At 33.5% G+C, this 69,989-nt stretch overlaps 3 protein-coding genes across 9 annotated transcripts in view; 1 reads left to right on the forward strand and 2 right to left on the reverse strand.

The window, feature by feature from the left end:
- The window catches only part of LOC117932876, a 9,321-nt gene extending 160 nt beyond the window's left edge, over positions 1-9,161 (forward strand). The window contains exons 1-8 of one of the 3 annotated variants that reach the window (XR_004654251.1): positions 1-84; positions 193-224; positions 3,531-3,628; positions 3,750-3,832; positions 4,019-4,096; positions 4,174-4,272; positions 7,022-7,393; positions 8,768-9,161. The exon at positions 1-84 is cut by the window's left edge and continues 160 nt beyond it. Coding sequence is in view for 2 of the 3 variants with exons in the window: in XM_034854178.1 (XP_034710069.1) it covers positions 1-84; positions 193-224; positions 3,531-3,628; positions 3,750-3,832; positions 4,019-4,096; positions 4,174-4,272; positions 7,022-7,318 (771 nt within the window). In the remaining variant the exon portion in view is untranslated. Of the gene's footprint in view, positions 85-192; positions 225-3,530; positions 3,629-3,749; positions 3,833-4,018; positions 4,097-4,173; positions 4,273-7,021 lie in introns of all 3 variants that reach the window. The other 2 variants (XM_034854178.1, XM_034854177.1) reach the window with 2 other exon arrangements.
- Positions 9,162-14,488: 5,327 nt separating this feature from the next.
- On the reverse strand, positions 14,489-17,935 carry LOC117932936. The gene is made up of 4 exons (XM_034854261.1): positions 17,033-17,935; positions 16,784-16,872; positions 15,473-16,615; positions 14,489-15,397 (listed from the first exon to the last, which is right to left on the reverse strand). The coding sequence occupies exons 1-4, from the start codon at positions 17,280-17,282 to the stop codon at positions 14,753-14,755; spliced, it is 2,127 nt and encodes a 708-aa protein (XP_034710152.1). The 5' UTR covers positions 17,283-17,935; the 3' UTR covers positions 14,489-14,752.
- Positions 17,936-20,727: 2,792 nt separating this feature from the next.
- LOC117933683 (MADS-box protein AGL42-like) lies at positions 20,728-58,615 on the reverse strand. Of its 5 annotated transcripts, none has more exons than XM_034855166.1 (9): positions 58,364-58,611; positions 57,760-58,189; positions 57,481-57,665; positions 23,527-23,608; positions 22,297-22,358; positions 22,104-22,203; positions 21,827-21,868; positions 21,693-21,734; positions 20,728-21,159 (listed from the first exon to the last, which is right to left on the reverse strand). In XM_034855166.1, the coding sequence occupies exons 3-9, from the start codon at positions 57,660-57,662 to the stop codon at positions 21,037-21,039; spliced, it is 633 nt and encodes a 210-aa protein (XP_034711057.1). In that variant the 5' UTR covers positions 57,663-57,665; positions 57,760-58,189; positions 58,364-58,611; the 3' UTR covers positions 20,728-21,036. The 5 variants fall into 5 exon arrangements, with proteins under 5 accessions (XP_034711057.1, XP_034711058.1, XP_034711056.1 ...); XM_034855167.1 differs by having other exon boundaries at positions 57,760-57,952; positions 58,190-58,611; XM_034855165.1 differs by having other exon boundaries at positions 57,760-57,952; positions 58,060-58,611.
- Between the last annotated feature and the right edge of the window lie 11,374 nt (positions 58,616-69,989).

The raw sequence follows: 69,989 nt of genomic DNA on the forward strand, positions 1-69,989 counted from the left end.
ATGGCGCAAAATCCATCGCTTGCTCCAGAGATCGGACCCGATGGGCTTGCCAGAGAAGCTCCTGTCATAGCCTACACTGAAAGGGTTTCTATCTCACACACTTTCCCTTTCCCTCTCTCTCAATCTATGCATTTGTTTTTGCGTGAATTGTGTTGTTGAATTTCGTTGATCGTGTTGTGTTTCTTTTGTCAGATTATCGAGGAAGAGCAGCTTCAATTGAAGAAGTAAGTTCCGATTCTCTTTTCTTTTTCTCTTCGGCGTCTTTGATTTCGCTGCTTCTGCTTTCATTTAGGGCAATTCTATTGCTGTATTTGTGCTTCCGTCTGGAAATGGGGGTGGAAGTAATGCTGTGTTTGGATGCTTAGAAATTTGGAGGAAAATAAAAGAAATGAAAGAAAGGCTGTTGTTTGTTTTTATTACTATTACTATTGTTATTTGGAATTGAGAAAGTTTAGGTCAACTGAGTAAAATAATAATAATAAAAGATTCAATCTGAGCAACCAAACAGATTGTTGTGATAATCGTGTGGACAAGAAATTGGATCTGTGAGAGGGTTGACCAACAACTTGAATGACTGAATTGAATTTGAAAGACTGAGTTTACTTAATGCTGTGAGGTTGATACGCAAAAGCCAAAATTTGAGTGTTAGGATTTATTAATTTCTTTTCTGTTCTTGTTTAAGAAATGAAAAAGTAGTTTGAGTGGATTTGTATTTTTATTTTTATGTAATGCTAGGTTTTTAACTATTTTGTGTATAAATGTTCTTGATTTTTTAACAAATTACATGTTTAGCAAACTTGTCATTTTTTATCTGTTTACAGATCATAAAAATTAAAAATTCTGAGTGTTTTCTTCTTCCTATAGCTTTTCTCAGAAAACAAACATAGATATGAATATGTAAAAATAAAATTTGGGTATAGAGGAAGGGTTAAGCATGCAATTAGAATGAGATATATCTGGTTTTGCTTAGAGGTGTCAGTATCATGAGGCTTTGGTTTAATTTGTTCTCAGTCTGAATTAGAAGCTCAACAGTTTTAGTGAGAATAATTTGAGGTTGCTATATTTGGTCATATCAATAAGAGCTGGTATGCATGCTGTTTTGGGGAATTTGAAGGTCAGCATTGTGCTTGATGGTTTGATGTATCCTGCTGTTACTTTTGTCAATCCTTGAGGTTTATAGATGTTTATGACAAATGCCTTGTACATTATGGAAATTGGGAATGCTAATGATAAAAATGGTTCCCAAAAGTAATCTTTTAATTGTAATTTTTTTTTTTTTTTCATCATTGTAAGTTTGTTTGAACTAACTCTCATTGAATGTATTTAACCTAAGTTTTTAGAACCTTATGGGCTACAAATTAAATCCTGTAAATCAAGTCAAGTTTTGAACAAACAATTTGAATCTTGAGTTTGACTTCTTTTTCTAAGTTGTTCAATCTATAATTTGAAATGACCACTAAATCTATAATTGGGTTGTTTCATATGGTAAATCTTCTTTGGACTCTAAGGGTGAATTACTCTCCAAATCCTGTTTTTGAGATCTAGGATTCTGACTGTTTAAGTTAAGATTTGACTTGAACAAGAACATGATAATAAACAACCTGTTCAATCTCTAAGTTGCTAGCAATTTGCAAAGTGCAAGAGAAATTGCAAAAAAATTGTGAAATTCTTGCAAGATTTGTAACTTTATCGTGCTTTAGAGAATTTTGGCACTCTAGAGCATTTAATGTTTTGAAAAACTTTTCTAAACTTAATAACCTTCATCTTTTATCAATGACAAGAATATTTTTTTGATAGGCAAACAAAATTAATATTAGTAGCACAACAAAAAAGGAACACCGAAGTACACAAGACATATACAAGGACAACAAACGAAGGGGAGAAAAAAAAAAAAAAAAAACACCTTCTCTCCCATTATCTAGATCCCAACTAGGCAAATAGATCTAAAACAAACATGAAATTCACATCTATGGATCTATTAGATCACAATAGAAGAGAACACAATGGTGATATTTTAAGGGCTTCATCGGATTTGTTCTTGATTTTCAAAGGATCTATCATTTCTCTCTGGTCATATGGTTCGAAATAATCACAATGGGGTAGTCCTTTGCACCTCCCTCCATGTTTTTCCTACAAACCTTCCTTGCCAATTTAACAAAGTTTCTTTTACTAAGGATCACAATTTCTATTCCACCCTGAAAAGTGAAAATAGCAAGTGCCGCAAAAGGTTTTAATGTAACGAAGGAGGATGTGATTAGTTGTTTCTTCTTTTACTTTGTAAAGGAAGCAACGATTTGCCAAAGTCCCTCCTCTCCTTTTTAATCGATATGAGGTCAAAGTTCTTCTCCATACTGCCTCCCATACGAAGAACCCCAGTTTTGTACAAACTCAAGAATTCCAAACAACTTTCATATAAAAATCCCCTTCCTTCATCTAGCTACAAAAATGTTTAGAAGGATTTGACTAAGAATTTTCCTTCATTTGAGTCATTCCAAACAAGACTAAGACTATCCTTGCCATTCTGGTTCACTAGATGTTCTTGGATCCTTTTATGAAAATCCCAAACCACTTCTAGCTCCAAATCATGGAGTTGTCTTAGGAAACAAGATCTCCAATTACCAAGGCAAAGTCTCCACACCAATAGTTTTTCCAAAACTTCACTTTTTTTCTTTTTTTCCTTTCACATACCGCTAAATTGTTCTAACTTGTAAAATCATCCCAAACTCTCCTATTAACCCTTCACAAACCTACCTTGTAGCCTTCCCTCACAGTCTAGGAGCACTAACCTAGCACTTCTACCCCAAACTTCCCTCCTATAATCTACCTCCGTAAGGACTCCCTTTTAGTAGTACATCTCCCATTCCATTTGCTAAGCAACACCTTATTAAGCGTGGATAAGTCCCTAACACCCAACCCTAATTTTTTCTTTTGCATGCAAAAAATTGACCAATTTACCAAGTGAGATATTTTCTCAAGGCCTGTGCCCCTAAAGAAAGTCTCTTAGAATCTTCTCAAGCCTTTGACTCACTTTTTTTGGAATGACTAATAATAACATGACATAAATTGTTGCTGAAATCAGCTTGATATATATTGTTTGTCCATTAGCTTAAGCTGTACTTTTTTTTTTGCCTTGAGCTTTCAATTAATAGTAATTGAAAATAACCGCACCAATTATCTCAAACATTTGTTTTGTCTAGCGTATTTATTTCGCTTATCTAGTGTCTTTTGATATGTTTGTCATGGTTACCTCAATGCACTCTTTTTAAGCTTGAGAAGGTGGCTGTTGTAATATTCTTGTTCAATGCAGTAGTGAGTTGTTGTGACTAAGAGAAATGGTGGACCTACATACATTATTGATCGGCATATTCATTCAGGGTCATTGTGCTTAAAATTTTCTTTTTTCTGATGATAAAAAAAAAAAATGATGTGTCTGTGTTAAGATTTGTCAATTTCATTCTATGCTTGAAGTCAAGGATGTAATAGGAGAAAGAATATCTAGTTACTGATATGCTTCTATTACTTTGTCCCAGATATATTGAAGAAAATTATTCAAAAATCCGTGATGTTGAAAGAGAACTATCAAATCTTACATTCGAATTGAAGCTTACAGCTGGGCCAAAAAAGGCAGGTTGGTGCATTATTGTCACCAGTTATTTTCATTTTTCAACTTTTATAAAATTTCTCTTTTTTAGTATGTTTATAGTTGAGTGATTATTGCCACTGCTCTAATGTATGGCATATACCATAAGCACTTGAACTCTTGAGAAAGAAAATAGAAATGTCGACGGAAAGAATTAGTGTTGCTAAGCAGAAGGAAGAACAAGCACGAAAGGTTTGTCCCTCTTAATTAATAGACTCTATAATATCCTTGTCAATGTCTAGAATATATTTTTTCTTCATTTCCTGGTTTTCATCAGATTAGAGTTCTTTTTTTTTTTTTTTTTTTGGCTAAATGGAGAGCTTGTAGAATGTTTTTGGCCTTCTCTTACTACAATTTACTACTGCAAGATTTGTTCAGGTGTGGGAAGCGGCATCAAAGGCTGTGAAAGATGAGGAAGCAGTTAAGCAGAAGTTGTGTGATGACTTAAGCCAACTGGTACTTGTCTTAATTAAATGTGGATTTGAAGTGTCACAATTTCATGAAATCAGTTTTGACTCAACTGTCCTTAATAGGTTCAAGAAAGCAGTCACACCCAGTTTTCTAGACTGGAGGAACTCAAAAGGCGTCTGGAAGCGTTGAACCCAAGCCGAGCTTCCATCTCTGGCTCTCATGTAAGCCTCATGTCCATTTTCATTATTCACTTATATGTATAAATGTGTTAATGTGTAAATTGTTGCTAGATTGCTATTGTTACCTTGATTAATGAACCTATGAAATATCCTTCTTATGAATGTTGATGGGAAAGACAGGGAAGTCAAAAACTAGATGGGCCACAAGTCATGCTTGTGAACAAGAAAAAGAAAGTTATATTTACACAAAAAATAATATGTATATATATATGTGTGTGTGTGTGTGTGTGTGTATGTATTCATCTTTAAATTCATGATCTCCTTTCTTCTTTTAGTTTCTATTTCTGTATGTGTGAGCATGCATATGCTTGTGCTTTTATGTGTTGTTTGTTTCTATTTTAATAATACAATATTCTACAACAATTGTAGACTTCCTGTGTAATTGAGTGACACCTCTATGGCATATATTGATCTCTCCATTGCTTGGCTATCAAAATATATTTGTTCATATATAAAATTCTGAAACAGCCGTGGCAAAATAGATGGCCACCAGATTGTATCTTTGGAATTTTCAGGTTATATAGAGATTTTTGTTGTTTTCGATACTAGGTTCAGAGTCATCCTAGCATCACAAACAACGGTTACATCACCAATGGCATCCATTTAGGGGCAAGTCAATAATTTGCCTGAGGATGTGGACTTACCTCCAAGATCCCTCTATGGAGCAACTGCCCCATCTAACAATACTGGACAGGTCTCCTTGCGATCATGATGTGGTCGTGAGACTTCTTTAAGGCCTTCCAACAGGGGTAGAGCATTAGTTCTAATACATCCTCTCTTGTTTCAAGTAGATTAGACCACCTGCCACAAGATTGCTCAAAATATCCCCCACACCAAAATTTCCAGGATTTCCAGGTGATCAACGTCAAAGTTCAATGTCATTCGTCCTTTTCATCTCCTTGAAATGTTCATGGTTCCCCTCCTACAAGAGCACACATCCTTCTCCTTAATAATTCCTGGAGGAATGTGTAGTAACACCTTGGTAAATGGTGAACAGAGGGACGACAGGAAAATGATGCTATCCCAACAAACTCTATGTAGCTGTATCTTTCTCAAAAGTGCCAGCATTTCTCTCCATATTGCAAATGCTCCAATCTTCCATCGCAGAGGTACCTCTCTTTGGGGAGACTCAACTAGCCAACTCAAACCAACAAGAGAGAGCATCTTATTCGACAAGGTGAGAGTAATGGGGCAATGCAGGAACCACTGACCACTGGTTTTTTCCATCTGTTTCTTGTAGATCACAAATATCAGGAAGGATGCCTTCCTCAGGCCAGGTATATTGAAGTATGTCATTTGTATTCACCTCAGAGTTGGGAACTGACCAAGCCAAAGCCTTAGGGCAAACCTTCACCTTTCAAATCATTTTAGCAGGCATAACTTCCTTGAATGAGAAATGAAGGACTATTTGATCTGATAGGTCATGTTATTGAAACGTCCAGACATGATCAATAGGGTGTGAAAAGAATAATAGTTAAATACCATACGAGCCCACCAGGGTGGCCTAGTTGGTTAGGGTGAATGTTGGGATGTGTGGTAGAAGTGCATGGTCCTAGGTTTGAATCCTACTGCTAGTTAAATACCCTGATTTACCTGGTGTTGGTTGTTGTGGGCACGGTCAACACCCTGAGGTTTGGTTCCTCATACAGAGTCCTAAGGGCTTGGCCATGGAAGGTTCCTAGGCCATCAAAAAAATAAAATAAAATAAATAAAATAAAAAATTACCATATGGACTTCTTCTAATAATTACAATTATAATAAATACACCTATGTCGTTTGGTTTTATTCACTATTGTGTCATTTTCAATAGTTAAACCATCTTCTTTCTTATTTTTATGTAACTATCTAAAAAATGCTTCTATTGCTTTGAAGATGAAGAAATAGAAAGGGAAACAAGCAATAACAAGAGGGTAGGATCTTTCCTTCCTTGCACTCTCTTTGCAAAAAGATTTGAGTGTACTTCTCAACAATCTTTGAATTAGGCATGAAAGAGTTTTGAGCTAGAAGTAGGATGAGTTATTCATGATGTGCAAAAGAGAAAATTTTGAATTTTGGCCCACCTAAAAAATAAAATAAAATAAAATAAGAACAGAAAAGAAAGGAAAAAAAAAAAAAGAAGGAAGATCAGGATGAACAATTCATCTGTAGCAGAAAATTTTGTGGGGAGTTGAACCAAGATTACATTTTTGTTGCAAGTTGTCTGAAGTAATACAAAAAACCCTGATGCTAAGTTTGGATCTTTGTGCCTTGTAGAAGAAAATTTGTTTACTCAAAATCAATTAGGTCACTCTATCTTGATTTGAGAGAGCAATCTGGTGTCTTGTGCAATCACACCTGTGCTCTTTGTTTTGTGCAATTGCACCCTTTGTTGTTCTTTGTTGGCTGAGAGGCACTTTTCGTTGAAGATATTTTCAAGACTTAAAATCTTCAGTAGCAACAGATGCAGCAGACAAAACTGATGTGATAACAATGTTTGTTCTGTATATCCCATTTGGGTATGAAATTACTTATTCTTAAATGACATCTTAAATCAATTAAAAGGAAATCAGAGATCTTGAAATTCTACTCTGGTTTCCTTTGGCTGGTTAAGAAAATGATTATAAATACCATTGAAGTAGATAGAAAAATATTCAGAGTTGTGAATTTGCTTTTATTCACAGACATAAGCTCTTGCAAACATATTTAATTTGTTAGTAAAAAGACACTAAAGTTTGCTCTATACCATGTTTAGGATGGGAAATTATTGCCGCAACCACAGAGTAGCACAGTTCCAGATGCTTCGTCAACTCCTCTTATAGTGGATCCAGCTGGTGGTGCAGGTGAAAATGTGGCCAATCAAGGAAATGGTGGAAACGTTCCTGCTACAAATGGTCACAATCAACAGCCTAATGTTGAGGGAGAAGGGAGAGGAAAGAAGAAAAGTTTTATCCAAGGGAGGGGAAGGGGAATTGGGGCTGTGCCCAAGGGTAGAGGATCTTCTGCACCTGGCTGGACGGGTGCTGGTTTTGATGTGGATGGTAGAACTTAAGAACATCATTTGAGGTTCTTTGTTTTCCTTGCTAGAGGTATGAGATGAAAAAGTTCATTTCTGCACTTCTTCCAGGTTATACTGTATCTCTTTTCTTCTTTAATTAGTTGGTTGATTTTCCTCATTTGTATGTCTGCTATAGCTTGTTGATAAAGATGGTTATCTGATTTTTCCAACATTTTGTTGCTACTTCAGACTCGCGTCACCAATATGTTTCTGTCAGTGTTTGTGTGGAATTATGTGCTCAAAGTTTCATAGACAAATGACTACTGAATTCTGTATTGAACTTCATAGACAGGTAACTGTCTCTACAATGAAATAACAAGAAGTATGATATAAAAGCATAATCCTTTGCATTTGAAGGATCATATATCATCCTAGTTAATGGTAAGACTCGTCCTACTGATCATGTTGTTTTGCCATCAATTTCAGGAAGAATGCTTTTACAAAAACCTTTTTGTGTGTTAGCTTATGAAGAACGTTAAGTTAGAACGACTTTTGAGGGCCACCAAAGTAATTTTTGGTCACCCACTTATGTTCCATAGTTAAAAAGTTTATGATCAATGATCAGAATGCTATGTAAAATTTTAGATTACCGTCAACTTAACAGGAAAATATGTTGTTCCTGGGTTTAGGAAATGACCACTTCAATGCATAAATGGCTTGTTATTCCTAAAGAGAGTGATCATCATGTTGGAACTGGCACAATTGAGTCCTAGAAGTGTCATCAAAAGAGGAAAAAGAATCAACTAAAAGTGGCTCTTCTCAGAAGTTACATTCAAAACTACGCCTTCTATTCTTTCACAGTGAACTGTCATATAATATCAATACTTTCTTCTGATATTATATGACAATCTTAACATATGCAGGTGCCCCCTGCTTTTTTAGTAATGATTTAGCAGTGTCATCAGATATAGGGTAAATATCAAATATCGTTGTTTGATTGCTGAAGAGAATATGGTATAAAAGAATTTAACATGTAACACTATATTTGAAATTTCTTTTTCTTACTTTATTTTATTTTTATTTTTATTTTTTATATTTTAGTCATGAGAGGTGACAACACACATGATGTGTGTGTTCATTTTCAGTAACTAGTCCCTTCACAAACTAGATTCATTAATTGCTTGCATACACAGCAGAATACATACGAATTAGAGGTCTGGCACTGGCAGCCTCTGAATTAGGCTAACATTTAAGCTGGTACATCTCTACTAATGGCAAGTGCGAACCAATAGTAATTGTGTTGACCACTGCACAATCCTTCTGTCACTCTCTGCTCACATCAATATACACTATGCCACGAGTGTCTTCCATCTGTATGTACACTAGTCTTGTCTTGTAGTTTTTACTTCTGAATGGCACCTTTGAACCGAGGAGAGCTATGTATCCTTACATTCAAATTTGAAATTTGAATGCTGTAATTTTCTCTCTTTCTCACTGTTTCAGATGGATGATAATCTCAATATCCCAGAATCATGACAATGGGGGCTGGTTCTTGCTGACAATTTGGCTAGTATCCAGGTAATTCCTACTAGGAAAAAATTATTTTCTTGTGTGAGATTGCAATGAAAATGATAGCCTTTGAGGAGATGCTGATCAAGTTCCCTTATAGTGAATTGCATTAAAGTGTCAAAATTCTCTTTACTGAGTAGTGTACTAAGTGTAGAGTAGATGTGTGTTTTTATGACTGAAGCAGTCACTAGATGAAATATTAACTGAGATGTTTGTTTGGGTCATTGAAGTGGTGTCATCTCTGTCAAATAGGGCAGCCCTGGAACTGGGTGCTGTACCCATACAGTATATTTGAATATATGGTGATAGCTGATAAGGGTTTTGATAATCTGAATGCTCTGAACAGAGGGGTCTCTATCAATAACTGGATCAAACCGTAGGAGTTTTTAAAAAAATGACGTGATCTCTTCAATCAGGCTGTACAGAAATTGACGCATCATTTAAGATAAAAGAAAGAATAATTAATAAATGAAAAAGAAGAAATATGTATTTGAAACTCATTTCAATTTTAGTTATCCTTGTTTTTGTTGCAACCTGAGCGGGTTGGATCAAGTTGGTTGTTAGCGTTAGTCAGAGTCTAATCTAAATGGATATCAAATTGAAAATCTTACTCCAAATATTAAAAATGATTGTCTAATCTGTCATAAACCGGGCTGGATTCAGGTTGGGTTGGGTGAACCGGAATCAAATAGAGTGGTGTTGATGAAGTAAGAACAGAACTTTGTTGGAAAAACATGTGATTCAGTACTGAAACCAATTGACCCCTGACCAGTAGGAAATCCAAAAGATGCCGAAGTTGTAGAGTAGAGAGAACAAAAATATATTATGGGATGGTTTGGAAGGCTTAGGCCTTAGGCCTTAAATGAAGATGAAGATAGGGGAGGATGGGCAGTAGGGCCAGTGCAGTCAAACTGTATACAGTTACCAACTTACCATTAAAACAGATTTGTACGGAGATGGGGACGTGTTTGCAGAATGGAATTGGAATTATGTTAGAATAAATTATGGGCCATGCCTTTCAGCGACCCATCAGATGTCCCATTCATTTTCATTAAATTCTCGTGTCCTCCACCCCTCTGCAACTTGCATGAACCAAATCATCATCATCATCGTCATCATCGTCTTCAACAACACCAAAGTTAAAATGTTTCCCACATGCCTCCCCTCTAATCATCAACTCAGGTGAAATTCCCATTTCTCTGTTTCTCCTGCTTATGTTGGTCTTGCTTTAATCATGGTTTCCAGATGTTTTAGGCTTAAGTTGCTTTACTAATTCTGAATGCGTATGGGTCACATTCACAAAACTCCAGGTTCCGGTCACCTTGAATCATGAATATACCCACACTTGCACCCACATTGCTACTTTGAAATTGATTTTATTGAATTTGAAATTGCTACTTGGATTTTCCAACTTTTAGCTTTTTCTTTTCTTTTTTTTTTTCATAATATCTCGTCTCATTTATGGGATGAGTTTTGTCAAGTACTTGAGCCACCTGAGGGATAAATTTGAAATTTAAATAAACGGATTATGAATGTGGATTTGAATTTTTTTTAGACCTAGGACAAGTTTGTCCGTTCCAATTATATATAAAATTAATTTTGAATTTTAATTTAATTTATTTTTTATTTTTATTTTTAATATAATAATAATAATAACAAATATTTTTCAATAAAATAAAGTATAAAAATTATAATATTTTGATTATTTATAAAATATATTTATTTTAATATAATTAAAAAAAATTTAAAAAAAAGTTAAATGAGGTAGGTATATAAAATTCACATATCCATTCCGGATTACCCCAATTCATTTAATTTTATGGGATGTAAATGATAATTATTTTAAATAAAAAAATATCACTGTTTCGTACCTTAGAAATTTTGATTTAAAAAAAAAAAATTCCAACTTAAAACATTTTTAGTGATCATATATTTGTGCTTGGTTTATAAATCCAATTCAAGGGTTAAAAGTCTGATTTTGTAAGATATCACTGTGTTACCATGATGGGCTTCACGGGTGATGTGAAGAAGCATAGGGGGGTGGGGTCGTCAACATCGGGAGTGTTACCATGGAAAGAACGAGGGGGGCATGATGTTGAGAATGAAATAGGAATTGTACAGACATGTGGGTCAACCCATTTACTCATTTCATCCTCATCTACTCTCCCTATTCATTAGGAGCCTGCAAGCTTTGCACCCCAATGACCTTGCATCACATCAGTATGGTAATCAAAATGTTTTGCACACATGCCCCCTTTCTGTTCATTCATTACACATCTATAAAAAAATTGTTTTCACGATAATATGAAAAAGAGATTTTAATAGTATTTTTTACTATATAAGTACAAAAACATTTTTAATATTAATAAATTATTAAAAAAGACATTCATTACAAAAAATATATATTATAATAAATCAAAAACTTTTATTAATATATATATATATATATATATATATATTATTAAAAATATTTATAAAAAAATGGATTAATAAATAAACATCAATAATTATATAACAATTTTTTAACATAAAACAAATTATAATTAAGGTCTTTGGTAAATTCACTTTTACCTCTTTGGAGTTGTTCTGTTGTACCTATCATGCATCGAATGAAGTTGTTTAAAAGGTACTTTAGGAATATTTAAAAAATTATGAAGTGTTTTTTTAAGAGAAACACTTCTGAAGTGTTTCAATTCATCATGATATATCTAATCCTTATATAATATCAAGAAAAATGGATACAAATTTTGGACTATACTTAATATCGACAATAAGCCTGAACAAGTATCTAAAAATCCCAAATTTAGATACTTATACCTTATTGAAGTAAGGAATCATGATATATACGTTTGGAACAGATTATACGGAAGAGTTGAAAAAATACTATCTCGTTAAAAGGTTATATATAACTGTGTTTTCTTTAAAATATTGTTAAACGTCTAGTTTTTTTTACTTTAAAAACACTTTTTAAGTGTTTTTAAAACTAGAAACACTTTTACTAGGCATTTCCAAATGGATTGTTATTGACTTTAAAAAGAGGTTTATCTTTTTCAAAGTTAATTCAAACATAAATGTCTTTGGCTTTAACTCAATTCAAACATAGCTTAATATAGCTAGATTGAAATTCACACATGTATAATCTTTTCTCCCATAGTAAGAGAAAAAATCCATATGTTTGGGCTAATCAAAAATCAAAATTTATGAAACCTATGACCAAATGCGATTTTCGCAATAATAGTCCTAGTAAAAACAATAAGGCTTTTTTTTTTTTTTTAATGGAAATCTGAATCACGTTAAATATTTTAATATTTTTTATTTTTTAAGTCTTATTTTATTTTAACTGAATGTATAACTTTTTTTTTTTTTTTGTAATTTCTATCTAAATTTGAACTACATTTTTATATAATTTTCTAACAAATTCAGAGTTATTCCTATTTAAATAAATACAAAAAAAACTTTCACTAGTGGTACTTAATTGTCAACAATATGGCTAAAACCGACTATTTATATAAATAAAATTAAAAATAAAAATTAATTCAAATGATATAAAATGTTATTTTTAATCAAAAATTATTATTCTATCAATAATAAAATATAGAAATAAAATAAGATTTGAAAATAAAAAATAAAAATAAGTTAAAAGGATGAAAAATGTTGATTTCTATTCAAAATAAGGTAAATACTATATATGAAAATGAAATAAAATAGAAAAAAACCCTTACTATTCCATGGATACTTCTAATTTTGTTTTTTTTTCCTTCTAATTTCTTTTATATTTTGTCATATTAGATTCTTTTATAATTTTTTTAATTAAGCAATATAATATTGAAAGGAGTCACATCTTAAAATTAATAAAAAATATACATATATATTAACGTAGAAATTATGAATGCTAAAATTTAAATTTTATAAAAGAAGAACATTAAACTAAAATTATTAGAAAACAAATTAAATATTAAAAGTATTAAAAACACTTCTTATAATTACTATCAAATACATTCTAAAAATACGTTTAAAAGTAAATTTAAAAAACGTTTCTAATATTTCTAACGTTTAAATGATAAAAAAATTTTCCCTCAAGGCTACTGTATGATTTATCCGGTCGTTAACTTCAGGGTCAAACGAGATTAGTCAAGGTGTACGTGAATTGGTTTAGACACTTACGGTTATAAAAAAAAAATGATAAAAATTTTTAAATAGTAAAAATATTTTCTAGAATCACGAAATTTTAAATTAGTTACAAAATTACAAATTACGGATCCAAAAAAAATTACCAAATGGGACACAAGAATTCAAGAGACTAACAGCCCAGCATTAAAAGCAAGTTGGAAAGGCTATAAATTTATAGGGCACTAGGTTTCCCCCATCTAGCCCCAACAACATTAAATGGGCATCAGTCAAACCAATCACCCCCCACGTCTCTAGCCATTATAAAACATCACCACCACATGCCAAATCCCATAAATGCCATTTCATTTGCATCTACATTTCCTTCTCCATCTCCATTTGAATTTCCCGCTCATTTCCCTTTATTAATAACCAGAAAAAAAAAAAAAACAACATTACAATAATATATTCGAGTGTACGCACACGTCATAAAATATTAAAATAAATGCAAAATCATAACGCCCGGTCAGCCCGGTCAGTAACGGTCGCTCTCACAACTGAGACTGAGCACGTGACACGTCACCTTTTCGTCACCTGACCGATCCTGCCCGATGCTTCTTGGGAACATTATTTAATAATTATTCTCTTTTATGTTATATATAATATCAGAAGATCTCGAAATTATAGGAATTTTTTCAGTCATGCCCCTGCGGCTGATGTATTTTGATTTTCTGCTTTTGGCCTTTTTCTCTTGTCCGTTTATATTTACTTCCTTAAAAATTAGTTAGATGGGAGAGGCCTAATGCTACAATGAATCAGAGGATTCCTTGGACGTCTACATTTTTGTAATTACGAGTGGATAAGCTTCATCACGTGCCCAACAGCAAATCAAATAAAATTAATTTTTTTTTATAAAAAAATTAAAATTAAAATAATTAAAATTTGGGTTATTTACAATAAGTCCAAATCAAATAGTTGGGGTATGACAATTTCAATTGATTATAAGAACTTTACCTATTCTATTTGCCAAAGGACGCCTTTGTTAAAATATTATGTTGAACACACTTATTCTAAGTTTTATAAAGGATAGATTCAACCATTCTTACTTTAGATTCCATTTTCTTTCCTCGATTGTATGAAAAGTTACATTAGATGACGCCTCTTATCTTATAAAAAATAATATATATTTAATAAGATAGTAGATTTTATTTTGCTTTTCATATTTAACTCATTTTGGATCGGGATCTTATTCCTAACTCATTTATCATTTTAAATTAAGTAAAACAAGGGAGGATGAGAATGAAAAACCTAGTTAAGTAGACAAATTTTTAATTTTGGTCGAGAAACCCTTTTTAATATGAGAAAGAAATTTTTTGTCTTTGAATAGAAATCATTATCGAGAATAAATAATAATAATAATAATAATAATAATAATTTCAATGCAAAGATGGTTTGAAATATGGGAAATGGATGAATGAAATTTTCCTACCCTCATCCCAATCTTGATTATCATTGTGGAAACCATGATTTATGAAGCATAAATGTGGATAAAGAAAAGGAAAATTTTATTATTTATTTAGAATTATTTGAATTAAAAATAAAGAAAATTTATACAAAGGAGATGGAATCAAGTGTGGAGGGGAGTTGAAAGGAGGAGAGAGAAAGCGACAAATGTGGAGTGGGAGAGTGGATATTGTCTTGAGGTGGCAGGTGATAACCCCACCAAACCAATAGTATCTGATCACGTGAATCGCCCCCCCATCACCCATGTGATGGGGTCAGACACTGTTTGGTGGCCTCTGTCACATACTCTCAGTGTAGCAGCGCCGTTTCTGTACGGACTCCCACCCCGTAATCCACGGTGGTCTCATGTACCAGCTTCTCCAGTATGTCCCTCTCAATCTCTGCTACAATCTCCTCTTCTTCCTCCTCCACATACCCTCTCGCTCTCCTCAATTTCCATTTCGGCAAGTCTTCATCTACCATTGCGTCAATGTCCTCCAACACTTCACAATTCCAACATTTAATGCTTCCAATTTTCTCATACAATTTTTCATACAGTTCCCATCCCCTCATCTCATGAGAATTCTTGACGTGGGGTTTAAGGATTTCGGGAAGGAATTCATTAACTAAGTGGAAAATTAGCAATGGGTTAGCAGGATGGGGGATGGTGGCGTGGGGTTTTTCGAGTTGGTGGAAGATTGATGGGTGTAGAGGGAGGGAGGGAGAGAAGAATTGAATAGATGACACTGGGGAGTCCCTGTCTATGCCAGTACGTTTTAGTATTCTACTGATGTACTGAAATTCAGCTGCGCCTTGGGCTTGGGTGGTCGTCATGGCCTTCTCCTCGCTCTCCTTCTCTCGGGCTGCGGGCATATGCCTTGCTTCTTCTTCGTACTTTGGTGTCCCGCAACTAGACAAGGAGCTGCTACATTTTGATGATTGACCACCATGCATCTGTAAAATACTTATAATCACCACTTTGAACAAACCATGATATAAAAAGATGTTCATTTCCTTTCCAAGAACTACCTGTTTTTGAGGTATTTTTGTAGTAGGAGGTGATGGTTCCTTCTTGAATGGGACAAGGTTTGGAACAGCGATGTTGAGAAGATCAGTAGACAATGGGGTCTTCTTGCATTTCTTGTCTGAATGGTTTGGATTTTTTGCTGTAGATGGCCGCACAAATGGCTCTTCTTGCTTGTTCCGGATGGTGTCCGAGGTTTTCGGGGACTTTTTCAGGCGTGCGCCGAAGTGTTGTCCGGTGGCTTTCTTGCATTTTTTGATTGGAGACTGCTGGTTATGGTGATGATTTTGCAATGGCTGTACCTTTAGCTTCAATGGAATTTTAACTTGTGAATGGTTATCAATCGATGAGGAGGATAATGGGGATAAGGGTTTTGGAGAGTGGGGTTTTTGGTCCTTTGTGGATGATGTTGAGAGTGGTTTGGTCTTGGTTTCCAGGAATCTAAGCCTTGGAGAACATGATGGTGTTGAATGCTGCTTGCTTGGGCTGAATTCATCTCCACTTTTACTGCAAACTTTGGGATTTTTCTTGGATTTGTTTGGCGCAGCATGCTCATGGTCTCTTCCTTGGTCTCTGAATTTGACAGTATTTGTAATATCCAAACCAGCCCTCCGACCCACACTCTCTTTAACTTGCTTCACAATCTGCTTAGCATAATGGCTTGGACTTCTCTCATCTTCATGCTTCATCATCTCCTTTCTTTTACTCAATATTGATAATGAGCGTGACAACTCCAATTCCTCACTCGTTCCAATGTTCTCCTTATTGATTTGAAGCGAAAGCCGGTGATCAACATCCGATCTTCTAGCAGACGATATCCGCGGGGTCTCAGGCAAAGATCGAGTGCCCATAAAATCATTGTCCAGGAAACATCGGTGGTGGCAGCTTGGCCTATGTTGGAGGGCCTGTCTCTTTGAATTTTGTGGTTGAAGATGGTGGAAATGGGACTTTCCTAGGGGGAATTGGGTGGCTTGGTGTGAGGATGAGGAAGGTGAGAGACTATCGTCAGGGAGGAGATCAAGACCCATTAGTCTAGCTACTAAATTTGGGGTCTTGGTGGCTGGAGAGCAGCTACTTTCTGAAGAGAGATCATTTGTAGCTCCTACTTTTAGCCTTGTGTCTCCACTTGTTTTGATTTGAATTCCCACCTGGATTTTTATTTTTCAAATTAATAACAAAGATTTTTTTGCTTTCAAACAACATCATACTCACATCATTGCCCACTTTACAAAACAGGAATCTTGAGAAGGAAACTAAGAAGCCTATAAACAAAACAAAACATGTTTGGTATGTTCATTATAGTAAATTTAACTTACTGGGATATTCAAATTTTCTTCTTCTTCCTTGGACATTGATGATAATGAAGACTCCTCTGATTCCAAGCTATTCCTTGGTGCCTCCACACCTGAATTCCATACAACCCATTATTCAAACTTTGAAAAGCAAGAAGCAAGAAGAGAAAAACAATGCATGACCAAATAGAAAGAGGTGTTGAGACAACACATCACACATCAGTTTCTGAAAAAGAAGCAAGAGAGATGGAAAGGAGATAATGAGAGCCAGACCTTTGAGGAGAGTGGGGTCTTCAGGAAGAAAAGAGCCGGGTTTGAGGGGAGGTTGTGGTTGGTGCAAAGCAAACTGAAACTGATGAAAATCAAAGAATTGAAGGACAGCACTCATGCACCCAGAAGGAGTAGCACTATTGTTCTTGTCTCCACCACAGCTAGTAGTTGCTCCTCCTCCTCCTCCAGGTCCTCCTCCTTCTCCTCCTCCTCTCTTTGTGGATCTACCACCCCAATGCCAGTCCTTGCCCATTACTATGAACACCTTTTTCAATGGAGAGACAAGAAAGATTGAAGAAGCCAGCAAAAGCTTCACAACAATCAGAATGAAAATGACAGAAGGACTAGTCTTAGATCAGAGACACACTGGTGTTTGAAGAAGAAAAGCCTTTTAAAAACCCAAAAAAAAGAGGAAGATTAGACTCTGCTTAGCTGTGTTGCTGATGATGAAGCGCAAAAAGCGGATCCATGAAGCCAGAACACAGTAGCATTTACATAAGGGTGGGTGTTTGTGGTGGGCTATATACCTTCTTTTTATCCCTGGTCTCTCTCTCTCCCTCTCTCACTCACTTCCAGGCTCTGCTGCTAGCCTGATACTACTACAAGCGGACCAAAGCGGACCATAGAGCAGAGAGAGAAGAGCAAAAGCGCTGCTAATTTCATTGGGAATTGAAATGAGAGGAGAAGGTAATGACGATATATATGACTTCTCTTCTCTCTCCCTAGAATTGAAGCACGATTCACGAAGCGATGATACCCACACTCACCCCACCACCACCCCACAACCACTCTCTTTGGAGGATGCTTTTAAATACGAGGAGGGTTTATTGGGGATCTGCACTCTAAACCCTCCTGCTTTCCATTTATGACGTCTTCATCTTCTGTTTTTGACCCCTCCACTGTTGGAATGAACTCATCTCAAACACTTTTCTCTTCTTGGGTAAATTTTTCAGAATATTTTCTTTTTCTAAAATACAAATTTTTAGAATATTTGTATACTATGTCTTAAAAAAGACAAGCGAATACATATACTGTGAGATTAAATTATATAATCCCTGTTACACAAGGAATGTCACATCACAAATGGTACTATTGAAGAATCATTCAAGAAGTATCCCAGAAAAAATAGCATTACCCAAAAGTTCTTTTGGGTGGGTACTCAACCCCAACCTGCATTTTCCAATCTTACATATTGTACATTACAGTACAATAGTATTTACAATCTGTAAGAGGGCCACTATTGATATGGCTCATTTTTACATGCGACACGATACATTGGAGAAAGTTTTTTTCGTATTTGATTCAGAAATATTCAGTATCATACAGTGATGAATGGTGAAAGAATGCCAAAAGTTTAAATTTTCTACTTTGATGATGGATTTTTAGTACCTTTCTCGTTTCTCATGGTTCTTATGAACTGTTGTGTGGCCCTGAACAAAACACAACACTTCTTGTCCTGGTGCTACTCCCTCCACCTTTTTCATCTTACAAAAATTCTCTATTTTGTTTGATATAAGGTTTGACTATCCTTGCAGTACATTATTCAAGGATTTAGATCTCCTCATACATAATTAATGGTTCAGATCTTTTGTTTAATAGGTACTGCTGTGGTAGCTTAGCATTTTTCTCTAGATATATAAGATGCAGTCAAGCCAATATTATCTAATGCCAATCCCAAAAAGTATTTAAAGCATGGTTTACCTATTCTGATCTTCCATTAATTTCTGAAAGTTTTGGGTGCAAAGTACTCCTGTGTTCTTTCACAGTAAGTATAAATGTAATAAAGAAACTAAAGAAGTAAATAAATTTATGACAAGAAAAAGGTCCCCATCAGAATATGGTTTTAATTGACTGGTCCCATCTTTAAAATATGCGAGTCATGTGAAGGGTGGCCGAGTGAGTGGGGTGTGTGGAGATTAGGAGACAAGAGGGGAAAGGCCCTTTGGGGCATGAGGCTCTTAAAAACTGTAGAAGAATCCCAGTGGGGGTGAGGCGCTGAGGGTGAAGAGGGGATGAGACTGGTGCATATCCCCATGCAAAGGAAAAAACTATTACAGACCCGTGAGCACAGCACTAGCAGCAGTCACACAAGGGTCACAGGCCTAATCCAATGCTCATCCTCTAAAGTGTTTCTATTCCTTTGCTTTCATTTTTGATATGACACTACCAACTATATATCTATTCATGTCCTAGGTAAAAGCCATTCAGGAAGTGTCCTTTAGCACCTTCTCATTGGTCCTTTCATTTGGATCTCAGGTGCCCGTCCCAACTGGGTTTTAAGGGTCCCAAAGGCTGTAGTAACCATTGACCGGACACCCCCCACAAAATGTATACGGTGTGAGGTGACACCAATGTATATAAAACTGTGCCGAGAAATGGTGAAAGGGTGTTTTCCTTCTTCTCTCTCTCTTTTTTTTTTTGTTTTGGTAGTGAATGAGTTGAGGATTCAAAAAGATCACTTCATTTCCTTCATTTTGTACATTTGCAAAAACTCTTTGAGGCCTTGCAGTACTATTCCTTTAGATTTGATTAAATCTCTAATTAGCCATTGGCTATTCGCACCTTTTACTAGTGTTGTCAATAAGTTGATTGCAGGATTCCCTCTTTACATCATCTGAACTCCAAGATTAAATTAATGAACAAAAAAAATGGGGAGAAAAAGAAAAAAGAAATGTAAGATAAGTAAGGGTTCCACCACCTTATTTCAATGAAAAATTAGTTAGCCTTGATGCCAGAATCTCTTTGCCTAGTTTGATTCCAAGTCTGGGGCCACCCCCAGATTCAATGTTGCTCAAAAGATGGCAGCTTCCCTACATTATTCCTGACTGCTACAGTCCTGCTCTCTAAAAAACTAATAATATTTGAGCATGTAAGGAGAGAGAAAGATTACTGTTTCAAATTCAAAGTGGTCCAAGTAGGCGGGGAAAACAAAAAATAAATAAATAAATAAAATGATACCAGTATGTAGAGTGTAACATATGATTATATCAGGGAATATAGCTTAGAAGAATGGGCAAATATCTTCAGCAGCTCTCATTTTCGTTGGTTCAATTTTGTAGGAAGGTGACAATGGAGAATCAGGGAGGAGGAGCGTCTCTCTCTCTCTCTCTCTGTGCTACCGAATATTTTGATGAGGATGAGGCTGAGGCTTGCTGGGGTATGCTGCTCTTTGTCTTCACATATCTTTCTCTTGAATAATATAAAAAGATGAAGCTATTATTGAACTTTAGAAAAAGTATGCATACTATTATTCCTGATGTTGAGAATGCTAGCTAGATGATAAGAATGGAGAGGTCCCATCTTTCTCTTCCTCCTCCATGCTTCTTCCATAAGATCAAGTCCCCATTATTGAGAGAGAGGCTGTTCCATTTTATGTCTCCTGATTTGAAATCAGGTCTTTTTAGCCGACAATCCAACAAAATTATTGACGAAAGAATCAAGATCAATTTGCTTTTAACAAGCATAAAAAGAGTTACATCATTCATAGGTTTTGACAAAAAATTTAATGGATTGGACTGGTATGTTGAAGTCCAATGTTGTGTTTGAGCTTAGGGTAAGTTTTCGATAAGCATAGGTCTAACTAGACCAAGCTTGAGCTTGGTTTTTGTCCTGAAATGATGCTAAATTTAGATTATATAAATATAATTTGTTGCCTAATCTAACATTAGGCACCAACTCCCTGTAGTGAAAACAAAAACTAGAGCAAGGAAAACTAATTAAGAGTATAATTAATGGCGATGAAACCGGGTTTCCACAAACCAGCAACTTCATACTACATTTTTTTTTTTCTTTCAGGCAGGCATAAACTCACACTACATTAACTTTAATGCTATATATATTTGAAATTTATTCTATAGGCACAATCTTAACACTACATTATTCTTGTTTATTGAATGCTGCCACTCAGATGATTAGCGAGTGCAATTATTTGATGTTGAAATTGAAAATAGACACTGCAAATCACGGTCTGGAAATGTGGCCAAGAACATCAGCAAGTCCCCACTTGGTCATGAGCAGCGCATTTCTGGCAGGCCGATGAACAACTCGGTCTCCACTTCAGAACTTGGACTGCTTTGGCTGTAGGTTACACCTTCACTTGGTTGTGCTGAGAGTTGCCACTGCCTTGTGTCCTTTAGTATCATTGCATAACAATTATTTCGGACACTTGATGTTGAAGGAAGATTCTAAATAAGGCATAAAACCTATTGAGTGTGTGATGTGAGGGCAGGACTAAGAGGGGCCAAATCTTTTGTCCAATTTCACAAGGGAACATGAATTGAGGACTATATTACAAAAGTGACAGTTTGAAGCTAAACTCAGCTTCTACTATTTTTCTTTCTATGAGCGGTAAACTGTCATTTGGCTCGTCAAGTGATAGTGTCATTCAGTAACAATCATAATTCTAAAATTCATCCAGTCCCCTAATTTGAGTTTAGAAATGAACAAAATTCAACAATTTGGTCTGAATTTGGGAAAATCAAGTTATAGCTTTTCAGAGTAGTGATATTTCAAAGTTTCCATGGCAAAATTTTGAGATTTGATAAAACAAAAGTTGGGTTTTGAGGGGTGAAAAAGGTTTCTCTTCCATCTATGAATCCATGAAAAAATTGCATATCAATGATACAGCTACAGAGGAAAAGTTGAGGGACAGAAAGAGGTTCACCTTTTGACTTAACCTTGCATTTTCTTCTAGCAGTTGTTTCTCCTGAAATTGGGAAAAACAATTAGATTGAGAAATAACGACACTGCTTGAGCAATAAAAATAGCATTACTGCATGCCTAAGCGAAAGAGCATACCCTTTCTTTTAGCTCCTCAATCTGCTCCTGGAATATCTGAGCCTGGATTTTAGGCCATATCAAGTTTGACAACCGTCAGCTAGTTAATTATTTCTTAGCATTTGGTTTCCAAGAATGAAAGGAAGAGGAATAAATTTTTGGAAAGTGAGGACCTTCCCAACCAAAAATAGTTACGAAATAGCAGATTATTCACCTTTCCTCCATATTCTAAGCAACCAAACAATTTGCATTAATCTCAGCGGAGAAATTCAGTTGAATCTGATTTGTTTATATGTACCTTTCTTGCCCTGATGCTCTTTAAGCTCTTCTCCAGTTGGCTGTCAATCTCTAGGATTTCGTCCAGAGAACATGAGCTCAAGCCTTGTCCCAAAAGCTTCCTAAGATAACCCAATTTCAAAGATCAGAAAACCTAGTAGCTAGAAGAAAGAAATGCAAATTTCAAGGAGAAGCATCAAGGTAAAGCCCTGAACCGTTGAGAAACTTCAAGGAGCTCTATCTTCTTTGCCATGCTTTCTGCATCCTGCTTCAAATTCTGCATGTGAGAGTCATTTCAATTATTGCAAGCAAACCATAATGGAAGCCGTTTAATGTAAGGTGGAGAAAAAGTGACTTGATATTGGTCATGGCATATCTTCACAGACCACATCATGGAAAGTTGTTCAACATGAATGCAACAGATAACCAAGCACAGGGAGAACAACACCTTTGTTTTAAAAAATATACGAGGTCAACATCCATGAATTGGGGACTATATTATAAAGTGACAGCAAGTTATGGACTTCCTAAGATCAACAATCATCAGTTTAGCGATGTTTTGAATTATTTCAGAGTAACCACATCTTATATTGTTAATGATCTATTAAATTTTCTGATGATCTAACATTCATAGCAGCATTTCAGTTGCCGAGCATATTGCCCAAAAGGTATATTTGGCTGGTCTGTTGTAGTAAACATCTAATGACCTTGAATTGCCCTAGAACAGAACTGGTCCTGGGATGGTGGGCAATGGATTTATGAAAGGTCTGCAATAATTTTGGTGCTGCAGGACAACAATCAAAGCGTTTACTTTCAGTTTGCAAGCCACCCACTACCAACAAATACAGTGAACCAAGAGACTTTGCAATATAAGAAACTCATCCAAACAAGAATACTATCATAAAGATCAGGTCATGAAGGATACTGCCTTTTCACATAAAGAAAAGTAAGGGATATATGAGCTGTGTGATGTTTTCTAAGATAGCAGACTCCTACTGGCTTGTTCCCTGTGGCGACCTCCAAATCATAAGGATATTTCACTATGAGGGTGGGGTGATGGTGTGGTGGGGGTGGTCAAAGTGCGATGGAAAACTGAAAGCAAGGCTTGGGAAAGACTTGTACAAGATTAAAGTTCTTTTGGGGCCACTTAACTATCTGCAGTCCACTAGTATATACAAAACAAAAACAAGTGTTGTGCTTGTTATTTCACCTCTATTTCAAAATGGAATTACTTTGGGCATAAACCTAGTCTAAAAGCAGCTACCAGAGTATTTTGAAAACACTGGGTTTATTAGATCCCTTCCATGAAAATTATGTTTGATAATATTAGTTGATCTAGGTGCCCAATATTAAATGTCTCAAACAATGTTCTGCAACATATTTCCCCTTCCTTACTGTAAACAATCTCACGTATAATAACAAAACCAAAGATGAAAATGTCTGACCTGCATATATTGCTCCAATTCTGGATTGTTGGTTTCAACTTGTTTTGCATGTTCACGGTATCGTTCTATCGCACTTTGCATGCTGAAACATCCAAAACACAAGATATGAGCAACATCTTTCAAGTAAACCATAATGCAAAATAATGCAAGTGAAATTCAACTCTGGTTTTTCTATGACTAGATGGCAGAACATGACTTCCTTTGTTTGATACATCAAGGCTACAAAAAAGTTTAAGATATTTGTCATGTTAAGATAAAATATTTCTTCACAGATGGTTTGCTGCTTCTTGTTTACCAACAGTGGTTTTTTTTCTTCCACTTCTAATTGAATCAGACTAGGCTGTTGTGCAATTACAGATACTAGTAAGCCTAGGGCTTTAATGGGCAAACAGAACATATAGATAAAGAAGTAAACAAAACAGAAACAAAGGGGGAAGAAGAAAACTATTGTAAATATGAAATTCTACATAGTCTAGGGCACCTGTTGATATGGTACCACAGAACTATTCATGTCTGGTAGAGTCGTTTGTTTTAATTTAGTAAAACATGAAGAACAACATGCATGTTGCACCTTTCAATTATCAGGGCTATAATACAATGGGGATATTAGAGTCTTCATCATCTTAACATGTATGCACTGCTGCTCAATAACACATGTTATACCATAAACAATATGGGTAATGTATTTTGATTTCACAACCAAACTACTTCATAATGTGTTTTGATTTCATAACCAAATCATTCTTCTACTTCAAAATATGATAAACAAGAAGTACAAATATAAATTATATCCGGTACATGTCAAAACTGATAGACATAGCCATGTCTGCACATTTAGATTTTGGAAAGTTGCCAGCTACACTGTCTTTGTAGAAGCATGAACCCATATTGATAGACAATTATAGAGTAAACAGAGAGTTGGCAATAATAATAATAATAACTGTAAGATAAATATCTGGAGAATGAGCAACTATTATGTCATGCTCTCCTCTTGGCAGCTGATGGAAAAATTTCTTTCCTGTAGTCTAAAGATATTGAATTAGCTAAAATGCTAGTTTGATTGCTTATTATCAACACCAAAAGATAGGGTTTTCTCTTTCAACACCAGACTGGTATTTGATGTGGCTTATTTATCTATTTGTCAAGTTTAAATATGACAAATTGATGATAAAGAAAAGCCTAAAGGATGATCTTTAGAAGGTTGTAAAAGGCGATGTCAAGAAGACTTTTAGAATGTGAAATTCAGTAGCACTTTACTTGTGTATTCTTAGTCATGTGGATATCTAGGTTCTTTACAGAGAGTGAAGAAGATGTGCTTTGTTTGATGCTAGAAGGTTGGAAGGGAGGACCAAAAAGAGATGTTGAGCCAAATATGATTTAGAATGAGGCAGAAGTGGGGTACAACATACAGCAACCTAATGAATCTAAAAAAAGGATAAAATTGAAATAGATGACACCTATGGATCAAGATGAGAATGTCAACAAAGCTATGTCACACATGATCAAGTTATACAACATTCTCCTACATTATACCATCTGCTATAAAAGATCCAAATATAAGACAGTCAAAGTTTCATTTTTATTTTTATTTTTTGAAACAAAACTAATTAAACTCAAGATAAAACATGAAATTAATAGTAATAGTCCTGAGACTGGTATTGTTCCCAAAAGCTTATTAAGTTGGTCAAAAGTCTTATTTATTCCCATATTCTGAAATTCCCACCTGGGAGCCTACATGGTGATAACTAAGGGTTAATATGTCAACCTGTTATGCCTTGAACCTCTGGCCTAAGGCGTGTGATGGCCATTTCACACACCAAAAAAATGGTGCTCAAACTGAGTTGACTTGTATTTCAATAAAGAACTACTTGAAATTTAAACTAGACATTAGATAGAGCAATCTAAGCAACTCATGAATGAGACAATCTCCAATCAAATAAAAAACTACCCAAGGTTCATGAATACACTTAATTTGCTCTTGAAAGATTACAACTAACAAAACACTAACAATGACATATTTGAGATTTACCAAGCCCAAAGTGTCGTACCATTCCTTGGCTAAAAGTTGGTACTGAAGATTTTCCCAAAAACAGAATTTTTTTTGGAAACAAGTAATTATAGGAAAACATGAGGAGGATCTCGAAGGGTAGTGTTTTTGTGTAGGGAGGGAGAGTTTTAGAGTTGGATTGTAGAAGGTGAGAAGGGATTGAGGTGCTTTTAAGACTTAAACCATATTTGTCTTTGGCAAGGAGAGGAGAATCAAACTTTAGCAGGATACTTGGTGTGGGGCTTCAACTTTCAAAGATTCATTTCCCCTTCTTTCTCCCTTGCTATTTTAAGACATTTTCAAAATTGGGAATTAGGTAGTGTGGATGATGGAGATGAGCCCCTCAATGCATATTCAAAAAAAGGAAGGAAAGAAAGAAAAAAAAAAAGGGAATTAGAATTTGGTAAAACTAAAAAAAAGTTTCTAAAACTTTCTATTTTCTAAAATAATATTTTTCTTCTTAAAGTTTTAATTAGAGTCATTCTTCCAATTTTAGAAGTCTTCTTTAGAAACTTTACTTATAAGAAGTTCTTAGAAAATTAAGTTCCTAATTTTAAAAAGAAAGTTCATATACTTTTTTTAATTCTATTATTTTGAACCTTAGAAATTTTAGAAAATAGATAAGAATCCTAATAAGTTACCATATAGGTTAAGTTTATATTTTCCTGATTTTATTCAATTTCTAAGGTTTTTCAAAACCTATAAATAAGACTAATTGATGCAAAATGAGATTAATAGTTGATGACAAAATAATATTAAGTTTTGGCTCTAGATAGCCTTAGTGAGACTTTAAGATTTCCTACTTTCTTCTTTATCTTTTCCCTCTATTATTTATTTTTTTTTTTGTTTGCTATAATTTGTATCCTTATCCCCTCCTTAAATCTGAAAGATTGAAGCCTTGGCTCACCTTATTTGATTATAGACAATCATTTGCTCATACATTATGGGAAAGCAAGAAGGTTTTGGCATAATATGCTTCATCTTTTAAGCACTGGGAGTTTTACGGGGAAGAATCAAAGAAAAGCATGAAGAACAACTCCTTTGTGTTTGTTTTAGACAATTTGGAAAAAAGGGTAATGGAAGATCTTTTAAATGAGTTATGGTTAGACCTATCTCTAAGGAGTTTCCTCATTTCCCCCCTCCCCCTTTTTTTTTCCTTTGGTCTCATTAAACTCTTCAAGTTGGTCATTTTTCTTTGTTAGAGTTCATTTGTTGGCTGGATAGTAAATGGTGACTAGATGTCAATTTGAGTTGTTTTTTTCTCCTATATGCCTTTTAGCGCCCTTTGTGTATCCCCATGTACTTGAGGAGCACCCTCCTCTTGTTAGGCACTTTTTAAGTAGTTCTAATTTTGTCTACTAAAAAGAAAAACATGTAAAAGGTGGGGAAAACAGGACAAGCTTGGAAGCCTAATAATGGATAGTAATGCAATGTGTGTAGGATCAAGTATTTCATAAAAGAGTTCCAAATTATGGAAGTACCATTTCAACCAAGATCTAATCTCATGTATTTTCAGTAGATAAATATTTTTCTTACAAATAGCTCACATTCCAAAAAAATTCATGTTTAAAGCATAAGAGGCACATACATTTTTCTTTTGTCAATTAAATGGTGTCCAATCCTTGTGGGACTCTAACAGATACCACTAGTTTCATACATTCTTCTAACTAGTGGATGGAACCAAATTCGATTTAAGGTTACATCTTTATGGTTACATCACTGGTCAATAATGCTCCAAAACTGGCTAGGGTTGAAGGTTGTCATCATCCCACCAAAGGCAATGAAAATCAGGAAGGGATAAGACATGACAGATCATGTAAGTATTTCAAAACTTTCATATAGAAATATTTCTATTTCTTGTGATTTAAAATAACAAAGCCAATGCATAACATTAAAAAGATCACTTGATTTTTCTAATGTAGGGATGAAGCCATTTCATTGCATTTCAAAAACCAGATGAATGAATTGTTATTTAGAAGAAATGAAAAGCAAAATACTGCATTACAACCATAACAGTGAGGGTTTTGGCATATCAGAACAGTAGATCAGGGAGTTTCAAAGCTTCTTAACTGCATCAAAGCATTTCAATTCTACCTTAGGCTTAAAAATCAGTTCATAAATAATAAATTTAAGCCCCATATGTTCAGCATTAAGTCCCAAAGTTGCAGCTCATAGCAACTAAAATAGCAAAGCCTATGCAATTTTAGGCATTAAAGGTTGAGATCTTTAATGTGTTCAATCCTTTACTTAGAATCTTTACTAAGTGTTCTAATGGCAGATCTTTACATCAACAATTCATATCATGTAGAATCCACATTAACACATCCAAACATATATTATTAGCAAAGATTAAACATATACAAATTTTTTTAATGTAAATTGCAAATGCCAATATATCCAAGAATCATATTTCCTGAAAATTTAGTCCTATTTATTGGCCTCCCTATTTAAATCAACAAGAACATTATTCTGAAATAAAAACTAGGTCTTCCGTTAATTTATTCCTTAGATCTCCAGTTAAAGATTTGAAGAACTAGAAATCAAAATTAGTGAAGTAATCTTTATTTCATAACCCTTAGAATACTTGGAGAAATTTGTGAAAACACTTCTCTCCTTGATCTTTCCTTTTCTTTTTTTATCATTCTCTTCCTTCTCTAATTCTTCTCTAGGTAGATAGACAATGGCTTTGAGAAAGATTGTAAAAACTTAAAAGTTTCTGTAGCGTTTCTACTCCTTTTTAGTACCATTAAGCCTAAGCTTAGAGATTCTAAATACGTGATTCACTAATTGATTTTAAACATGTTGCTTTTTTGTTATTCAAGCATTGGTTAGAGAAAAAATGGGAAGCATTTGCTTTTTTTTTTTTTTTTGGGAAATTTCTAGGTATTTGAGTTAAAAACCATACTTGAGTGAAAAATTTCCCAACAAAATGTATTGATTCAAAATTTTTCCCCATTTCTACTCTTTGTTCTTCATCTATTAAGGTAAAATCTAAATATCCTTTTGTGTGGATATCAAGAAGAGAAAAAATTGTTTTTGGAGAGATTGCAAAGGATTCCACATGAAGATGGTGAGAAGCCGGGTTTCCTAAGGTACCAAACAAGTAGTCTAGGAGAGAATTGGACAAGGCAAAACCTTGCACTTGATATTTTCTTTATACTGGATTATACAATTGTGATTGGCCTGTGGTTTTATCTTTTTGGAGATTTTCCATGTTATATTATTGTGTCTTTGTTCCTCTATTGTCCTTTAAATTTATGTTTTAATTTAGTTAGAGAATGAATTTCATATTTGTGATGGAATTCTTATTTCCTATGTTGAGAGTGTTGATTTCATTTGCACGTCACTTGTGTTTTTGTTGAAAAATTGAGAACACCTATTCGTTCCCTCTTGAGGTGCTAATCCATGACTAAGATTTACTTAAATTGGTATCCAAGAGGGTTTTGCTACAAAAATTATTTTCAGTCCTTGAATCTCATTTATAGATCCTCATCTTCTATTGGGAGACCTTATTTAACTGATAAAAATTATTCACATTAGTAAGCGAAAATGAAATATTTTCTCAAAATGCAAAGTGAAAAAATTTGGAACAACATTGAATTTGGTTAGTCTACACCAAAGGTGTTGGACAAAGAAGCTAGACTAACAAATATTATCAACCTAAATTAGAATATGATGGAAGTGAAACTAAAGCAAATTAATGCTATTAGCATGGATGAATTGATGAGGATTGCTACATGCTCTTTTACTAAGGAGGCTTGGGATATCCTCTAAACAACTCATAAAGGAGTTAATGTCATTTAAGTGTCCAAGCTTCAAATGTTGACCTATAGATTCACGACCATTAGAATCTTGATGAACACATCTTTAACTCTAAAGTTGTGAGAAAATTTTTGAAATCTCTAGTGGAAAGATTTAGAGCAAAAGTAATTGTCATTAAATTGTACAATGATGAGAAATCTTTAAAGATGGACGAACATTTTGGTTCTCTCCAAACATCTAAGATGCCTTGAATTACCTAGGAAAGGGAACAAAGTTTCTTTGAATGCTATTAAAGAAGAGTCCCTAAGTATTGAAAGTAAAGATAATGAGAAAATGTCAAAGGAGAAGCGTACTAGTCTTGTTAAAAATTTAGAAAGTAGATGAAATTCATAAAATTCAAGAAAAAAAAAAAATATACTAAAAATAGAGAAACTCAATTGGAAAAAAGAAAAAAAAAAAGTGAAAAAATATGTTAAAAGATAGTTTGAAATTGAATGTTTTAAATATGGGGGGAAGGGTCACATTGCCATCAAATGTCCCTTAAGAAAAGGGCAAGAAGATTATGTGAGTAGCATAGATTGACTCAAAGTCATGTCATTCAAGTGAAAATCATTCGAACGAAAATGATGACTACATCAACTTCACTGCCTTTGTGGAAGTGCCAATGAAGAACCTCAAAGCTTCAAGTGAATCAAGTAGCTTCGATGATGATGAGATGAGTTTTGACACAATTTATCAAACTTTGTACAATGAGTACCTAAGCCTTTAAAAAGAATAGTAAAATGTAATGCTTCCAAAAAGAGTTTAATCAATGAGATAAATATATATATATATTTGCTTGACAAAATTGCGTTTTTATTTTATTTTTTATTTTTATTTTATGAAAATGCTAAAATAAAGAAAAAGAATGATAAATTGAAGTATGAAAATCAAATGTTTTAAAATGAGATGTTTTAGGAAGGAAGAAACACATCCTTGCTCTAAAGGACTTAATGACTTGATTAATTCAAGATGTAAATGTTTTGAAAAATGGGATTAAGATTTGTGGATGAGAATACAACTTCATGTAGTGTAGTGGTAAAACAAATTTATATCAATCTTTGTGAAGAAGAATTTTCCCAGAAAACTTAGACTAAATTGAAATTTCACCATACTCATTGTGACAAAATGGGACTCACTTTTGATAGATGTTATGTAAGATTATTTAATAATTTTCAAAAAAAGTTGACTAACAAAATGAATGAATGTTATACAGTAAAGAATAAAGCATTGAACGGTAATAAGAGAATGTCTACGAATGACTCAAAAATCCCTCATAATGGTGAGTTGAATGAGAGTACTTCTAACGAAAAGATAAAAGTTTCAAATGTTAAACACGTTTAGGTGAAAAAGTATGATCTTAAATGTTTAGCTTTTTACATAGCTCTTAAGCAAATGAATCAAATTCATGGTATTTTGATAGTGGTTAGTCATGTCATATGACTAGTAATAAATCAATTTTTATTAATTTCATTAAATTTGATGGAGGAAATTTGACATTTGGAGATGGTAACATGGCTAGAGTGAAAAGCAAAACCACTATTTGTGCCCCGAGCATTCCTACTCTTGAAGAAGTTTTACATATTAAATGTTTAAAAGCTAACTTAGTAAGCATAAACCAAATACGTGAGAATGAGTTCAATATCTAATTTTTACAAAATTTATGAAAACTGTTTGACTTAAATAGTGCATGTGTGATGATTGGATTAACAACTTCTAACAATTGCTATGTTGTTAGTGAAAGTTTTCTTTTATGCTCTTTTCTTGCATGTGGAAGTTCTAAAATCGAATTCATTGACTTTGGACATCCTAGCTTGGTTTAAAATGAAAAAGGTTGTACCATTGCAAAAATTAGGAGTGATAATGGGAGAGAATTGGATAATGTCAATGCTATTAACATTTTAAAGAATTATGTTCTTCATTTTAGAACCAAACTCATTGACATTAGACATTATTTCGTTCACGCTTTGGTAAAAGACTAAATTGTTTAGTTAGATTATGTACCTACCGAGGGTCAAATAGTTGATATCCATACCAAATCTTTGAATGGTTATAAGTTTTAGTTACTTAGGAACTCTATAGGTTGTGTTCTCAACTAATTGCCTTTAGAGTATGTGTAAGATACTTTTTATGCATACACTTAAGTCTTAGATGTTTTCTTAGGTTTGAAGTGTTTTTGTTGTACTTCATCTTTTTATCTTCGTTGTCATACTTAGTTTTATTCATTAGAAACTCCTCATATCTTTCTCTCTCTATTTTGTCCATAGTTGATGTGTCTATGAGAATGTTTTCCCTATCATCCTTGTAAATGGTTATTTTGATTCATATGATCTTAAAGTTCTCTAAGACAAAAAAATCTTCTTATGTTGATTGATGAGCTTGCTTATAATTTTGATTTGCTTGTATAAATTTCAAGATATTAATATTATTTATTTGAAGTGATTAATAGCTTAAAGGAGTGCCTTGTATTTTCATAAAAGTTAGTGAATGGTTCTTAAAATCTAAATATAATTCTATACCTATTAAATGCGCCTTAAAGGTTGAATTAAGTCACTTGAATCTCCTTGTGAATTTGACTATTACCTCTTGATTGTTTGTCCTCTCTCAACCATAAAAAGTAAAAGGATATTATTTATTTCTTGGAATGGTTGTGGCATCCCCATTACAAAAGTTGGATATCTCTATTGTTGAAAAAGAACGCCTTACTAATCTTAAAATCATAATCATCCTAAGTGTGTTGCCAATACGTTTAAAAATAAAAAAAGAAGATAAAATTCAAAAATTGCATATGTGAAGTGATGTATAATGGTTATTAAAAAAAAAAAAAAAAAAAACACAAGTCAACATACATGTAAATTGATTTTTGGTTCATGGATAATTATAGTCCTATAAGTAGAGGTTATCTATCATTGCTAGTTACATATAGACTTATGAGTGAACTATTTTTAGCTACAAGTTACTTGATAGAGAATTAATAATCTCTTGCTTCTCAACTTTGAATATGATAGTTTAATAAGTTACTTATGTTCAAAGCTTTGATTTTTAGCTCAAAGTAGTCTATTGGTAGTATTTTCAGTCAGTGTGCATCTAAATAATCAAATACTAATTGATTCAAATTTTGTGCCTTATTATTTTTATTTTAATCTTTATTTCATTTTTTTTTATCATCTTGTTTGTTCTTTTTAGAGGTTGTATAGGTTGATATTGTTTTTGTTTTGATTGTTGCTCTTGTTGTTTTATCATTTGTTATGCAATTCCACTAGTTGTATTATTTGTTGAGTTGTGGTTGTAGGTTGTATAGTACCCAAGTTATGAGTTTGATTGAGTGTGTGTGCGCCTGTATGAGAGTAGGTTTGGAGCATACTTATACTAATTTGTGTTGTAAAGGTTTTTTTACCCCTAGAATTGTCAAAAGGAGAGGTTATGATGTATGACAACCCTAGGATGGTTGCCTACACTCAAGGATAGGTGGACTAAGGTTTTATCTTTTTGGGTGTAAGGAGAGGAACAATGAATTAATTTTATGGTAGAGAAAATTCATAAGATAAGAAATAGAGAGAAAGAAGAAACAATGAAGAAAAAATGGAAAACCTTAGAGTCTCACTAAGGCTTTCTAGGAGTCTCGCCTAGAAGAAAATCAATGGAGTCTCACCATTGAGGTTGCAACCTTGCAATAAAAGAAAATATAATAATATTGATATCAATTCATCCCTTTGATTTACATTGATTAGCCTATTTATAGGCTTTTCTAATAAATTCAAAGTCTACTACAACTCTAATAACCTATTATGATTCTAATTCTAATTATAACATCCAAAGTCTACTAGAACTCTAATAACCTATCATGACTCAAATTCTAATTATATTATAACTCAACTAGCTAATCCTAATTAAACTCCAACAAATACCAATCTCAATTCAATTCTAATTAATATTAATCCTACTTAAAGTTTACTTAGGTCTTCTCTTTCTTCCTTGAATAAACTTTAAAAGGTTTTCCCCCATCAATTCCCCCGGCTTGAAAGAACTCGGCTCCGACGAGTTAGATGCTTGATACAATTCATAGAGATTGGGGTTAAGCTTTTGAAAATCTGTTGTCGTAATCCATGTATTTTCAGAGTGTGGTTTGCCTCACCATTTCACTAAAAATTAATGGTATCCACCTTGTCGAGTAGACACAAATTGATCATCAAGAACATACTCGATCTCAGGACGTGGGCTAAGAGTAGGTGGTAATTGAAGGTCCAACTCTTCACTTACATCGTTGTGATGGCCATGGTAGATATACAATTTCCACATTAAATATTGGACTAAAATGCAAGTTTGAAGGGAGCTCTAACAAATAAGCATTCTCACCCAACCGCTTTATACCCGAAATGGACCCATTTTCTTAGCTTTAAGCTTTTGATATGTGCTTAGATGAAATCTTTCTGGTCACTAGATCACCTTCTTGAAACTGAATATATCTTCGATGTGCATCTGCTGCCTCTTTATAGTTCTCATTGTTGATTTTGATTTTTTCTCGTACTTTTTCATGTGTGTCTCGTATATGACGTGCAAATGCATCACCATCTTGGCTAGTGCAAATAGAAGTAGGCAATGGTATAAGATCGACAGGTTGCTTAGGTTTTAACCCATATGCCACTTCAAAAGGTGAGTACCCAGTAGTACGATTAGTGGAACTGTTGAAAGCAAATTCGGCTTGTGGTAAGACATTGTCCAAATTTCTAAATTGATTTCTCACAATGCATCTTAAAAGATTACCAAGGATGCGATTGACAACTTCTGTTTGTCCATTAGTTTGAGGATGAAAAGAACTTGAAATTTTAATTGGGTACCTAGCTTGGCCCACAAGGTTTTTCAAAAATAGCTCATAAACTTGACATCGCGATCAGAAACAATGGATTGTGGTAATCCATGCAATTGAACTACTTCTTTAAAGAACAAGGCAACAACATAAGAAACATCCGAAGCCTTCTTACATGGGATAAAATGTGCCATTTTGGAAAATCTGTCAACCGCAACAAATATAGAATCAAAGCCCCGTTGTGTTCTTGGTAATCCAAGTACAAAAAATCCATGCTCAAGTCTTCCCAAGGTTTGGATGGAATTGGTAACAGTGTATATAACCCTGTATTTTGCTTTGAATATTTTCCTACTTGACATGCTCGACATTGTTTGATAACATTCCAAACATCCTTCTTTAAACTAGGCCAAAAGAAGCGATTTTCCACCAAAGCAATGGTCTTATCTCGTCCAAAATGTCCACCCATTCCACCTCCATGAAGTTCCCATATGACATGATCACGTAGGAAAGTCCTTAGTAAGCATAAACGATTTTTATAAAACAAGTACCCTTCTAAAATCTGGAAATCAATACGTGTTGCTTTTGAACCACTCAAAAGAGAGGAATAAACATCTCCAAAATCAGCATCATTGTCATAGCAATGTTTTAATTCTTCAAATCCAATTGTAGTGGCTGACATGTTTACTAAGAAAAGGGCCTTCCTACTAAGGGCATCAACTACTTTATTTTCAATTCTTGCACAATGCTTTAAATTAAAGGTAAACAGCTGAAGAAAACTACTCCATTTTGCATGTCGAGAGTTAAGCTTCTTTTGAGAATTAAGATATCGCAAGGCTTCATGATCCGAATACAAAACAAATTCCTTATCTTGTTCTTTAAATTCTTCCACTTTTCGAGCCATTAAAGCAAAAATAACTTTAGTTTCCTTGCTCTCATTTTCAAATTGACACATAGTAAGTACCTTTTTTGGTTGTGTTTCTTCCTCCGAATTCTTAATTGGAGGGACTTCTTTCATTGGACGAAGGATCTTCTTACGTCCGTTGTGTATGAGAGCATATGTTGAACTGTTTTATCAAAGAGCCAAGGTTTTCCAAGTAAAATATGACTTACTTTTATGGGTAAGACCTCACACCATACAGACTCTTCAAAGTCCTTACCAAAAAGGAATGTTACTAAGCAACGAAAACTTACCGGGATAGAGGTGTCATTAACCCATGCTACTCTGAATGGAATTGGATGTCTCTTTGCTTTAAGGTTTAGCTTCTCAACAAGTTCTTGCGAAGCTATGTTCAAACCGCTACCTCCATCAATGATCATGGTGCATAATCTCCCTTGGCAAGAAATACGTGTTTAGAAAATGCTAGTACGTCGTCAATCTTCTTCTCCTTTTACCTTTGGGATAGTTAATAATGGTCGTACTACAAGACTATGCCCTTTCGTCATACCATCATAGTAGTCACATTCTTCACTAACTTCATCTTCATTGTAGGTCTCTTCTTTCTTTGAGTAACTCTCCAATTCAGATTCTGGTTCTTCAACACAAAAGTGTAAACCTTTGGTTGGGCATACAACAACATAATGACCATGCCCACCACACTTAAAACATAAAGGAGTCATGTCTACTTTTCTATCTCTAATACTCATTGAAGTTTTACCCTTATTACCATTCTTATGAGCCACATTCGTAGTTTGTTGAGTGTTGCCCTCACCATTCATATGATTAGAAGTTCTGAAGTTTGATGTGCTTAAAGGTTTGCTTGTTGTCCTCTTGGAGAAAGTGCTCCCAATTTGTGAACTTGAACGCCTGAAAACCCGAAATTTGAGGTCTTCTTCTATTTTGAGGGCTAGTTGATAAACATCATCTATGGTATACGTGTGTGCAACTATCATCTCAACTTGAATCTCCATTCGAAGTCCAGCCTTGTAGCGGGCTACAAGTTGAACATCACTTTCCCACACTTGATTTCGAATGCTCAATTCATGGAATTCTTCTGTATATTCTTCAACAGACTTGGTATTATTTAAGAGAAAACAATTTTGTATACATAAGTTGTTCATAATCAATTGGGAGAAAGTGCTCCTTCATCTTCAACTTCATCTCATCCCATGTGTCAATAGGTGGTTGGCTAGTTCTATGAACTTGATTTTCAATATTATGCCACCATAGACATGCTGCTCATTTCAATTTTGCCTTCACAAAACGAACTTTTCTATTTTCGGGCATTGCATACCAATCAAAGTAATCTTCCATTGACATAATCCAATCAAGAAAAGTTGTTGGATTTAGTTCCATAAAATTCAGCAACTTCAAGACGTACCTTTTTAGTCACATGATCATCTAGCTCAAAAAGTCTGGCCCTTCTTTGAGTCCCCATCATAAAATTGTCTTGTTCTTCGCGTGATTGATTTGGCGATTATCTAAATTGATGACTTGCAATTTCCTCTTCAATTGGTCATTTTTCTTGACTCTTTTCTAATAACTTCATGATCTCATCAAGTTTGCTATTTAGTTGTATTATAACATCTTGATGGGATTGTTGTGTGGTTGAAATTTCCTCTAAGCGTATTGTAGCGACATTTTGATTGCTAGAAGTTTTTTTGGAACTCATGCTTGCATAAGTTGCTCTGCCCCTTAATTGCATATGCCTTCAAGCCAAGAACTTTGGCTTTGATACCAAAATTGATGTAGGACAACCCTATGATGGTTGCTTATACTCAAGGGTAGGTGGACTAGGGTTTTATTTTTTTAGGTGTAAGGAAAGAAACAAGGAATTAATTTTATGGTAGAGAAAAGTATAAGATAAGAAATAGAGAGAAAGAAGAAACAATGAAGAAAAGATAGAAAACCTTAGAGTCTCACTAAGGCCTTCTAGGAGTATCACCTACAAGAAAATCAATGGAGTCTCACCATTGAGGGTTGCAACATTGCAATAAAAGAAAATATAATAATATTGATATCAATTCATCCCTTTGATTTACATTGATATTTATAGGCTTTTCTAAGAAATTCAAAGTCTACTAGGACTCTAATAACCTATCATGACTCAAATTCTAATTATATTATAATCCAACTAGGTAATCCTAATTAGACTCCAACAAATACCAATCCTAATTTAATTCTAATTAATATTAATCCTACTTAAAGTTTACTTAGGTCTTCTCTTTCTTCCTTGAATAAACTTTAAAAGGTTTTCCCTCATCATTGTGAGTGTCTTTGTATGTTGGCAATTTTGGGTTAAAATTTTCATTATATATTCACAACCTAGATGCTTCAAATCTTCTATCAAGCTCTTGCCATTTCAAAGATGGTTGCGATTGAAGATAACTAGAATAAATGGTAATTATTTTGAGGTGGTTGATGAATTAAAAAAATTGATTGACCAAGTTTTATATTGCTATATTTTTATTAAAAAAATTAGGGTTGGAAGCTTAAAGAGTGTCAATACCTTTTGTTTTGAACCAATTGGCTAAAGAGTTGATTGCAATATATTAACTGTTAACTAGAATGTTTTAATCTTATATTAGATTGATCAAATATCAATCACATCATATAACACTTTAGGGGTTAAATACACTTTACCCCTTTAACTTTTTATATGTTTTACACTTTACCCCTAACTTATTCAAGAATATCACTTCAACATCATTTACAAAGTCTTCATAAATTATAAGAAGGATTATTCTTTTTTGCATTTTGGTTTGGACATTGGTTCATATTTGGGTAGAAGCAACTTTGAATTAGTAGCCTTAAAGTAGAATTTCCCAAACACTTTGGAAATATGGCAACCACTGGTTTTGATTTTTTTTAAGAAAGACTTTCACATGGTTATAAGTGATTTTTGCATACAATTAGGAAGTGTGGTAAATTGAAACTTGAACAATTGGTGTGGTTTTTTTTTTCTTTTGTTATAGTAGATGATATTAAAGAAAGCCAAAATTTGTGGTGAACAAGAATTCTTATGAAAACTGATGAGAGAAAGGTATCAAGAACAATATAGGTTGTTGTGGGTTGTTAGAGATTTGCTATTCAACTATGATGGGAGATTTCACCATGGATGTTGCAAAAGCTTTTTAGGTCTTGTGAGCAAAATGATAGAGGTCATGGAAGGTGAGGATGGAAGGATAATGTGAATGAGGATCATGCAAAGAGTGGGGAGACCTAGTTTCTTATTTAAAATAAAAGAAGGAGACATGTCCCTATCATATTCAAAGGAGGTTGTGAAAGACATGGTTTCTATAAAAATGGATGATTTAGGTGTGTAGGTTGGGTCCATAAGGAGGTGAGTTCAAATCTAGGTAGCCTCAATTCCTTGGTGTTGTTGCAGTGGAGTGGCGTTAGTAATAAGGAATGAGAAGTGTCAAATAGTGAAACCTAGTCTATAGTAGGCTCTAGTATATTAGAAGCCAAGCTAAGAGCGGTAGAGTAATGGGGGTAGTAACAAGGCTAGTAAGTTGAGAGGCTTAAGGCTTAAGTGGATAAGAAGGATTTTGTTAGGTTGAGGCTTGTAGGCTTAGTGAATAAAGTTAATAGCCCAAAGATGGGCTTTAAAAATTTGGATCGAGCCTTGTTCAATGGTAGAGGGTCTAAATCCTCAAGGGCTGTAATGGATGGAAAGGCTAGTGAGCTAGGAGAGAAAAAAAAAGTCTTCAAAGCCAACTTCAAGAAGCTTTTGGCTATGGCTTCTTCTTTGATACGATGAAGGAGGATGATGCCCATCTATGACATCTTGCTTTGTAGATAAGGCAATTTTGTTAGTCAAGAGGAGCTTGTTGTCTCTTTATGAAGATTAAAATCGTGGAATGTTAAAGGGGTTAATGACAAGGAGAAGCATAAGGTGATTATATCCTTGATAAGAATATAAAAGGCTAATATGGTTTGCTTGGAAAAAAAACTAAGGTACAAGAGATATCATTACAATTGGTGAAAAGTATAGGTGTAGGGAGATTTCTAGAGTGGAGAGTTGTGGAAGCAATGAAGTCATCTAGTGGTATGGTGGTTTTTTAGGAGAGTAGGGTGTTGACGTTATTAGAAATAAAGGGAGAAAAGACATCTATTTTTTTTTTTTTTTTGAAAAAAAAAAAGTTGTAAAGATGGTTTTACCTAGGTAGCCATTCACTAGAGTGTATAAGCTTGTTCATAGGGGAGAGAGATAATTCTTCAACATAATTAAGGTACATTGAAGAATTGTGAGATGATCCTTGGTTTATTAAGGGAGAAGGGGTTTAACATGGTCATATATTTCAAGGAAAATGAAGAATTGATTATAATGTCTTTAGTCTTGAGGAGATTTTTGAAGATTTGAACCCATATGATCTTTACTAATGGAACACATTGTAGTTGGTGTGGGGGCATGAACAACTGATCTATCTCAATAATGGGTAGTTTTCTAACATCAAAAGAGTAGGAGAATCATTTTAGTGGGATATTACAACGTGTTTTGTTAAGGTTGGTTTCTAGTCATTACCTATATTGTTACATGAAGGAGAGGAAAGGGGAAAAACTCCCTTTAGATTTGAGAATATGTGGCTTAAAGTGGAGGTTTCAAATACCTAATTAAAAATTAGTGATTGGATAATACATTTAGAGGCTTTAACAATTTTATTTTGGCTTCCAAATTGAAAGGCTTGAAGATGGACTCAAAAGCTTGGAATCGAGAGGTGTTTAGAAATGTGTCGATCATGAAAGTAGAAGCGTTCAATAAGATAGTTTTTAGAATGCTAAGGAGAGAGAAGCTCCGTTGGTTGAGGCTAAAAGAATGGTTGTAGAAGAGTATGGTAAATGGACAAAGCTAGAAGAAACCTCTTACAAGCAAAATCAAGGAGATATGGTAGAAATGAGACAAAAATTGAATATTCTTCCATAAGATGACAAATATGCATAAAAGAAGAAACTTTATGGCTAGAATAAGAGTGAATGAGGTTTGGTTATCTAGTAAGGAAGAGATCAAAGAGTGGGTGACTAAGTCTTATTGAAGTCCTCTTGTGGAGTCCAGATATTAGAAACCTTATAATAATAGGATGTTCATTGTTTCCTTGGGAGGGGAAAAAGCTAAGAGTTTGATGCCTTTTTTAGAGGTGAAAGTTTTCACTATCCTCTCATCTTTGAATGAGGATACAACCCAAGAGCAAGTGAGTTTACTAAGCCTTTTAGTAACTATGTTGGGATTGAAGAGTTAAGTATTAGAAGTCTTTGAGGAATTCTATAAGAAAGGTGTCTTTGAAAGAAGTTTAAATACTACTTTCTTGGTCTTAATATACTTTCTTGGTCTTAGATTGGTAGAGAACCTATACAAGATACTAGCAAAATCGTTAGCAAATAGACTCAAGAAAATGGTAGGTAGAGTGGCTCTAACTCTTAACATACCTTTGTAGAGGAGAGACAAATTCAGGACATTATTTTTATTGTAAATGAGGCCATTGATTCAAGGTTGAAGAGTTGTTCTAATGGAATTTTATGCAATAAGGCCTATGATAATGTAAATTAGGGTTTCTTGCTTGCAACTTTTAGAAAAAATACTTTTTGGCCAAAAGTGAATTGGGTAGATTAAGTGGTGTATCCTTATAGCTAGATACTTAGAGCTCTTTAGTGGTACTTTTGCCAACTTCTTTCAAAGTTTTAGGAGGTTGAAGTAGATAAACCTTTTTTTCCTTATTTATTCTTTATGGAAATAGAGACATTTAGTTGCTTTCTAAAGAAAGTGAGGGACGAGGGATTATCTCATGTTTTAAGGTGAGAGATAGAGGTAACGAGGGAGTGAGAATGTCTCATTTATTGTTTGTTGACGACACTTTGATTTTTTATGAGGCATGCAAAGATCAAATGATATATCTTAGTTGGATTTAATATGGTTTGAGGCAATTTCTAGGTGAAGTCAATCCAAAAAAGAGTGAATTAATTTCACTTGGAGGTGTTTGAAATGTGAAAGAACTGGTGGTTGTATTAGGGTATAGAGGTTGGATGCTCCAGTCCACATATCTAGGTCTCCATTTGGGAGATTCCTATAAATCTAAAATAGTTTGGGGGTTAACATTCATATTTTTTTTGTTTTAAACATGGTTCCCCTTAATTAGAGTTAGAGGTTTGCATCAAAACAGTTTCAAATAAGACTTGCAATGTATAAGCAAAAAAATGGGGTGGCTAACTTTGATAAAAAGTATCTTGTCTAGTCTTCCCATTTGTTTCATGTCCCTATTTGTCATTCTAAGAAGGATGAGTTTGAGATTGGAAAAGATTCAGAAGGATTTTTGTAAGAAGAAGTATAACACTTAAGAAAAAACCTCACTTAGTGAATTGGTTGAATGTTTGTTCACACTCCTTAACAAGTGTAGTTAGAGGTTTTCATTAAAAGAGGTTTCAAAAGTAAAGAAAATGGGGTGGTTAACTTTGATCAAAAGTACCTTGTCTAGTCTTCCATTTACTTTGTAACCCTATTTGACATTCTAAGAAGAATGATTATGAGATTGGAGATGATTTAAAGGGATTTTTTTTTTAATGAGAAATGACAACATTTGAGAAGCCTTACTTGGTGAATTGATAGAATGTTTATTTATAAAAAAAAAAAAAAAAAAAAAAAAAAAAAAAAAAAAAGGTGAGGTAAGGGTGAATGAGTGGGGTTAGGTGTTTCCATTCAAATCTAGAAACATTTGGGAAAATGTTTTTTGTTGTGCTTATTATATAGAAATACATATGAATATATATAGAACAATTATCTAATAATAGCTTAGAAAATAATGCCTACGATTATGCTATCAAAGATAAATAAAATAAGTAAAAATACTAAGAAAGGAAAAAATCCCAAGAGATTCTATTTATAACTATACAATTGCTACAACTCATATGAGATGAAAAAATTTCAATAATCTGCCCACCCAAGTTGGTAGATTTTTCCAATTTGCAAATTTTCCAATACTCCCCTCAAGCTGAGGGAATAAATATTTTTCATTCCTAATTTGCTTAAGATGGTTTGGAATACTAGTAGGAAGCCCCTTTGTTAGAATATCAACCAACTTTCTATAGGAATATAAGAAGTACAAATCATCCCATTTTCAAATTTCTCTTTTCTAAAATGTTAATCCACTTACATGCTTAGTACGATCATGTTGCACTAGATTGTGTGCAATGTTGATGGCTAACTTATTGTCATAATAGAGTTTCACAAGCTTTTTCCATTTGATTCCAAGGTCACTCAGTAATATCTTGATCCAAAGAAACTCACTGATTTTGTATGTTGTAGCCTTGAATTTCGCTTCTATTCTAGACCTTATTACCAATAATTGCTTCTTCCTTCTCTAAGTCACTAAGTTTCCCCTCGAAAACATGCAATATGATGATGTGAATATTCAATCTGTTATTAACCCAACCCAATTAACATTTGTGTAGGCTTCTAGGATTAAACTCCCTCCGCTTTTGAAATGAATGTCTTGTCCAGGTGAAAACTTTAGGTACTTTAGCACTCTAAACACTGCTTCCATGTTAGGCCTTATATGAGTTAAGTATATCAATTTCCCCACTAGAAGTTGATATCTTTCTTCATTTACCGAAGTGCTTCCTTTTCCTTCATTTAGCTGTGAGATTGTTCTTTTGAAGTTGTCATTTTGCAACCACTCATTCATGTCTATTTTAGAAGATATAGAATGTATTCTTGTTGTGAGATTACTATTCCTTAGCTAGTTAGTTCCCTTTTCAATTTCTCCATTTTTGTAGGGTCTTTTTTGTTAAGACTATGTCATCAACAAATACAATAAGATTGTTACCTTGTTCATTTTTGTTTATTAGAAGAATAAAGTATGATTCCCTTGACTCTAATTGTATCCCATACTTTTCATTGCCTTCGTAAATTTTCCAAACCAGGCTCTTGGTGACTGTTTATGTCCATAAAGAGCCTTCTTAAACCTAGACACTTCGTTTTTTTCAAAATTTTCTTCCAACCCCAGTGGCACTTCCATATAGACTTCTTCTTCTAAGTCACCATGTAGAAATACATTCTTGATATTTAGTTGTTACAATGGCCAATCGAGAATAGTGGTTAAGGATAATAGACTCTAAATAGTGTTCATCATGCAAAGGTTCAATGGTAATCAATTCCATAAGTTTGAGTGTACCTCTTTGCTACTAGTCTTGCTTTCGTCTTTCTAGTGTGCCATTAGCCTTAAACTTCAAGGTAAACACCATTTGCAACTCACTTTCTTTTTTCCCATGAGAAAATCAACAACCTCCATATGTTATTTTTTTACTAGTGCATTCATTTCTTTTATCAATGTTTTCCTCTAATTATCATTTCTAAGTGTCTTTTAAACAGTTTTTAGTATTTATAAAATTTGGTTTTGAGACAAAGTCTTGGTAAGAAGGTGATAGCTTTTCAAGGGAAACAAAATGGCTCAAAGGGTGCTAAGTATATTATCTTTTTTCTTTCCTAAGGTTAATAGACAAATCAAGATTATTAAGGCTAAGAAAATCATTGTCTATTGTTTGTACATTAGGATCAATAGTATTAATATCATTTTTTGGTTGAATGATTGAGACATATGGAGTTTCTAGGGCCAGTTGCTTCCTCCTTGAATAGACCTTGAGTGGCACTTGAAGATCCTCCATCTTTGACCTTTGCAGATAGGATTCAAATATGAATTTTTTATTGGTAACTTAGGGATAAATTTTGGTACAATTTCGAAGCTTCTTTAGGGCAATTTCTTGGGTATTTTCTAAAGTAACTGTTGTAGAAAAATCTATCATGACCAATGCAATGATTGAGGCATTTTCTAAAGTGATTGCTATGGAAAAATCTGATCCCTTAGTTTAGACAGTTTTGGTGGAGCTCTCCAGGATAGGAAGAGTAGGTGGGCTAGGAAAGAATTCTTTATCTTTTACAAAAGGTTCCCCCTAAAGATAAAGATTAGGATAAAAAAAAGTTATTTTTTATTGAAGGATGCATCCATAGTGACAAAAATCCTTTTAGGAGCTTGGTGATAGCACTTGTAACTTTTTTTTGTAGGAGAAAAACCAACAAAGATACATTTAATGCCTCTTAGGTCAAGCTTACTTCTTTGGTGAGCATGGATATATACAAAGGCTACACACGCAAAGATCCTTGGGGAAAATGATCAAAATTGTCAAATTTTGGAAAAAAAAAAATATAGAAAGTGTTTCAATAGGGCTAACATAGTTAAGAATTTGAGAGGGTAACTTATTTATGAGGTATATAGTAGTTAGGACAACCTTCCCTAAAATGACTTTAAAACATTATTGGAAAAATCAAAGCTTTAGTGATCTCCATTAGATGTCTACTTTTAAGCTCAACTACCCCATTTTGTTAGGGAGTATCATTACAAGAGGATAATGAATGATTCCTTTTTTTTGGAGATAAGGCGTAAGATATTGATTGAAGCTCTATTTTATTATCGGACCTTATTCTTAGGACTTGATCATCAAACTGATTTTTAGTATGTTATAAAAAATATAGAAGATTGTGCTAACCTCAACTTTTGTTTCATGATATATACCCAAGTAAATTGAGTGCAATCATTAACAAACAAAACAATCTGGCTTACCACAAAAATCTTATGAACATTAGCAAATTTTCAAACATCTGTATGAATCAAACTAAATGGAACAAAACTTTTGTCATTATTTAAAAGAAAAGACACAAAATAATGTTTAGCATACTTACAAACATCATAATGGAAGTTTTGAACATTTAGTTTTTCAAACATATTAGGAAATGTTTTTTCAACAATAAATAATAAGGATGACAAATAAGAAAATGGAATAGCCAAATTTGTTCCTAGGCTAGAGTAGGATGTTTTGATAAGTAGGTATGGGGAGTAGGATAACCAAGTTTGCTTTTTTGTTTTCCTTATTGGACCTTGTTAAGACTCATGTAGAAGGTTTGCCTTTGTCTTAGGTTGATTTGGTAGATTGGTTAAGAGCCAAGTAGTTGTGAGTAGGTGGTTTTGTTCTTTGCACTTCTTTTCCTTTATCTTTTGCTTGACTTTCTTTGTATATTCCTATTGTACGTTGGCAAGTTCCAGTCTTTCTTTATTATGTATTATTATTTGCATACTAATCAAGACAAAAAAATGTCATGTCACTTTTAGCCTTAAAGAGATATAGTTCCCCTACTTCTCTAGCATGCCTAATCACTTTCCTTGTAAGAAGGTCCTAAAAAAGCATTCAGATTGTGTAAAGTTGGCTGAGCAATTTAGGTCCTTAATAATTTGAGGAATAGACAACAAATTTACTGATATTTTTAAACATGTAAGATGTTAGGGCATTGAGTCTTGTTTATTGTTGATAATTTTGTTTCAATTAATGTTTGACCATAAAAGTCTTTTTAAATAATGACTTGATCTCCATTGAAGATCAAGGATTGTTTTTCATCTAATTGGAAAATCACAAGTACGTCTAAAAATGTTTGACTTATGGCATATAAGGCTTATTTGAGGGATAAAGGGTTCGGTATCATTTTTAGACTTAAAATGTTTTTAAAATGATTTTTCAACAAGCATGGGCTGCTCAAGTGATTAATCCCGCTCAAGCGGCCTAAGTCCTCTCATGTAATCATGTCAATCCTGTCGAGTTTAGAAACGTATTTTGGATGAATTTCATTCAAACTCTAATATCGGGACTCTCTTGGGTTATGTCTATATATACCTCTCTAATAACCCCTTGAGGGTTAGAGATTCGAGCTAACAAATTAGAAATTGTAGAGATTTAAGAGTTTAGAGACTTCTTATTCTTTAGAGGGACTCTTTGAGAGAAAGCCTTATTGCCACATCCTTCTCGATCTCTCATTCAAGGATTTAGATATTTGAATTGTTGGTTGAAGACCTAAATCCCTTCAGAAGGACTGAAGGATCTACTAGGGAGCAATAGGGAGTTGTTGCATCGCAAATGTGGATTAAGTTGTAGGTGCTAGAGAGTAAGTCTTTAGGTTAAAGCGATAAGGTACATTAATGTAACTTGATTTTGAATCGTAGATTTAGATTGGTAAGTCTTATACCTCGTGGTTTTTTTATCTTTACAAGTTTGTAGGAGTTTTCCACGTAAAAAATCTTAAGTCTCATTGTCTATTTCTTTATACTTGATATATGTTTAAAGTGCTTAGATTAGGTTAATTTGATTAATCTTAATATATTGCAGGGTTTTCCTAAAAAGTGTATATCTATTTATTCCTGCTTATTTTCTAGTTGATGACTTTTAATATCTCAGTTTGATTGGTTAATTGGTTATTTAGTTAGCTGATTTGTTATCTTGGTGGTTGTGGTGGTTATACCCATAACCCATTATTGATTAATTTGTTGAGCTTATTATTAAGTTTGTTAAGTTGGTTATTCTGATGGTTATTATTATTATCCCTAACATATCTCAACATATGTTGTTAATCTTTGAATATCAATTAACCATAAAAATCAATTTCTTATTTGGGGCGTAATCTTGAAACAAAGTTTAGACATATTTTATAAATAATTTATTTAAAATTTTTTAAATCACAAATTGACCCCCTCTCTAGGTTCCCTATTGGACTTTCGATTATTATTCAAGTGGTATTTGAGTAATACCCATTTTTCATAAGACATTTCTTAAGGTTAGAGAAAATGTTAAGGAAGACATCTCATTGACCAACCATAGTTACTAAGGTACCATTGGCAATTTTGATCTTTTGATTTTTTGAGCACGAAACATAACTAGAAAAGACTTTTAAAGAATTGATTATACGGTCTGAAGCCCTTGAATCAATAATCCAAGAAGTGGAAAACTAAATCTTAAAGGCATTTAAAGAGAATGAATACTTACATGTTTGAGCAAAATGACATGTCCCTCGAGTTTTCCTAGCTTAGAAATGAATTGTTTAAGTTTGGCAATTTCCTCTTTATTGGGCTTCATTTCTTAGCCAAGGCTTTCTTCCCACTATTTTCCTCAATTTTTTCAGCAAGATTGCCTTGTGATTTATAGCCAAAATTTTCCCCTCTACATTCCCCTTAAAGAAATTTAGGGGCTAGCCATGGAGCTTCCAATATGTTTCCCTTGTGAGCTTATTTTTCTTGCAATAGTTGCACCATAAAAAGTCTTTTTCACTTGTTTTCTTACCTTCATTTCTACCAAAGTTTGCAACATTAGTTGTAGTACTTCCTTCATTTCCACTTGGTTTTGAGATGGCTAAAGTAGATTGTCCATGGTGCTTTTCTAACATTACATTTCTCCTTCTTTCTTCTCCTCTAATGATTGCAAAGGCTTCGTTTAGAGATGGTTGTGCCTCTTTTCTAATAATTTGGACCTTTACTTGATCCAATTCCATAGTCAAACCCGCTAAGAAATCATACACCCTCTCTTGTTCAATGAATTCTTAATGCATTATTGCATCTATCTGCACTTCATTCTTAAATTTTGACATTAATCAAGTTCAAGCCAAAGACTTCTAATTACATTGTAGTACTCAGTTACAAAAATAATGCCTTTTTTGGTATTGTGAATCCTTGTCTTTAGTTCAAACATTTAGGCTACATCCCTTACCTTAGAATAGGTATGACACATAGGCTCCCAGAATTCCTTGGCTATTGAGAAGAACATGCATGTGTGGCTTATCTCTAGCTACATAGAATTCCAACACCATGACATGATTTGAGTCTTCTTTCTCCCATACAACAAACCTTGGATCATCATCCTTGATCACCATGGGTCTAATGAGATAGCTCAACTTCCCTTTGCCCTTAATATAGGTCTTCACCTACTATTACACTAAATAATTTCCCCCGTTGAGTTTGAAGGATCCTACTATATTATGAAATTTAATGAGTGGTGTTGGCTATTGGATTGTGCTTGGCTCGATATTGAGGAATCAACTGTTGAAGTGTTTGACATTATGAGGGGAAGAAATGGTGTGAAGGTCACAAAAAAAAAAAAAAAAAAAGGCAATGGAAGCCTAACCTGAAGTGGTAGTAATTTCTAACAAAAGGTTAGATACTAATGGGATATATTCTAAAAAAATTCTTGGTAATGAAGGCACAGGACATTGAGAATGCTAATGATTATGACAGAAAATTCTAGCTTTGATACCATGCTTTATTCAGATTTAGAAGCATTTGTAAAAATACTTTTTGTTGCATTTATTGTAGAAAAATACATATGAATATATACAGAATAATTGTCTAAAAATAGCCTAGGAAATAATGCCTAAGATTATGCTATCAAAGATAAATAAAATAAGTGATGAATGCTAAGAAAGGAAAAAATCCTAAGGGATTCTTTGTGCAATTATACAGTTACTGCAGCTCATATGGGCTGGAAATATCTTCAATAATCCATCACCCAAGTTGACAGATTTTCCAATATTTGGCGTTCATATTTTTTCATTTTAAACTTGGGTCCCTTTAACAAGTGAGTTTTAGGCTTGCGTTAGAAAGAGAATCTCTTGGGAAAGATGTTATCATAGGTAAGTTTAGGGAAGAAAGGGGGATGATGTTTTATGAAGGTAAGGGGACACTATGATGTAAGGTTGTAGAAGGCAATAAGGAGGGTGGGGAGTTTTCAAAAGTAATTTATTTATTTATGGTATGCAAGAGAAGAAGAAATTTTTTGAAAGGATTCACCTTTGAGTGCTTCTTTCTCATCGTTGTATGTTATAGCTACTTGAAAGGATGCTTGGGTGGTAGTATGGGAGCATATCAATGCAAGGGACATTAGACTCCATGTTTCTTAAGTTACAACTCCATGACTAGGAGTTGGATGGTGTTATATATTTATATATAATCATTATCTTATAACTAAAAGATAAAGGAAAGAGACAATTGTGATTGGTGGATAAAGAAGAAGACGAAGAAAAAAAATGGGTAGGCATTAACACTGATTAGGAGATGATAGAGCAATTAGATATGACGAGAATTTCTTGTAAGATCCTAGTAATGAATGGTATCAATAGCATTGATTATCATGAGAGAGCTCTCAATTGTGAGGGAGAAAAAGAGAAACTAAATTATAAACTATTGAAAATGACAAGCAATTAAGTTTTTATTATGAATTTTATTCTTTTCTTATTATTATATTTTTAAATGATTTTATTCACATATTTTTCTAATTTATTTATTATTTTTGTTGCCTAAATTGAGTGCTACACTGCGTTCCACCTGAAGAGTAGCACCTCCCCTCATTTTCATACACCACCTCAAAGTTGCTTTTAGTCTTTTAAAATATCGAGTATAGTAGCTTTTCTATTAGAACTGCCTTATATATAAACATCCAAAAAACTATAATGCCCCTTTCAGCAGTTAAAAATGCAAACATCATAGAAAGTCAGGTGAATGCATTGTCATTAATCATGCAAAACCAGTTTTTGTATTCTATAGAAAAATAGTTTGGCTTCCTCTTTTAAAAATTATATGAGCTTTTTATTATGAATGTTAAGAATGTTATAAAACCTTTTTTGCTACTTTCCCTATGTTATGTAACTGTTGATCAAGTGAAAGTCATACACAATGTGAACATTCCCCCAATGTATAGAATTGAAATTATTGATCTTTTTAGTTGTGTGAGAACATATGCATCTAACTTGAAGAGGGTTTAAAATATTTTGACTTGGGAAGGAATGCATTAGACACTGTGTATCATGCTTTTGATATCACATATGGTAATGTTCATCTCTAACAAAAGAAAAGTCATTTATAGGTATTATAGGGGGTTTATGTGGATCCAACAATGTAATACTTGTTCTTGATCTACACAATTAAAGATCAAATGAATGTACCTTTTCTTTCTGCCAAACCAAGATATATTTTTAACCTTTTAGTGACTAATAATAAAGTACACAAATCCTTTTGTTCAAATCTATTTAATTCCAAGAAGGTAGGCTTCATGGTTATTCAAAACCAAATAATCAAGTCACAAATATTGGTTTATGTAATTTGAAATATCAGGCCACTCTCCATCTCGTTTATTGGGCAAAGAAGTGAAGAAATAGATTCATTGTTGCAATCAAATCAATTATAGAATGAGAGAAAGAACTGATGCCACATTCAGATTTCAGATTGAAATACATAAAAATGGTTTTTTCCATATAAATCAGATTGAACTTGGGATATCTTAAACCATCAACTGAATATTGACCCATAATTAGAAGCTGTATGTGCATTTATCAATCATCATAAAGTAGAAAGCTTCTTATATATTGAGGTAGTAATTATTCATCAATAGGATTCTGCTCATTGTTAATCAGTAGGCTTATTCAACAACAAAGTTTTATGTAGATATCCCTATTTTAGGAAAGAAAATAAGTTGTACTTGGAAACAAAAAGATAAGCAGCACACTAGTGGTTTGCAGATGGGCTGAAGCCTTGAAGTCTTTAGCTGTTGTGAACCACCCCACCCACACCCCCCCACATCTGAGATTGCTTTTGGATGCTATTTTCAAATCTTCACTAATTTGGAACTCTCTGGTGAAGCATTTTGAAGGAATACCTACATTCTGTGGCAAGAAGGGGAAGAAGGAAGAAGGCTCCATTGGGTTAGGTGGCCTACAGTTTGCATTGTAATGTGGAGAGGCTGGTTATTAGAAACTAGTTTGTCCTTAATAAAAAGCCTTATTACGAGAGTAGCTCTTAAGGTTCACTGTTGGAAGTGGAATTGAGTAAGTGGGTGAATGAGAAGTTTGGGGAATTTGGAAAAAGGTGGTGCAAGCTGTGGCATGTTAGGTTGTGAGCTTTGGCAAGGCATTCAAAAAGGCTGGGAAGTGTTGAATAGTGTGGGAAAGGCTTCTCAAATGATCAGTTTTTAGGTCTTTTTTCCTTGACTTCAGATAAAGTGGCCAACTTTGCTAACTACAAGAGCTTAATGAGTTACTTTTTTATCATTGGAACTTTTTTTTCTCTTTAGAAGCCTAAGATGATGGTGTATTTTTTCACTTGCATTCACAGCTTTTCTTCGAGGATTCACTCCCGAGTGGTCGAGGGAGCCAAAGGGGTGATTTTGAGTCTTTCTAATTGATTCTCATTCTTAAGCCTTCATCTTTTTCTTTTCCATCATCATTGTTTTGGTGGAGCTTCTACAAAGGTGAGACCTTCTTTTTTCCTCTTTTGCTTGGGAACCAATTTGTGGAAAGATTCTCACCATTGATCAGCCAATACAAAGGAGACTGAAAAATTGTGTTGTTTATGTGGGAAGCAAAAGGAGCTAGCTAATAATATTCTCCTTCATTGAGATTTCTAGTACCCTACAGGTCCTAACTTTTCTTGGTTTTTAACATCTATTGTGCATTGCCCTTCTCTATAATAGAAGATCTAGTTTGTTGACACCGTTGTATGTAAGGACAAGACAAAGAACATTTTATCTGCTCCCACATATCCTGTTCTAGTGCATGGGGTGAAAAGAATAAGAGGAGATGTCAAGTTTAAATCTCAAAAGCCATTAGATTACATCCCTTTCAATGCATTAAGGAGAGAAATTTATCTTTGACTTTTTTTAGTGGTGGCTTGGTTGGCTGGCCATAGCTTTTCCTCTTGTTTCTTTCTTTCTAAGTGTTTCCTTGAATACTTATCACGTACCAGGGTTCATCCTATTAATGTTTTTCTTTTCATGACTTAATTTAGTTTAAGATCTAAATAGAAGAACTAACACATGATAGTCTAGAAGAATATCATGTGTGCAAATTATATGAAAGGCTTGTGATTACAAACTCAGGAACCTGAGAAAATGAGCTTCTAATTACTTGATTCCTCCATCCATGGATGGGAATCATCCACAAGCTAGATGATTGCCCACTCCACTCTATATGGAGCCATAAGCATTTCAATATGAAAGTAACTCCCTTCCAAAAATTATGCTTTCATTCTTCCAAACACAGATGAATAGGATAATTCAAAAACCAAACATTGGATAGAGAAGAAAGAATCAGTCATCACTTAGAAAATCAACTAACACGGTTAGTTGCTTATGTCTTCATTCTCAATTTGCTTCCATCTTGACAACTGATTGCTAGACCTTAGTGGTCACATGACCATATTGGTTGATCCTCTTTCACCTTGAAAAGAACTTGTTATTGAGTAGGATCTTGATAATTCTAGTTACAATATTTCTTGATTCTCCCAGAACCCTTTAACCCAAGTGTTGTCTTTGAATTTATGTTTAAGTTTCCCTCAAACAAGATTTTATTATAGATGCCTCAATGAGTAGTAACCTAGTATGACCTTCCAAGTTTTCCGTCTTCATTATGCTGTCCATCTACTCAATCAAACAAGAATTCACAAAGTAATATTTGGTCAGCCTTCCAAAGAGTTGTAAAAGAAAGAGTTGAAGCAGGTGGACTCAAAAAAATCATCTGGAGATAACATAATAGTAATTCATTTGTTTACTTGGAAGCATGCCTTTGAAAGGATTAACAGTAACTAGGTTCTCTATGAAGGTTATGGCAAAGTTTTCTTTTATTTGTTCCTCTTCTTACAAACCTTAGGTAAGGATTAATATAACTAAGTACTCTATGAAGTCTGTTGCCAAACTGTTCTTTTATTTGCTTTTCTTCTTCACAGAACTCGAAAAGACAGGTTTCATTTGATCGTTCAGGGGTTTTAATTAGAAAAAAATGGATAGACTTCTCCAATGAACTGAGAACTCTGGAATAAGCAGTGTGGATATGAATAGTCTGAAGCTTGGATATAGATTTGGCTGGAAAAAGACAGCTTAATGCAGCTTGAATATTGATTAATAAAATTTGTTAGAGATGACTTTACTTTGTTATATTTAGTTAAAAGCTACTTATCAGTTATTAGGTATTCATCCTTTGGGGTATATACTTTTGTAATCCTAGATAATAATATAAATAGATGAGAAGGTATAACAAGGAGATGAAGTTAGACAAACACCACCTTTAACTTTCTTTTTCTCATTTCTCCTTCCTCTTCTTTCTCCTAGCATACCTAATCTCACAAGTTTTTACTTAGAGCTTGATAACAAAGAATTAGTGAATACATGATCACTCCTAATAGAACATGACAATAAAGTAATCTCTAAGGGATAGAAAAGGATAATGAACTAATTGGATGGACTGACAAAGAAGGATTACTACATAAGAACCAAGGGATTATAGGTTTTTAACTTGGGGACCGCACACTGGTGTCTTGAAAACTGTAGGAGTATACGATTATGATTATCAAACATGGTTCCTACAATAGGCACTGACTATAGGCCTTGTTAAAAACTTTTCCTATGAATTGTCTGTACCAACAGCCTTAGACATGGCCGGAATACATGAGAAGCTATATGTGATCTTTAGTCATGAATTATGCTGAACCTTTCTAAAATTATGTGAATGCATCCAATTTTTTTTCTTGTAGTAGTATATGTTATTTATTTATTTTTTTTTTAGAATGATGTCCTAATCTACAATAAACTCTTGAATTCGTCGATAGATAGATAGATAGAGAGAAGTAACTATAGCAGATGAAAAGAGAGTGATTGGTTATTTATGACTTCATTGCAAGGATGCTCAAGATGGGTAATCATTTGGAATGCTGAGAAAGTAAAGAAGTTCAAGAGTAAAATGAGAAATTAAGAACTTTCCGATTAATCTTGAAGATGATTAAGAAGCTTAAAGGAGGAACATATACTTATATATCATTTCAAAGAAAATCTTGGAAAACAATTCATGGTGAGACAAATTAAATGTCTCATTCATGTCTTGAGGTTGATACCGATTTTCTAACTTTCCATTCTTTCTGCATTTCTAATACAGTTGAATTGATTACTCAAGTTCAAGGAAAAGTTTTCACAGTGTGATTTACAAATGATGTGGTTGCAGTAATAGCACTAGAAAGGTAAACATAAAAGATTACAAAAAAAAAAAAAAATGCAGAACACTTTCTATAACTGAAGACAGAAAACATTCAAATTTGATTTTAGTAGACTGTGATTTGATGTGGGTTTTGCACCAACAGATTGCTTTCACAGAATAAATGGAAGTCACAAGAAAATCTATAGATGGACATGTGGACTTGCGAGGCAACAAGATTTCGACTCAACGGTAGTTGGACAATGCTAACATGTTATACGAAAGAGATTACTAGGATGAAGATTGGGGGTGACAGAGACTATAGGAATTCAGAAAAGGTCATAAATAGAATAGAAAACTATGTTATTTGTTCTCTTGGATCCTTCCCTGATAACTGACAGAAAACTACCTTATCTTTGATCAATCTATTTCTTATTTTTAAAAGCTCTTCAATCTTATTTCCACCAAATTATCCAAAAAAATGCAAAAAGGAGTAGCTCTCCATACCTTCTTCCCTTTCTTCCTATACAAAAGAGTCATGTCAACTTAATAAAGAAAGGATCACCCAAACTACACTAAATAAGGAGAACAATAGTTGCTAATGAATCTTTGCTTTGGTATAGTAAAGTAGAATGATCAATAGACCCCCTAAAGTTTATAAAGAAAATATTTGCTAGCTGCCACCCTTTTTTCTAGAGCTAATTTGATATCAAAACTTTTTCCTAATTGGCTTTCTGAGAAAATTGCATGCTTTGGACGGGATCCATGAATTCCAAATAATGTTTGTTAGAAAGGGGATTAGCCTCTTGGGTTCCAAAACTGAATAGAAAAAAAGGAGAAAGGGAGAAATTATATGCCTTCCATATATCCTAAAAGATTATAAAAGAAATAAATTTAAAGGTGTAGTATACTTCAAATCTAATCTAACGCGAAAATATTCTAACCTCTTTTAATATATTCACTATTTTACCTATCAAAAAAAATCTAACGCAAAAATAATCAACCACCTAGTAGTCATAACCTAAGAGAACATCTTAAACCATCAAGCAGACTAATCAAAACAAGTGATATCAAGATGAATTTTTGAGGATGATTATAACGAGGTCTTATTGCATTAGTTTTTTTCTTTCTTTTTTTTAATTCAAATTCAAATATATTTACTTGGCAGTTTCCTGTCCAAATCACATCAAGATGAACTTTAAAGGAGTAGGGAAGGCTACTCTAGGAATTCAGATTACGGTCAGTCAAAAGAGATGGCAATGGTGATGTCATGTGAAATTGAACAGCTCTCTTCTACGCATAAAAGAAGAAACCTTTTGCAGCAGCAGAAACTCCTTTGCATGACCATAACTTTGTCCAACCATTGTCTCTTTTCGAGTCATCACATCAAACAAAAAGTGATTCTCTTAACATGATTAGATGGGCAAATAGTAATAACAAAGAACCTCGAAGCAACTCGATATATATTAAGCACAAATTCATCATGTAGAGAGGGAAGGGACTCATTTAGCTAACCACCAGGGTAACTTGGGTCTTAGGCTGCATCATAGTCGGTGGATAGGAGATCCTTCAACAAGACAACGGTTGACTTTTAGAGATGGTTTACTAGAGCACTAAGAAGGGAAAATCATAAAATTTCTCAGGCCCAAAAGTTGCAACAGAAGTGGCATGTAAACGGATACCTTCACGCTTTTGATGCACTTATGCAAGGCATTTCATCAAACACCTAACTCCAAAAACACATTATCATCACTACACTAATGAACTCTAGCAATTATGATTCTAAAATTATATTATTACTGGACATTTTTCTTGCCCCCTAAACCCCTTTTGCAGTTAGGTTCACTTTTGCATTTCGTCCTTGATCTATCAAGCTCAGAGCTAAACCTTTTCCATAATATATCCTAGTGCTCTTGCTAGTTGCCACTCTTCTAACCATGTAGTCATCTCAGTATTTACTGTTGTGTTGGGGAACAAAAGTCACTAAGAAACAACTTAGAGCACAGACCTATTAAAAATATAGAAGAAAGAAAGAAAGAAAGAAGAAAGAAAAGAAACAAAAAAACTCACAAATTTGATGAACTAAAAACATTAAATATACCATTTTTTATACAAGGATACACATACAATAATAAAGCAAAAACAAATATGTATATACATGAACAACATTAGTTATAAAAATGCACTTACCAAAAGGATAGCACATCAATTTGTTCAGAGGGTAATGAAACCCTATGGCATTGAAACTGTTGTCTTTGTACTAATTCTGACCTTATAAGTCCAAAATGTAGTAGTTCTTTAGCTTTTTCTCTTTAATCTTTTAGTAGTACTTGCATTCATCTAAATTAACTCTAGCATATACAAAAGAGACACTTGAGAAAATAGAAACTTGCAGCAAAATCTGGTATCATTAGTAGCTATTATTATTTTTCATCTTATGTTTCTTGACATAAATTTTTTTTTTTCTATCTTATAATTTATGCAAATTAAGTTCTGGAGTATTATGGTTTTCACAATAATTCATGAAGGCATCCAACTCTCTAGACACAATTGGGCATGGTACAACACACCCCACACACAGTGAAGAAGTGACCTCCTTTAGTACTATGATAACATGCACATGTAAATATATCATTCAATATACAAAATAGTACTTGAAATGGGTGCTTTAATCTGTAAGAAAAATTAAAAAGGAGTACACATGCTTTTTTGCATTGCTGTAAAATGTCCATGATGACAAGAAAAAATGGAGTACGAACATGAAAATATCAAATCCTCCCTAAGAAATTTCAAATGGTGCTAATGTTAACTAGCGAAATTAAGAGATTGGCCAACAACTAAGGGACAAAAAAGAAAAAACAATAAAAGAGAAAGAGAAAAGATAATAGAATAGAGTTGTATTTGACTTGAGAATCCTAGGAATGGAAGTAATTATAGAAGAAAAGAAAAGAGATCATAAACCCATGGCTAATTCCCAGCTTTGCAATCCAAAGACTAAAAACAGTTGGTCAAGTTCTTGACCAATATCTTTTTAAGCTATAGTACAGAAGTACAAACCCTAGATAAGATGAAGGAGCCCGGAGGGTACGTAAGTTTTGGAAATGAAATGATGTAGTCAGAAGCCTAGAATTTGGGTGCCTTTTCAGCATTAAATAAACACAAACAAGATACTTCAGAAACATCAACTTTCCTAAAGGATCAACTCCGGTTAGGATGAACTTTGAAATATGATCCGATGGAGAACCAAACAGCTAAAGCTAGTTCAGATTAAGGTTTTACCATAAGGGTTTTCTTGGCCCCTTTCACAGTTGAAAACCCACAAAGGAATATGGTTAGAGCGAGAGAGGAAAAGCTTTCAAGAACACAAAGCATGAGATCATGGTACACTAGGTCTTTGGCAGTGCAACAACCCATACCATGTTGCAGTCTCACACATAACAACACTCACGGAATCTTTAATTACAACTTACGAAGCTGTGAGACTCATTACTGAAAAGAAAAATAGGATTTATTTTTTTATTTTTTCATTTTTGTGGGGAATTTAGTAAACGTACTTGGAACTGGAAAACTCGTAGAGCCTTCCTTTCTGTGAGAAAATGATCACAGCAACTTCAGCATCACAGAGAACCGATAGCTCATACGCCTTCTTCAGCAGCCCGTTTCGGCGTTTCGAGAAGGTCACTTGCCTGCTCGTGGCATTCTCAATTCGCCTCATCTGAATCTTCCCTCTCACCATTTCCTACACAATTGACAAAGGAAGAAAGAGGATAAGTTACAGTCATCCAGAACAACCCTAAACGAGCTCATCATGAAATAGAAAGAACAAATCTCACCAAAAAATTACAAGAATCCCAAGGAAGGTTTGGTTGGGCTTAACAATTAAATGAGAAAGAAAATTTTACAACAGTCACTTCACTCAGAAACCCAAAAGATTTGTTGATTGAAAGGACGGGGAGAGTTGATTTTTTTTGCTTTTTAAATAGTCTCAACCCGAAAACCCAGAAAGATTTATGGAGCCGAAACCACCTGAGGATATCAAAATTTTAGAAGACGAGTCAAGACCCAATAACCCCATAAATTTGCTGACCAAAACAGTGGAAGATGTTAAGAGATTAATAAGGATTAGTAAGCACCCAGAAGAAAAAACTGGAAGCTATGGAAAATCCGCAAGAAACAGCCACATTCCAGAAACCCCAGAAAGATTAACAGAACAGGAAAAGCTGGAAGATACACGGTCTAGGAGGAGAGAAACATCTTACAAACCTGAGAAATTTACAGGAGAAAAGGACTGCAAAATAAGAAAAAAAAATCTGCAGGAAGGGTCACATACACAAGCCCTAGAACAAAAACAAAGGAATAAGTGAAAAATCTAACAGAACAGCCACAACAGACAGCCAGAAAGTTCTACAAAACAAACAGGAAAAAGGAAAAATTTACAGAAGAAGAAACGCAGGATCTTTTCAATGGTTGATGTCTCAATCTCTTTAGTTTCAGACCACAAAACCCCCATATTTCCCTTAATCTACATCTTGGTATTCTATCTCATGTTCACATCCTCCTGGCCCACAAAAAGCAAAGCACAGATTAAAAGATTCCAAATCAAAATGGAAACCCATTGCTTTTATCTTGATTTGGTAAAATTAAGAAAAGCGAAGATAATGAGAGAGCATATTGTGGAAAACAGAAATTCAAACAAGTTGAAGAACAAAACGGGAAAAAAAGAAAAGAAAAAAAAAAGCAAACTATTGGGGAATAGTGAGAGTGAACATCATAGTACGTGTACGTGAGTGAGGAGCCAATGATATCGTGCCAGCGCATCACCTGCTATCATTTCTTCTTCGTCACCTCGTCCAATGGGAACAGACCGTGTCACGCGGCTGACCTTGGTTGGCGCGTCAGCTCGCGCTTTTTCTTTCTTTTTCCTATTTTTATTATTTCTATTTTTAGGTCTATTTCTATTTTTATTTTTTGACCCAGTGGGCAGGCCCCCTTTTGTTGGTTCCAGGACCATGCAAAATCCGTTGGGAAATTAGATTCTTTTAATGGATTTTTTGTGAGTCGTGGTCCATTCACAATCATAGATAGCATCTTTGTTCTATTAATATTTTTCTGACATATTTCTAAAAATCATAAAGTATTATAATATGAACAAAATTTATAAAAAAAAAAAAAAAAAAATTGATAATTCTTTCTTCAAAAGTTTGCTTGTTGAAAATAATTTTTTATTCTTTATAAAAAATTGTTTTATAATTTTAAAAAATACAATTTGATAATTTTTTATTAAAAACATTTTTTTGTAAATTTATTTTTGTTAAATAATTGAAAATACAAAGAATATTTTTAAAAAATTTATATTATATATGTGTATTTTTGAAAGAAAAAATAAATTATTTTTAAATGTAATCTCATTCCTTAAGATGATTAATAACATCGTTGACTATATTTTGAGAACTATTATGAAAGATAATATCAAACAAACACATGAAATTTTTGTATTTGTCATTATAGACTATTTGAACATGTTTTTCAACTTATATGACTTGGAAACAATCTCTATTCATTATTATTATTTTTTAAATTAACAGTGGATGTTTGCCACTAAAACCATTTTTAATTTAAAATAATAGGGGATACACAATACATTAATTTTAAATAAGAAGAGAGATTTCAAAAAATAGAAGATCGATGAGCCGAATCTGGTATACCAATAAGGATTTAGTCTTTTCTTTTGATTCCTATGGATTGATAAAAATGATTTTTGAATGAGGCATTTAGTTCCATTGACGAATCAAATAAGAAATTTTGATTGATTCCACCTCTCATTTTTTAAGAGAAGCAAGATGAAAAAAAAAAGCGTGAATCTCTTGCGAAAATTTTCGAAAGCTCCAAAACTAAAATTAATATTATTTACTGGTAACAACATAATAGAGATAGTTGTTCGATATATGATATAAAATATATGATCAAACACAAATAATGTGACTAATTTACGAAAATAGAGATAACTCGAGAGTTCAAAATAGGGGTATCTTAAAAAAAAAAATGTATTTAAATGCATTTTCTTACATAAACATATATAATCTAATTTTTATTTTAAAAAAATGAAATTCGTTTTCATGCACTACCAGGTGGAAACATAAGATGGAATCATTTGCTTAAAAGAAATATCAACTTTGAGGGCCCTAGGAGGGTAGGGTTGGCGAGGGAGGATGGTGATGGGTGTTTAAAATTGGAGGAGTAGGGAGGAGGGTGGAGTTGCCATTTATGTGGATGGGCATAGGTTTTTGTCCTTTAATTCAGGCTTTGCTATGTGTTGGTGGGGGACCCCAGTGGCCAGTGGCACTGTCTCACTGTCTTTTTGTGAGTTGGCTCATGGCTGTGTCTCCTATAATTTTGGGTTCTCCATGGAAATGGACGGTGTGGATCATACCATGATGCCATTCTCTTTTTTCCTTATTCTTTTATTTATTTCATTTTTTGGGGTGTAATTCTCCATCCACCTCATTGTCCCCCAACTGTGGGGGACCTTGCAGTCCTGCCGCTATGATTGGGCTGAATTTTCAACACTTGGGCTTTAAATTTAAACCTTTACTAACCACCTTCCCCCAGTCATTAAATTTCTACATTGCCCACCAGAAAATAATAAATATTATTGTCGTGTTTAGGTTTTGGATCCCACTGAATCCGTACACATGAAAAATGAACCGATAACGACGTGACATAACCCATATAGTTAAATGTCATCAATTTGTATCCAACTTAGTTCACATTTTACGGTGCTTATTTATACCTACTCTCGTACATTTGTGTCTTTATTCAACTTTCTAAATTTCATCATACATTTTTAATCGTCAAAATTTGAATTAAATGGATGCTGAATCAATGCCCCAACATTGAGTAAAAATTTAACTCTATATAGTTTATTATATACTCAGATTAAATTAGTATAGAATAATAAAAAAATTAAATATTAATAATTAATTTAAACTATGACTAATTAAAAATCCTTAGATGATGTAAATTTTCTATCGATAATCATGAATGGTATGGGTTGTATTTATCAAGTCTTATAAAGAAAGAAATTAAATGTTAAATTTCCTTAATGTTTTTTATTTAAAAAATAATAATATTTCAAATTATTAACATTACCAAATGTGATTTTCCAAATCCCTTTAATATTAATTTTAATTAAAAAAGAGTATTTTTAAGGATAATTTTTTTTTTTTAATCTAAATATGATGTTTTTGATCCTTATTATAAAGGCTCATTCTAAAACTTATGAGAAAGAAGTCGGAAGATATGAGTTGAAGGGTACTTGATTAAGGGAGATCCAAAACTTCTTCAATCTTCAAAGTAAATTTTAACAAATCTTTGATTTCTTCAAAATGCATTGAAATTTCAAAATCTTCAAAGCCCCAAATTTCAAACTTTAAGATCAAATCTACAAAATACTTTTTCAAAATGAGACTAAGTTACTCAAGCCCTTGAACAACATTGTTTAAGTCAAATCAAAGCACAAATCACATCAAAGTTCAAATAATGCCGGTCATGGCAAAACCCAATGCATGACAAGGTCCAAGTAATACAAAGGCTCAAGTCATACCAATGCCAAGTCTACTAACCAATGTTTGAATCACATTAAATCCCAAGTCAAGACAATATTCAAGTTCAGACTTAAAACTAAATCAAGTCAAGGGCCTAACTTAAGCTCTAAGTCATTCCAGATTAAGCTTCTTCAAACGATCAATTAATAATTAAGAAAGGAAAAAAGCAAAGTAGAAAGTAAAAAATTGTACCTACATCATTCTTCAAAAAAATAAAAATTTAATTTGATCATACATAATTCTCTTAAAAAAGAAATTTGTTTATACAAATTTCCAGGATGCCCAATGAGACCATCTTTACCTTTGATGTCTCCCTTCATCAAATCAAAGATATAAACATATGAGATTTAAGAAAAGCTCAATTTGCAAGCAAGGAACTAAATCTACCTAGTTTGCTCCCACTAAAGTTGCTACCTCTAATATAAGCTTAGATAATGTAAAGACTACCTCTCAAAATCAAAACTTTGCTCAAGCAATCTATTAAGGCTAAAAAATTGTCACCCCACTTAGCCATCTATTCTCAAAAAAACATCTTCAAATAATATACACTTGTCCACCAAAGAAGACAAGTATAACATCAAATTTATATCTATATCTTCACAAGACTTCATAAGGAATTATTGCAACATAAAATAATATTGTCATGTTACTCATGCTGGTTGAAGTATTACGAGATTATTCAACATTGTTAAGGAACTTACAAAATACAATCAAGAGTAGGATGTTAAGATCAATGCATTTTTCACAAGCATGGACTTGCACTAGGACCAAAAAATGATACCAAATTGCATCTCAAGACAACCTTAAATTTTGCTTAAAAAGAAAAGATTCCATAAAAAAAAAAAAAAAAAAAATCAAGTTTCTTCAAATGAGTTTGTCTCTAGAAATCAACTCAAAGGTATCATTTTAGAGATAATAGACAAATCTAGGAATGATGGATTTTGTACTTCTCTCACATATGTAAAACCATATATACAAATAATTGAGTTAATACATATGTCAATATGTTACCAAACACCAAATTTTCGATATTTTGATGGGAAAGGAAACCCAAAATAGTGTAAGTTCACTTTATGGAAACTTGCTGTAATGTTGAAATAGGAGTAGACCTTATAGTCAAACAATTTTTTTATTCATTAAAAAGGATAAGCATTTGGTTGATGCATAAATTTTAAAACCAATTTTATATATAGTTGAAACAACTAAAAAGAGAGTTCTTTAATCGTTTCTATATATAATATTCATCGCACCATCAACATGTTTGAACTCACCAATATTAAACAACAAAAAGGGTGAATTAGTGATTGATTATATCAAAAAATGATTCAAGTCTTGATTGCAAAAAAAAAATAAAAAAATCATATGAAAGTTCTATCGTTAAAATTTGAACCTAAATAATGCATTCAAAACTTCATTACATTTTATAAGGCATCAAGCTAGACAATTTTAAAGAATTAGTTATACATGCAAATGATATATAACTTAGTATAGAAATAAATGCATGTGAAAATTGCTAATAGAAGAACTTGAAGATGATATTAAGGGGCAAAAGCATCACTAATGAACATGAAAGGAGTATAATATCATATTAGACTATAATTATTTTCAGACATCTACATTTTTCTATGATTTTTTTTTTTAAAAAAGTTTTCTCCTTTAAGTGAAAATGGAACCCATTGAGGGTTAGAGATCATATACAGATTGGAGACAAATCATTTTAGAAATCCTAGAGAGAAAGCCTAAAGTGTCACACTATTCCCTATATCTTGTTCAAGGATTTGGTTTTTGAATCTTGGGTTGAAAACCTTCGTCCATTCGGCGAGGCCAAAGTGATCCACTAGAGCAATTAAAGGTTACTACATCACGAACGTGAATCAAGTTGTAGGTATTGGATAATAAGTCTTTAGGGTAAAACGGTTAGGTAGATCTGTGTAACTTGATTTTGTACAGTGGATTTAGATTAATAGGGTCTTAAACCTTGTGGTTTTGTATCTCCACGATTAGTATGAGGGTTTTTCATGTAAAAATTTGTTGTCCATTGCATATATGTTAATTTCATTGTTATATATTTGATTGGTTGATTATTATTGTTATCCTTAACATTTTACAGGTTATCCTTAGAAGATAAAAATCATATTTTTATACTTAAAGATTTCAAGTATAACCCATTTGGTTATATAGGGTATCTCTTAGGATAAAAATTGGGGATAATATATATAAATATTTATTTTAAATTTTAAAATTACTCATTCACCCCCGCTCTAGGTGTTCCTTATTGAACTTTTGGTTTTTCACAAAAAGTAATTATTAAGTAAACAAAGAAATTGAGAACTATTGAATATACTCTTTCAAATCTCCTTAAATATTATTTTAATTAAAGAATAATATTTCAAAGAGTTAAGACTATCAAATATGATCTTCAAAATCTCCTTAAATATATACTTTAATTAAACAATAATATTTGCATGGGATAGGAAACTATTCAAATATGATGCTTTTAATTCTTATAAATAAGTCTCATTCTAAAACTTTTAAGAGAGAACTCATAAGATAATCCCAAACATTGTGGATCCAGGCATTATATGGTAGAGCTCATATTTGCACTGTAAATAAATTAGTAGATGTAAATTTAAAGAAAAATAAAAAATAACATGGAAAGATTGAGCCATAATTATTTTGCATGAAAATTCTCTTTACTTTATATTATAATTGTTTCATCTAACATATGCAATTAATAATGATTTGTTATTTAATTGTGATGACTTTTTTAAATTAGTATTTTAAATTTATATTTTACTTGTTATATAAAGTTAATGAATACTATAGAAGCAAAAACTAAATTAGTAACACACATGTACTGTTTATGCATCCAAATTAATGTGAAATTGGTTTCAATGAAAAATTGAAAAAAAAAAATTACTAACATGCAACAATGACATATTTTTGCTAACTACTATTGATTATGTATGAAAAATTGAAAAATGAAATTTGAATTTGGTTAAAGCACCATATTATTATTATTATTATTATTATTATTATTATTATTATTATTTAATTGATTCCACCCTTGAGTTAGTAAGCCGATATTGCAAGGTATTAAGATTGAGTCAAAAGATTGAAAGAAAATACAAGGAAAAATGTGAATGGTCAAGTTCTAACTAAGAAATAAATGCTAACCACACACATTAAATGCTAACCAAGCTAAATAAATGAAGAGATTTTAAGTATTTGTGATGGTTAAATAAATTTAAAGATGGTTAATATGTAGCCCACACTTAAATATTCTCAACTCAATATAGTTATGACTATTAAATTGATATCAAAACAAGTTGCTCGTAGATAAATGATAACATTTTTTTATTAAACTATAATAATTTGAATCACTTTAATTTCGTTAAAAGAAATGCTCCCGTATAATTCAAATTTGATATGAATTGAGTAATAAGAATTGAAATGCAAAGGTATTAATGTTTTTTACACTTGTTATTAGATAGTATAAGCAAATGGATGGTACAAGAAATTGAGTGAAATAATTTTTTTAACCTTTTTTTGGTATAAACTATCAGGATGGAGTTTTTAAAAGTAGGACATGATGTAACAATAAATGAGTTTCATTAATAATTATATTATGATTTTGGTTTTCCATTCACTATCCTACTTATGCATTATGTATGTTAAGCATTCAAGCCTACATCACTTATATTACACATAACTTAAGTGCATTAGGAGTTGTAAGAAATATCCAAGTTATGAGTTCCTCACAAGTTGATGCCTTGTTCATAGGTGGTTCATAAACTTATACAACCATTTGAGGCTATAGTGTACTACCTCCTAATTGAATGGATGATTTATTTTTTCTCATGATGGATTCACTATTGTGCATGGTTACATATTGGATAGGACCTACGGTGAGACGTGACATTGACTATTAGGTATTCATGCAACATAGTAGCTTGGAGAAGCCATGACAATTTAATACCCATTTGTTAAAACTCTTTATAGGTCTTGTTTAATGTGTAACCATATACATTAGTATACTCGCATAGAAAAATCATCTCGACGACCAAGACATGTCATTTCACCAATTAAGATATAGTGTACTATAACTTTTAATAGATTGTCAAATTCTATAAACCAACCGTGAACAAACTCATCAACTTGTAAGGAATCCATAACTTGAATATTTCGTGCAACTCCCAATATACTCAAGTCATGTACAATACAAGAGATCAAGTCAGAATGCTCAAATGTACCATATGCATAATAGGATAGTAAAGGAAAAAAATAATATCATATAAAATAGAATCCAAATGTTCCAACATGTCAATGCTTTTAACGACTTTATCTTAATAGAAATGAATAATAGTACTCTTACAACTATTCAAATGACTTTTTTATACCCATTGAACATAAATTTTGGGGTCTATATTCACAATATAGGTTGGATTATCATCACAAATGGTTCATTCAATTAGTTTTATTCTTATTTTCTTTGATGTTGTTTTTCAATAAGTTGTTTAATCGATCCCTTTGTTAAAGAGTCAATTGGGTTCTCTTTGGATTTTACAAAATTTTCACCTTTTTTTAGGTAATTACTTTATTATTTTATGTGTTTACTTTTTGCACTATAAATTTTATTTCTAACTTGAAGTATACAAGCTTGGTTGTCATAATATGAGGTAACAGATGGATTAAGTTTAACCCATAAGGATATGTTATAAGTTATTTCAATTGATCATCCTTATAGCACTAACCTAAGACTCCATAATGGAATGACCCTAATAGTCAATTTTACTAATTTCTAAGGTATAACAGTTAAGATACAACTCTTAAAAGTATGATATGATGTAATAGGTTTGAAATTCATTATTTATTTAATGATATTTTAGTCTCACTTTTATCTATCATTATTTCATGTATTGTACTTTATGATCATTCTCGCCTAACATCTCTTACATTATACATGATTTAGGTGCATTAAGAGTTACATGGAAGATCTAAGTCATGAGTTCTTTGCAAGTAGATGACTTGTTCATAGTCGATTCATGGACTCAGACAATCCATTAAAGGTTGTAGTGCATTATCTTCTAATTGGAGAGATGACTACTTTTAACCATTGGGATGAGTTTCCTATGGTGAGTACACTAGTGTATGGTTACACATTAGATAGGACCTACGTTGTGTTAAGACTTAAGGCTATCAAATAATCAAGACCTTATCTAGTTGCTTCATTGTATTGTCTTTTAACCTTGAGAGAATATTAAGTTTGTGCTAAAGTTAGCAGTGGTTTTGATCTAAGGGTGAAATCGTAAGCTGACCATATATTCCTTATGGATTGGGTCACTATTGATGAAGTCGATAACAATAGGTATTTTCAATCGAAACACTATGATATTTCATGGGGTTGAGATAAAGTATCTCGTTGGGTGGTCTTAAGGAGGTGTGTTAATGTAAACTATGGACATAGTAGTTCTTTAAATGGAATTGACATAGGCTTTTTAATAGCTAAGACATACACAATTAAAAGATGTATAACTCAAGGATAGTAGAGGTAGTCTTAAAAGGCTAATAACTCTTACCTTATTAGACTATAGACATTAGTTCATGGGGAGACTATAGGTAATGGACAAAAAGTCATGAACTCGAGCACTTAGTATCACATTGTTATTGATTATTTGTAGTGGGATGTTGAATGATTCGTTCCCAATTGGTGTCTCAGCTAATTCATGTCCAGCTGGTACTCTTTGATTGAGAGAGTAATCAACAAAATTTATAACCTATATCACCATGCATTAGGATAGCTTAGCTAATATAGCATAGTGGCTCTAGGATCGTTCACTGGGAAGGGTTTTCAACTCACAACTGATACCAATTCAAAGTAAATTGGTGTTTTTTCATTTCAAGGTTAGCTTAAGAAATAAAACACAAACTTTGTTTAATTGAGGTTTTGTTTAAAGCTAACTAAAAAGAAAGTAATGAAAATTACTTATGAAGAAAAACATTCCTTGGAGGTTTAGGTTCACAGGGGAGGTTCCTTATGCAAAAATAGAGCTCTGGTCATTTGGTTCATTTCCTCGCATTAGAGAATTAACATATAGTCAATTCTCTAACCGGTGCTGTACAGATGTAACCTTTAAATGGATTTCAGCTCTAATTCCCTCTCACTGATGCAACTTGCAATGGCTCGTGCCTCTCACCTAGCATTTGCCATTCAAGGTGACCTTTAACTTTGGACTTCCCTTCTCAAGCTCGCAAGAGCTAACTAATGGATGTCTCCTTGGAGTCCAAAAGCTTACCAAGTGTTGGCAATTCTAGAAAATCCTACCTCCAAGTCACTTCCCAAAAGCTCGCAAGAGGTAAATTAGTGCATCTCCATGGACGGAGATCACTTGCCTTACCAAGTGTTGGCTCTAGTGAATTGAAGGTGTTTTAAGTTAACTAAAAACATAGAAATCATTAAAGGATCACATTTTCTTTTCATTAATGGTTGAAACCACAAAACTATAAATTCTTGCACTTGGAACCTTTCCCGGCAACCGTAACTCCAAGGAACTAAAAGTCTAGCCACTCATTCTCTGAGGAAATTTCCTTAGAGCTTGTTTAGCTAGTAAGAAAAAAAATGAGAAAACAAAAATATCTGTAAAACAGAGCAAGTGCACTGTAAAATATATTTCTTGCAAAATTGTACAAAAGATCTCTCTGAGAGCAAGTTCTCTTACATGATATGATCTCCCTACCTGTAAAGGAAATTACAAACTATATATATGAGGTTATTCACCCTTTTCTTACTTAAAGACTAAGGAATCCTATGATAGGTGGATTACAAGGAGAGTTTGGGGATTTAGACAACAAATATCTAAAGCAAAATATCTTAAAATATCTCAAAATGTCGGTCGGAAAGCTTCAGGAGAACATTGCGGCACTGTGCAAAATGGCTATAGAATGAATCCGGCGAATCTGAATTGTCTGCTGAGCCAAGCTATCCGGATAATCTGAATTGGCGACTGCGGATGCTTTCCGGGTGAGCGCTATCAGAGGATCTAGACATGTCTGACCGGGGAAGTTGAAGCGTCCTCCTCTCTCATCCGGCTGTGAGATATCCAGATGTAAAATGTTGGCGCACAGAATTCTTACTCGGGTGGACTGAGCTATGCTGCGCAATGGGGACTGTCTGCGTGTGTAAGGTGTAGGGACCCATCCGGCTCAACTCCATCCGGATTCCCTCAGGGAGAGACACACGGCACTCATGAACATCACACCCGGACGATAGCATATTCTATCCGGATATGTGTCCGGATCATTGACTTAATGTGAGCAAGCCTTCATACAGCCCATATTCCGCCGCCATCCTGTCTAGACATCTTTTACTCCTTGCATTCCAGATTTGCTTATGGCAAAGGACTTCAAAGCTTCGGTTCTACATGTTTCTGAGCTTTCCCGCCATTTGATTCCAAAGAACTTTCCTCAATCTCTGATTGCTTTGGTGATAAAAAAGTTATCAAAACACCAAAACTTAACACAATTTGATTAGAATTGATTGCAAGGGTCCTTAATATGTTAATTGGGTTAAAAGGTGATAACTACTACTCAAAAGTGTTTAAAAGAGTTTATTACATGCTATCAAATAGTACTTTTTGAGTAGTAATCATTGAATCAACTTTAAAATTGGATTATGAGGAAGTTAGTACTATCCTAAGGATCCTAATAGTCCCCGCTCGAGCTCATATACCTTGTTGGCATGATTTTGAGGGTTGAATTAACTTTAGGTTCACTTTTGTGTATAAGGGTGTTTTAGTAATTACGCTATGGTTGCATAGAGAAAAATGAACGAGGTATCTAGATTGGATTAATTGATTAATTAGTAGGTTTTATTGGGTTAATTAATTAATTAGGACATGTTTTGGGTTAAATTAAGTGAATCAAGCGCTTAGTGGGCTCAAGTCACTTAAACCAATTGGGGACCTTGTAAATATCCCCTTTGGGTTAAGGTTTCCATAGCTTTTCTATAAAGTTGTCTTTTACCTCTAGAGAGAAAGAGTCATAGCCTTCAACCTCTCTTCCCCTTTATCGAAAGTGTGTCAAGATCAAGGAAAAGCCATTAGGCTGAAGATCTTGGGTTTATGAGACTTCCAACAACATCAATTTGATTCTTCAACACTTTATTTCAAGGTTTGGGAATATCTAAACCTAAAGGTTAGTACTTTAACCTTAAAAATCAATTTTTTGAAAAATTGGTATTACTTTTGTTGCTTAGATCTAAGATGCCAACAATAACTCTACCATACAAATAAAACACATAGCTATTAAGTAGTAGAGTTTAATTCACAATTATTGAAAATTCAACCACTATTGAAGTTTAATTCACCATTATTAGAAATCCAAGTAGTATCATAATATGCTTCTAAATACAAGAGGATATCTAGTAAAATAAATACCAAGATTTATAGCTTTAAGGCATC

Source organism: Vitis riparia, chromosome 16 (assembly GCF_004353265.1).
Source record: "Vitis riparia cultivar Riparia Gloire de Montpellier isolate 1030 chromosome 16, EGFV_Vit.rip_1.0, whole genome shotgun sequence".
Taxonomy (NCBI): domain Eukaryota; kingdom Viridiplantae; phylum Streptophyta; class Magnoliopsida; order Vitales; family Vitaceae; genus Vitis; species Vitis riparia.

What these genes read in the sequence shown, in the direction of transcription:
- LOC117932936 (XM_034854261.1), bottom strand. Translation starts at nt 17,282, where the DNA reads ATGGGCAAGGACTGGCATTGGGGTGGTAGATCCACAAAGAGAGGAGGA. An exon ending in AAGAAAATTTGAATATCCCA is followed by an intron (nt 16,616 to 16,783) that starts GTAAGTTAAATT and finishes ATAAAAATCCAG; the next exon opens with GTGGGAATTCAAATCAAAAC. An exon ending in CAAAAATACCTCAAAAACAG is followed by an intron (nt 15,398 to 15,472) that starts GTAGTTCTTGGA and finishes AGTATTTTACAG; the next exon opens with ATGCATGGTGGTCAATCATC.
- LOC117933683 (XM_034855168.1), bottom strand. Translation starts at nt 57,662, where the DNA reads ATGGTGAGAGGGAAGATTCAGATGAGGCGAATTGAGAATGCCACGAGC. An exon ending in AGAGCATCAGGGCAAGAAAG is followed by an intron (nt 21,869 to 22,103) that starts GTACATATAAAC and finishes CCTAAAATCCAG; the next exon opens with GCTCAGATATTCCAGGAGCA. An exon ending in TTGAGGAGCTAAAAGAAAGG is followed by an intron (nt 21,735 to 21,826) that starts GTATGCTCTTTC and finishes TCCCAATTTCAG; the next exon opens with GAGAAACAACTGCTAGAAGA.